The sequence below is a fragment of the Mus musculus genome, chromosome 17 (genome assembly GCF_000001635.26).
Source record: "Mus musculus strain C57BL/6J chromosome 17, GRCm38.p6 C57BL/6J".
In the NCBI taxonomy this organism is placed as follows: Eukaryota; Metazoa; Chordata; class Mammalia; order Rodentia; family Muridae; genus Mus; species Mus musculus.
The window spans coordinates 43472982-43530314 of record NC_000083.6 but is presented as its reverse complement, the minus strand read 5'-3'; the positions used below and the strand labels follow the sequence as shown (position 1 = coordinate 43530314).

Here is a 57333-nt window from a genome sequence, read left to right as displayed (position 1 = left end):
AGCAGCTTTGGAGTCCTATCAGTAAGTGCACTTAGAAAGTCCAGCACACGAGGCATGGCATATAGTCCGGCACAGTGATTCATGGATTGTTTCATTCTCACAAATGTCTTTACTAAGCTTCAAGTATAAACATCTGTGTCAGTAGAGCATCCTAAAGGGGCTACAAAGTACTTAGTGCCAGTCTGTAAACACCAGGCTTGGAAGGGAGAACAGCTAAGAAAATAGCTTCTAAGTTCTCAAGGACTCCACTTTAGAGTCCACGAACGATTTTGTTGCTGTTGTTTCTTTATTGCTTGCTTGGGTTTTGTTTTGTTTTGTTTTGTTTTCTGTTTTTTCATTTTTAGTGGAATTCTCTCCCTCATCTAGATAACATTTGTAACCCTATTTCATTCAAGAGATATTGTCATCTCCCCCCCCCCCCCACCGTGTGTGTGTGTTCTCAGCCTTTATCCAGAATGTATCTAGGGAATCTGCTTTTCCATCCTTCCTTCCTTCCTTCCCTTGTTTCCCCCTCTCTCCTTTTCTTCCCATTTTCTTCCCTGCTTTCCCTGCCCCCTTCTAGTTTCTTCTTTCACAAAGAAGGTAAATTCTTTGGGGACATTCCAAAGTGAGACCCCGAATCCCTGACAGAGCAGCAACAGAAGAACAACCAATCCTACATAGCCATTCATGACCCCAGTTTTCTCCCTTATGAAGATAGTATTCACATGATGGTCTACCTTGAAAATCCCCAAACATACAAGGAAAATGTTGCTACAACAAATTGCTCAGTGGGTTACAACCATGATTGTGAAGAAATTGAACAAATAATTGCTCAAAATCCCCAGCAAAAACCAATTGTTCTTATTAACCGAGACTGACATGACTATTTAAATCAATTTTGCTTTGGTCTAGAATGAATGTCAATCAGGAAGATAATCTTAGTTTTATGATGATAGTCTGACTATGTGAATGTATATTTTACATAGTATTTCAATTAATAAAAATAAGGATCCTTATAAACACTAAAAATGATTAAGAGAATATTAGAGGCACTGGAGAGATACTTCAGTGTTTAAGAACACTAGCTGCTCTTCTAGAGGACCTGGGTTCAATTCCCAGGATCTACAATGTGGCTCACAACCATCTGTAATGCCAATTCCAGGGGACACATTGGTATGTGAAGGTGCAAGGCACTTGGCACACACACATATACACACAGGTACAAAAAAAAAAAAAACCCCGTTCACACGCATCATCTCTAAAAATTAAAAAAGAGAATGAAACAAATATCTCTACCTAAAATTTGATAACCCGTTGTAGGAAAAGTTGTAGGACAGGCAAGACTACATATAAAGATATGCAAGACCTTGTCTCAAACCAAGTATAACAAAACTCTATGACTTAAACATAAAAAGATAACACGTCACAACTATGATGTTTAGTTTCTGTGGTCAATTTGACTCACTTGAATTAATTCATGCTTAGAAAATGTAGTAGGACACGCCTTTGTGTGTGTGTGTGTCTGTGTGAGTATTTCTAGAGATGATTGGCATGCAGACTGGCAAGTGAAGAGAACCTGGGGAGAAGATGGTTGCATCATCCAATAGGCTGGGTCCCTCACTGAATAAAATTCAGAAGGAGAGGAGCTCACAGACCCTGTACTCAACTCCTCTTTACAACATCTTCTTGCGGGCATGTGAAATTAATAGCAAAACAGTTTTAGAACTTATCAAGAGCTATCTAGGAAAGGCTAAAGGCATGCAAGCAAGCTTTCTGGAAATGGCCCACCATGTTATAAGGCTGCAATGGGTAAGCTCAGAATTGCAGGGTTCTTAGAAACTTCATCCCAGGGTTGCTTCTTGCTGCTGATAGGCTTTTCCTGTCACTATTACATCATCTAATGTGGGGAGCCGCCCTCACATTTGCCATTATAAGATGGCGCTGACAGCTGTGTTCTAAGTGGTAAACATAATCTGCACACGTGCAGGGGCAGTTTTCCCGCCATGTGTTCTGCCTTTCCCGTGATGACAACTGGGCTGATGGGCTGCAGCCAATCAGGGAGTAATACGTCCTAGGCGGAGGATAATTCTCCTTAAAAGGGACGGGGTTTTGCCATTCTTTTTCTTGTTTTCTTGCTCTTGCTTTCTTGTTCTTGTTCTTTTTCTTGCTCTTGCTTTCTCTCTCTTGCTCTTGCTTTCTTGCTCTCTTGCTCTCTGGCTCCCGAAGATGTAAGCAATAAAGCTTTTGCCGCAGAAGATTCTGGTTTGTTGCGTTCTTCCTGGCCGGTCGCGAGAACGCGTGTAAGAATCTAATGATTCCTGACCAATCTATTGGGCAGATTTCCTGCAGATCAACATAAAGATTAAAATTTTTCACAAATTAATGCTGTTTAAATGAATTAATGATTTTATAGAATTCCTGATTTGTTTCAATTAACTTTAGGAAGAAAGTTTTAAGAGATGGGTTTAGTTGTTTTGCCAGGAAGATATAATAAAGGTAGAATCAAGGATAGATGTGCTCATGCCTCATCACGCCTCATGGAACAGAAAGCAAAGGCTGCATAATGAGGAATACAGTGAGCTTTCACAATTACACTAAGAAAAGGAACAGGCTTGGGACAAATTTGTGATCAAGGAAAAACATTCGTTCTAGGTCAGGTTTAAGGATGAGGCCAGAGGCATGCCGTATGATGAATCAAGGCCATGTGAAACTGTTGCTTTAAACTTGTCATGAGCTTACTTACCTGAATTCTTACACGGCTGGTTGGCTTTCTTTCCTGCAGCTTCTGCATCTATCCATCCATCTCCCACAGCTGCATGGTGATCTCTATCTCCTCCCCGTTGTGTCCTAGTCTGTGCAACTCTAAGGATCCTGCGCCATCTCCCTTTGCCCAGCCATTGGCCACTGACATTTTTATTGATCGACCAAAAAACCAATTGGGGACAAGGAACTTTAGCATTTGGACATGCAAATTCCTGATTGAATCAAAGCATTAGAGCCAATCTCCAACAGAAAGGAAGCTCCCTTGGAGTAAGTGAGTGATCTTTGAGTGATATGGGATTGTGAGTGAAGGCTCAAGGTGGCTCTTAAGACCCAAGTCATATTACCCCCAAGTTCTGAGTATACATTCAAAGGCTGGATACCCGGAAACTCAGTGTTGGTGGGCAGTGACTATAGATGTTGTGGAAGGCCAGCTTTGACACATCAGGTACTGAGGGGAATGTGTGGAGTCAATCATTCAGCAGACTTTTCCCTAAGGGAGCAAAGCTTAATTCTCTGGGGCTGGTAAGAAGAGGGAAACACACACACACACACACACACACACACACACACACACCACAAACAGCATGCAGAGCTGCACTGGATTAGTGAGTTTCCTGGAGACTGCCCATTGTTTTGCGTGGCTGTGACGGCTGAACCCTGGAGAGGCATGACACCCATCTCATTTGACAAGACGGGGACAAAAAGATTCCCTTCCAGGCACCTGATTAAAAGAGCCGGTGTGCTCTTAAACATGTTCCCATACAGGAGCTTAAAAAGTATACACTCATACCAAATTTGCAAAAGAGAAATCAGAAACCACTTATCCACTGAGAATTATGTGGCTATTGGGCAACGTTGTACTGTAACTTCATAACTGAGACAATACCTTCTGCTGGTTACATTGGGTTCTTATCCCTGGCTGGTAATACTGGGACACTTTTCTGGTCCTATCTAACTTGTATACATATTGTGCTAATGTCCAAGTATATTGAGCCACAAACTTAGTATGGGGAATCACACAGTCATGGGACCTTTTTATCATTTGCTACTGTAGAACCTGACCTGACAAATTACCCTCCACAGAGAAGCCAAGTTGCACATGAAGCAGTGAGCTCTGTGGTCTCCAGTGATGTTAGAAGTTAGGCTCTCAAGGATTTGGGGTTCTTCCTTGACATCAGAAAAATCTCTGGGCCTGGATGTCAAGGAACCAGAGACTTATTTTTCATTAAGTTTTATGGCTTCATTGAGGTCTATCTGACATGCTATAAAATGGTCTCTTTGTATATAATAAATTTAGTAAACATACCTAATAGTGCAAATGTTGTGCAATCTAGTTTTAGAACATTTCCATCATTCTAGAGATGCCATTTTCTTGTTAGTAGTCACTCTGAAGGAAGATGAAATATTGTAACTTGTGAGTTGTTTAGGAGCCCACTGCCCCGGCCTGGGACTGAGAACAAAGCAGAACAGCCCCCAGGCATGCCAGGGCAGGGCTATTGTTAAGGCATTCCTAAGAACATATTGACTGTAAAGATAAAAAGGTATGCAAGGACCAGCAGGGCTATATTATCTAAGTCAACACCATCTGGCCAGAATCTCCCCTCTGTCTATTGCCCCTTGGCGCCGGGTAAAGTCATACATCAACTGGTTGCTATATGAACAAAGATAAGCCCCCAGCCCACAGGAACAAAGTCCTGATGCCCTTTCTGTTAATGTTTGAATAAGCCAATAGTGTGTCGCTATGCTGAATTCCACACCCCTAAGCCCCTTACCCCATAAAAACACCTAGCTTTCAAGCCTTGGGGCCGACATCTGTTATCTCCTGTGTGGGATGCATGTCGGTCCGGAGCTCTGTAATTAAACGTCTTCATGTAATTACATCAAGAGATGGTCCTTCGTGATTTTTTGGGTGCACGCCGAATCGGGGATTGGGTGGGGGTTTCCCCACTAGATCTAACAACTCCCAATTCCTGGGTGCTTTCTGTTTCTATGGAACTGCCATTTCTGCTCATTCCATGCAAATGAGTAGATGAAGGGATAACAATATCTCCATTGTTCTTTTACTCAACCACCCACTAAGCAATACACACCCAGCAGGCGTTGTGTGGTAAGCACACATTTAGGTGCTAGTGACTTGTCCCAAAGTGAGCAATGCAGTCTCACTCCACAGGGAAGGTGAGATGTTATAAAGTCAATACAATAAAGAAGAGCCAGGTATGGAGATAGACTCCTGAAAGCCTAACCCTTGGAAGCTGAAGTCAGGAGCGTCAGGGAATCAAGATCCGCAGCAGCTATATAGCAAGTTCAACGCCAGCCTAGAATACAAGAGACCATGTTGAAAGAAAGAGAAGAGGAGAGGGGGAGGGGGGAAGGGAGAGGGAGGAAGAGGGGGAGGGAGAAGATGAGGGTGAAGGAGAAGAATAAGGAGAGGGAAAGGAAGGGAAAGGGAGGGGAGGGAAGGGAAGGTAGAGGAAGGGAAGGCCACAGTTTTGCAGAACTTTTCTCTAAAGAAGTCATGGGACCAAGGAGTTCTCTTAAAGGAAGAACTTCAAGCCAGAGAACTGCTAAGAGACATGTAGACCTAAAACTGGGCTGAGTCTGAGAGACCAGAGCTGCTATGGTAATCAATGGAAGAGTGTGATGTTTGTGAGGTTGTTTAGGAATGCCAGAAGAGATGATGAACCAGGGGTGAGTAAAGATAGGTCACAAACACCCCTGATGTGACCCCTAGAGTGCTTCTGACTGGCTTTAGGGAGAATTGCTTATGACATGGGGACATTAGAAACATCCTGGGACAGGGTAAACATGCTAACAGGGGGACAATTAAGGATATTGCTGAAGCAACTGGTGTTAAGGATCTGACTAGGAGGTGACCCAGCTGTCAGCCTTTTGAATCCCCAAATCAAAAGATCTGCTCTAAGAGATGTCTAGGCTTAGGAATAATCATTCGGTTTCTCTAAATTGCTTGTCTGTGAGTTCTCCTGTTTGTGAATTAAGAAGAATGGTGGTACTTTTTTCTAGAGCATCGGTTTTCAACCTGCAGGTCACTACCCCTTTTGGAGTCACCAAAGACCAGGAGAAAACACAGATATTTACATGATGATTCATAGTAGCAGCAAAATTACAGTTATCAAGCATAGCAGTGAAAATAATTTTGTGGTCATGAGATTAGCATAACATGAGGGACTGTGTTAAAGGGTCACAGCATTAGGAAGGTTGAGAACCGCTGTTCTAGGGGCTTGCATGTGTTCATGTGTATATGGTGTAAATATGTGCGTAGTGCACATATGTGTGTAGATGCCCATGTATATATGCATGCAAAAGCCAGAAGTCAGCCTCAGGTGATGTCCTTAGTCTATCTACCCTGTTTAATGAGACAGGATCTCTCACTGAACTCCAAAGGTGCTAATTCAGTGAGGCTGGCTCTGGAGCAAGCCCTGGAATCTGCCTGCCTCTGCTTCCTTGGCACTGAGATTGTAAGTTTGTGCTACCTCCCCTGCCTCTTTTAAAAGGTAGCTTCTGGGAGTTAAACTCAAGTCCTCTTGTTTGTATGGTAAGCACTTGGCCCACAAAGCCACCTCCTCAACCCTCTCTGGAGTTGTGACTGTGAGAGTGAAGGGACAGATGCACCTATGTCATTTCACACCATATTAGCCACTAGGCTATTTCCCAAATCTGTGAGAGCTATTGGATAGCTGGAACCTCTCCATATCCTGCTCCACACAGTACACACTAGTGAGCACCCACATGAGTTAAATGCTGTGACTGAAGGTGGAGATATTATTCCTATATTTGGGCCATGCTAAAACTAAAGCCTTTCATGTGTGTGTGTGTGTACATGTATGTGTGTGCATGATGTGGAATCTCCAGATCAGCCCTGGTTTAGGGCTTTAGATACCATACACCTGTGTTTTTGTTTTTGTTGTTTGTTTTTGTGTTGAGACAGGGTCTTTCATTGGCCAGGAGCTTACCAAGCAGGCTAGGCTGGTCAGTGAGCTTCCAGGATCCTCTGGCCTTTACTTCTTCTGCATTGAAATTACAGGCATATGTTACCACGCTGGCTTCTTCATGTGGGTGCTGGGAATTGAACTCAATTCTCATATTTGTGTGACAAGTAATTTTCCAACTGGTCAACCACTTTTGTATTGTTGCTTAACAGGTCTCTTTGACTCTGGTGAAACTATACAAGACTCATGAATGTACCTTAGAGGGAAATGTGCTAATTCTTCCTGAGGAAATATGAATGAGTGTCTATTCACCATAGAAAGGATATGAGTGACAGACCAAAGGACTGGTTCTATGCAAGCCTGTCTCAGGGAAACAAACATTTAAGTAGAAGTAGTTATACAAGTATGGGTGGATGTGGGGAATTGCAGGCTGGTCTCCAGTTGAGCTGAGGTCTGAACCCCAATGGTCATAATTTACCTTCATGACACAGTAGGTGTTTCCTCATGCTCCTGTCCAAGTTATCACCCCTCACAGCCCCCACAAGAGAAGTATGGTCAGTAGTCACATAGACAATGGCCCAAGCATCTCACCTTCAGGCTAAACTCCTCTCCAGTTACCTAGCAACAGTGAAGACCATTAAAAAGGGCTGTTCAGCCCCCACCTCACTCCCTTACTCTTATGATTACTTCTCACTACTCACTCTCACCCTCTCTCTCACCCTCTCTTTGTCTTCTTTCCTCTCCTCTCTCCTCTCTCCTCTCTCCTCTCTCCTCTCTCCTCTCTCCTCTCTCCTCTCTCCTCTCTCCTCTCTCCCCTCTCCCCTCTCCCCTCTCCCCTCTCCTCCTCTCCTCTCCTCTCCCTTCTCTCTCTCTCTCTCTCTCTCTCTCTCTCTCTCTCTCTCTCTCTCTCTCTCTCTCTCTCCTCTCTCTCTCCTCTCTTTCTTCCTGCATTTCTATAATAAAGTTTTTAAACCAAAGAGAGTCTCTGCTCCATCAAGATCCACTGCACACTCTGGTCAGTGTTAGGAACCTCTTCCCTTATCCCTCTCTCCTATAACCCCAGGGCTACATGGTATGGCCCTGGGGTCCCCAGGTCGGGGACTGCCCCTTTTCCTCCCCCCATCCCCCCGCCGAGTGTGTCAGAGGATGCTTCCAGGATCCTCTGGCCTTTACTTCTGCATTGAAGAAGGGTCCGGTAGCCCTCCAAGGCCTGCATCTGCCTGCCCAGAGCACAGGAACTCTGGCCAGACTTTGGGTCCCTTTTACCTTCCCCCTCTTCCCAAGGGCTTCCCTAGGTCCCCCCTTTTATTTTGTTCCCAACAGGTGAACAAAAGATTACTTCTAGAAACATGGGCAACTGTGGAGCAGCTGCCCCTCTGAGGAAAACAGCCTCTCTTTCATCAACTTTAACTGTGTGCATTCTCCATGATAGAAAGCTAATGGTCACCTAATGGTCACAGTCTGATGGTGTTGTCCTTCTGCTAATCATAGCTACTCAAAGCTATGTACATTCATATATATATATATATATATATATATATATATATATATATATATATATATAAACATACAGATAGTGCAACAGGACAATAGTCATGCCATGCCTGGTGAACATCATTCCACACAGGGAGGCAGAGGGCCCAGCTACAGGATGAGTAGACAGATGTTTAGGACATGTTGTGTCAGCCCATTCATGGCCCTCAACTGTGTTTGATGACAAGTCCCTTTTGTAAAGGGAAGCCTTTTCTCTGGTGGCCCTGGCCAGTCTGTGAGTTTTCTGAATAGCTATGATGTTCCTGTTCTTCTAGAAAGTTGTTCTTGCTTTGCCCACCATCAGCTGATCCTGTCTGTTTGCCAGCAAAGCCATCTTTCTGCCTGCTGCCCTGAACTATTTCTTTGTAGCCCGCCTTCAATTTGAAAGGCTTCTAAATATCATGGGTTCATTTGTTTTGTTTTTCCAGGTAACCGGACTGTTATTGGGTTCTACTTGACTTGTATGATAGACACAAAGCAGAAGTTCACCATCTGATGGATATCTGGATTGCTTTCCATTTGAGAACATTGTAGCTAAAACCGCAATGACTGCTCATTACCCTTTATTTATGGGTCTTCTTTTCTCTCTGATAAACACGTGAGAGTAGACTGGCTTGGTGACTGGACACACACATGCTAACTTTATAAAAGCTGTGTTTTAAATTCAGTAGCCATGTGTAAGAAAACACACAAACCTCTAGCCCCGTCTTCTCATTGGACGATTTGAGTCACCTGCCTTAGAATGAAAACAGATCCAAGTGATGATGGAGTGGAGGAGAGTTAACAAGGAGAGTAACAACGGGGAGATACTGACAGGGGTGAGAGGATGACAGTGACAGCAATATTAGCGAGGGCAGGAAGACAGTGACAGTGACAATATGACTGAGGGCAGGAGGATTGCAATGATGATAGCAATATTAGCCCCGATGTTCTTGCAGAACTTACCATGTGCAGCTTTGTATGAAAAAGGCTGACACTTTGCAGTGTCACGGAGAGGTATTACCATCCTCATGTTAAAGTTCAAGAGGCTGGAGCTTAGTAAACTTACTTTCTCTAGGTCATGCAAACCCACACTGAAAACCCATGCTTCCTACCAATGCTGGGATCGTCTGTAAGAACATTGCCCTACAAATGATTCTTTACTCCCCTGAAATGAGAGGAAAACCATTATCAAAAGCACCTTGGGGAGGAAAGGATTTGTTTCCCACGCAGCTCTCCCTAACAGTTCGTCATCAAAAGCAGTGAGCGCAGGAACTCAAGCAGGGCAGGAACCTGGAGGCAGGAGCCGATGTAAAGGCCATGGAGGATGCTGCTTACTGGCTTGCTCAGCCTCCTCTCCTCTCCTCTCCTCTCCTCTCCTCTCCTCTCCTCTCCTCTCCTCTCCTCTCCTCTCCTCTCCTCTCCTCTCTTCCTCTCCTCTCTTTCTTCTTCTCCTTCTTCTTCTTCTTCTTCTTCTTCTTCTTCTTCTTCTTCTTCTTCTTCTTCTTCTTCTTCTTCTTCTTCTTCTTCCTCTCTCTCTCTCTCTCTCTCTCTCTCTCTCTCTCTCTCTCTCTCTCTCTTCCTTTCTTCCTTTCTCTCTGTAACCTACATAGAATTTAATTCTCTGACTATTCTATATTTTGGAATTACCACATTCTTAGGTAAGTGGTTCCCAGACTTAACTTTTGGGCCACAGCACGAATTCCCAGAGGAGTTGAGAGAGTCAACAGAATTGCCAAACTATTCATTTTTTTGCCAACAATAACAATAACAAAAGGCTACCATTTCTGAGAGGAAGGGATATTTCAAACACCAATAAAAAGGGAAGTTCCTAATTTCAAAGCAAAAGAGAGCCCGTCCCCCAAAATACATTTAACTACGGAGAGTTCAAAACAATATCATTATGGTTCCACACAAATGCAGAAATATTTGCAACATTAAATTTTATTTAGTAACACAGTGTGTGTATAAGCGTCCCCTTAATTTTATGGTACAAGTGTGCATTTGACACGGGTTTTTTTTTTTCAACTTACATGGATCTAAAGTGCAACTTGCTCTGATGTTTTACTCCTATCACTGACGCTGTTAAAAGTTCCGTCTCAGGGGACTGTCTGGGAAGATGTCTCAGGAGAGAGGTGCCTGCTGTGCAGCATCTGGACCTGAGCTGGATTCCTGGACACGAAAGAAGAGACTGGGGGAGAATACATGGTGGGGATTAAGAGGAACAGAGGGGTGGGAGAAGGCTTGGGAGGAAGAATTTACAAAAACACATTTACTTCCTTTGAAAATACCACAATGATATCTAATGGTCTGTATATTACTTTAAAAATTAAAAAAAAAAATTAGCTACATGTGGGTGGTGGCATATGCCTCTAAACCCAGCACCCCAGAGTCAGAGGCAGGCTTAAGATCTCTATGAGTTCAAAGCCAGCCTGGTCTACATAGAGAATTCCATTCCTACTAAGGCTACATCATGAGGCCATCTCTCAAAAAACAAGTAAATAAGCAAAATAAAGCCTGCGGGTTGTGGGTTGCACACCTGAGTTTAGGTGATGTTTCAAAGTGTCTTTTATAAGATTTGTGGACCACACAGATGGAATAAGGAAGCACTGCTAGGAAGCAGGATGTTGGTGAGTTAGGGAGCTAGGAGCTTGCTACAGTGCTGATGGAACCTCAGCGTTAGTTCCATATTTTATCATTTCGGTTCTGTGAGCAAAATCACAAGCTCATCCACTCGCAGAGATAAATTAAAATAAAAAAGAAAAATCAATTTGTAGTAAGAATTATTTTTTGAAATTACTGAATTATTTATTTATTTATTAAAAAAATAATGTTTCATTTTTTACAATCTGTGCCCACAGTAATACCTTAGCCTCCTTGTTGCTGCTGTGGTAAACTGCCTGACCAAAACTACTTAAGGAAGAAAAAGTTCGTTTAGCTCAGAGTTCAGGTACAGAAGAGCACGTCAAACAGATCAAGGCAGCAGGTGCGTCACGTAACTGGTCACATGACATCTGCAGTCAGAGGCAAGAGGAATGAGCTGCGGTGTGCCCAGCTCACTTCTCCCCCTCTGCAGACTCCAGGGTCTCCATCCAGGGAATGGTCGTGCATACAGCTAAGCTGGATTTTTCCATATCAACTAACTTCGTCAAAGTAATGCCCCAAAGGCATGGAGAGAGGCTTGTCCTCAAGGTGACGCTAGGTGTCATCATGTTGACAGCACTAACCTTCCTTCATAGCCACAGTACTGGTTTCCCTCACGTCTGAGAAAATGACATCTGTGGGAAAAGCGGAGTCGTATTTAATTTACTAGAATGTGCGCGCCCTCTGGTGGAGAACATGCAAAATCAAAGACGGACCTTTCTTACCAGATGTCCCAGCCTCGCCACACTCAGCACAGCATCTCTAGAAGTGTATTATAAAGGCAAACAAAATACTACTCGATACTTTTTTTTTCAGTAGAAAAACGAAGAATCTGAAAGTAATACTATGAGTGTTACCATTTCACAGTTAAGAAAACCAACGCTATCAAAAGTTGACTGTCTTCTCATCGTAACTTACTGAAATTTGGCTTTTGCTTTGGAACAGAATCCGTTTATGAAGCCAGAATTGATATTATGAACGCCTGTAACACCACAAAAAGAGACACATTAAGAGAAACACGCGAGCAGGGCGTGGTGGTACACGCCTTTAATCCCAGCACTTGGGAGGCAGAGGCAGGTGAATTTCGAAGTTCGAAGCCAGCCTGGTCTACAGAGTGAGTTCCAGGACAGCCAAGGCTACACAGAGAAACCCTGTCTCAAAAAACCAAAGAGAGAGAGAGAGAGAGAGAGAGAGAGAGAGAGAGAGAGAGAGAGAGAGAGATGCATGCACACACACACACACACACACACACACACACACCTAGTGCTTAAGATACCTTACTTCTGCCATGCTTAATGGTTCTCCCCACCCTGCATGAACCGGTAGGAGTCTGATTAAGATCTGACAGGACAGATGGCAGACGGCACCCATGGCAATGAGGTAGGGGCTATGGGAGGATGTGAAGCAGATAGTTGAAGATGTGTCCAACTTACAGGCCAGGATAGCTATGGATATAGCCCAACACAAACTCATACACTCACCTAAAAAAATGATGAGGTTCATTTCGATTGTGCACTTTGAAAGTGCAGGCTTACAGAGCCCCAAAGAAGCTGCATCAGCAGGAGTTGACACCTGCACAGTCACCAGGCAGCTCTTCCCGGAGGAAGCCCCAGGCTTGTGTATAATGCAGAGAGCTAGGGGTCTAATCCCACAGAAACTGGTCCGGGAGCTGCTACACCTGCGTAAGGGAGAGGCAGTAGATGGTTGTTCCTGGTAGGGTCCTGAAAGTAAGCTTTCAATTTGGAAGAGTGTTTTTCCTTCTTCTGAAGATTGTCCTTGTAAGAGTGACCACCACTGTATCCCATCTCATACAGGGCAAGTTCCCCCAACCCTTGCCTGAGACACAGCTGAGAGGGCTGGTATTGTCCCTGAGCCTAGCTTCATTCTAAAACAAGCCAGGGCCACTGTAGAATGGACTCAACACCTTAATCCGGGTTTAGGTCAGTCTATTGTTTTAAGAAGCTCCCATGGACTCACTGCAACCATTGGAAGGCAGACACAGAGCAAAGCAGGTTAGCAGGCTGGTGGAAGGGCAAGGGCGGGGCTGGTAGTCAGTACCTTCTTATAATTTGCCTGCAGGGTTCTGTACAAATGACTGGAACTCCCAGCCCACGTTTGGTTTGAATAGAGCCGGGGGTTTCAGTACTGACTGAATGCCTTGAGTTATATACATGAAAACCAGGTTTCAGTGGTTGACAGAGCAGAGTATTTGTATCAAGAGGGTAGAGGTGAAAGAATTGGGAGTTCAAAGCCAGTCTTGACTTGAAGCAAATGTGAGACCTGCCTGAACACGTTAGGAGAGTGTCTCAAAAACATTACCTAGACATCAAAAGAGCAAAGCTTGGACCCTGTTGGGGAAGCCCACAGTCCTCTAGCAGACCTAGGAGCCTCCCTTCAGCAAAGCTGGTCCTGGAGACTAGTGGAGTGCTTTTAGTCCCTCTTCCAAATGTGCATTTTCCAGAGTGAAGTTTATTAAAGTTTGGCTCTCTTTGAAGTCTGGGCCATGGCTCTCGGATACGCTTATTCACAGGGTGTGACAAGATGAGTGAGTGTGCAGATCTACACCCAACAGTAGCAAGGGCCAGAAGAGAGTAGGGTGAATTGGCCACTTGATTTCCCACTGTGCATCAAGACTAGGGTCAGGGCCTGGGAGCCACCATTACCAGAGGGCGTAGGCTTTTGAGTTCTTTAGAAGCAATGTAACTTTCCATCTAAAGCGCAACTGGTCAACCGTGAGCTGCATTAAATGATTCTAGGTAATTATCCCTTAAAGAGTCCATGCCCGCCCATATGTGCCTGACTCATCTCACTTTCTAGGTTTATTAAAGAAGCCCACACCCATGCAAAAACATACAAACAAACAAACATAAACAAATACAAGGTTCTGCATCCATGGGGGCATTACCTCTAATAAACAGGATCATATGGAAGTAACCTGTGTATGCCTAGCACAGCCTCAGTTAGATAAGCTCTGAAAATGCATTTAGGAAAATTATTGCTAACCACTGCAAAGCATAATGACTAAGAACATCAATATGGGAGAACATTTTCAGCCAGGCTACAAGTCTAGTGCAATGCAGGCTTTTTTTTTTCTTCTTCTTCTTAGGTGAACAGAGAGAAAAAACTATCTTATCTGTGTATATGGATTCCAACAGTGGAGATTTGAATAAAGTGAACATTTTCTCAATTTGCTTTCCAGTTTTTGCATGCAGCATCTCGGAATTGTGAAAATAGAGAAAGTTACGCATTAATTTTCTGTTTGTCTGTTTTTTGTTTGGTTTTTGAAGTTGGGACATTCAAGGACAGCATCTTGGGCAGAGCTCTGTGATGCCCAGGGTTTGTTGGTCAGAGATGAACCCTGATGCATTCGCACAAAAGGGATCATTTAGAAAAACTGATGAGACCTCATCTCTGCAACTCATCCAAGCCCTGCACACAAGATCAAATTTAAATTGACTTATACTTATATTAGCATGAAATATGCATGCAAAATTGTTTAAAACTGGATCTATTGTCAAAGGCATCCTAGCATTCCCCGTCTAAGATTTTTGTTTACTCTATGAAAATGTCACGCATGCATATGACAGGTCATGCATGTATGACACTTACACCCTTCACATTCCACTTCAATTCCCCCAACACATCACCCTCACAACTTCATCCCTGTTTATTTTCATTTTTTTAAACTTACTGGGTCCAGTTAGAGTTGTCTGTATGTATATGAGTATTATTCACTAGAACATGGGCAACCAACAGTTGCCACTCCTGACACAGAAAAATGACATTCCCTCCACAAGCAGACCATCAGTGTGGCTGGAAAGGAATTTTGAACTAGCAACACGGCTGCGTTGGCAAGAGATCACATCCAAAGACCCTCTAGATCTATGTGATTAAGATGAAATGACCTTTAGTCCCTCTGTCTGGAATACAGACACACTCTTAATACGTATCTTTAGTCCCAAACAATAAAGGTAAAGTTAGTTTGTAGAAGGAAGCAGTCATGTTTGAAAGTGATGTCTAACTGAGTGGTTGACAAAGTGATGAATCAGAGAAAGATTTGATGAATGAATTAGAGAGAAGGTATACTCATGTCTCATGAGAACAGACAGAAAAGGGAGGTTACTTAAGATTGCAGAATGAGGCAGTGTAGTACAGTGGAGTTGAGTTTGTATACAGTGGAGTTTGAGTTCAGTGAAGGGCAGCAGAGGTAGTTGAAGCCAGAGAGTAAGAAGGAGCCAGAAGAGTAAAACAAATTGCCAGAGTTAGTTTGAGGCCAAGAAGAACAATTCAGGGAGGAGCTGAGCAAAGCTGGATTGAATCAGTAAGCTTGGAGGGGAGTTTGGGCCAAAACAGCTGAGTTGAACCAGCCAGCCAATGTTTAGAAAGAGCTTCAAAGGGTGAACGCAAAAAGCCTCCAAGGTGACAATTATATCTGGTGAATAAAAGCTACATTTACAACTGGTAATATTGCCTCAGTGGCTGAAGTGAAGTTTTCTGGCTACGTCATGGAAAACTTTGCTGAAGCCAGCTCATATGATGATTTACTAAAGCAGACCTGTGAGAGGACGCATGATGCTTGGAAAGCACATAAGTAGGACCCAACAGACTTGCATTTCTAGCTGTGCAACACTTCATTGGTCTTGAATCTTTGATGATCTTCACTTTGTTAAAAGAGGCATGGCAGAACATTTCTTCTGGCATTCTGACTGGTTCTAGTCACTCCCTCTGACTCCTGCTGATTTGGTGGAGGCCTGGCTGTTTCTGCTGGATTGTGCAGTTGCTGCTGATTTGTGTTTGGTGACACTTTTGAACTGGGCAGTTGGTACTCTGACAACAGAGATCGGATTTACCTCAAAGAAATGCTTCTAAACAGGTCCACATACTCGTGTCCTATTTCGCATCTTTTCTTCCCTGCCTTTGGATTGTGGACTAGAAAGGGGGTTGAAGGGTTTGAGATCCCTTATTAAAGTAGGTTTTAAAAAATCTAAGCCTACAGTAGGAAGTGGAGTCTTCTTGGTAGTTTCTCACTTCTCCATGCTGGTCTTTTGACTGGCTAGATCTTGTGAAGAGAACCAGAGGACATCATGAGTTCTCTGTGCAACAGCCATATCATGTCCTGAAGACATGTGCATTTCACAGCACTCCAACCCATACCTGGCTCTTACAGTCTTTCTCACCCCCTCTGAAGATGTTCCCTGAGCCTTGGCAATAGGGCAGATAGGATAGACAGCATACCTCTATGGCTGAGAATTCTCAGTCACTTAATCTTAACATTTGAACAGTTATGAGTCTCTGCATTGACCACTATCCACAGTAGTAACTTAAAAAATATTGTAAACTTTTTTACAGAGACAAAGTTTGGAGCTGAGACGAAAAGATGGACCATCTAGAGATCGCTGCACCCGGGGATCCATCCCATAATCAGCCTCCAAACGCAGACACCATTGCATACGCCAGAAAGATTTTGCTGAAAGGACACTGATATAGCTGTCTCTTGTGAGACTATGCCTGTGCCTGGCAAACACAGAAGTGGATGCTCACAGTCAGCTATTGGATGGAACACAGGGCCCCCAATGGAGGAGCTAGAGAAAGTCCCCAAGGAGCTAAAGGGGTCTGCAACCCTATAGGTGGATCAACAATATGAACTAACCAGTACCCCCAGAGCTCGTGTCTCTAGCTGCATATGTAGCAGAAGATGGCCTAGTCGGCTATCATTGGGAAGAGAGGTCCCTTGGTCTTGCAAACTTTATATGCCTCAGTACAGGGGAACACCAGGGCCAAGAAGTGGGAGTGGGTGGGTAGGGGGGTGGGGGGAGAGGGTAAGGGGGACTTTTGGGATAGCATTTGAAATGTAAATGAAGAAAATACCTAATAAAAAATAATAGCCTGAAACCTGCAAAAAAAATATTCCATGATGAACATTATGTTAAATACATCTTTCCCCTTCCCAGTAAAAAGAAAGAAGCTAAATTGTCAGGGGAAGATAAACAGATATGAAGGTTCTGAGAGAAAGAATGTATAGCAGTCTTCTTGGTTTAGCCCTCAGTATTTGGTGTGGATAAAAGTGCCCACGAGGGAGCATATTACTGACTGTGGTTACTGTAGCAGGAGGGGTTATCGGTAACTACATGTTCCTTCTTAGTATAGATGAGTTCAAATGAGTGGTGACTTAAACTCTAGGTTAAATAAAATCAAATAAAAACAATAGTGGTGAAGCATTGAGTTGAGAAGTAAGAAATCACAATTTTGTTTCTTTGGGGGAACCAGCCACCACAGAGGACCTAAGTTGCTGGAAGACAACCAAGCAGCCTTTTCCAAACAGAGACCTAGCAGCTGTCAATAACTTAATGTGTTCCATGACTACTTTGTGACTTGTCCTCAGTGCCCAGCCACAGTGAAGACAAGGACTTAATAATTACTTAGGGATGTGTGGTTACTGGCAAAACTCTTCAAAAGACATTATTTCCATCTGCTCAGCTAGTTGATGGTTCAAATTTGGAGCGGATGGGTGAGTTCTCCCTAAAACATGCTGACCCGGGACCCAAGGCCTGGCTCAGATGCAGAAGCCACTCTTATTTAGAAGAAAATCAACAACAAAATGTTATGAAACCCATAGAATTAAATTCACTCAAGGCCTCTGAGAATCAGGATAAGGTGATCTTCAAGGAAGGAATGACCAAGTTGCATATCTATATGTCACCTAGAACATAACAATGTATTGAAAATCCTCTTCACTTCCTAAGAATGGCAGACCACGACTCATTGAGCCCATAGAGTCTCATGGGTCAATGTTCTACTGTGCATGCTACCACAATACTGTAGAGAGACTCTCTTGTGTACTGTATGGAAGCATCACATGTCAATAAAAAGCTCATGACCTCTTAGCTTAAGTGGGAAATAGGAGGTGGAAGTTCCAGTAGGGAGAGAGGAACTCTGAGATAGAGTTAGACATGGGAGGAGATTTGCCCCAAACTCTGAGGAGACAGATACATGAAACTGAGAAGAGGTAACCAGCCATGTGGCCCTCATAGAAGAGAATGAAAGGGTTAGTTAAGTTAGTTAAGTTAGTCTGGGAACAAGTTTAAGCTTACGGCCTAGGCATTTATTCAAATATGATTAAGTCTCAGGGTCATTACTTCAGGAACTGGGACATAAGTGGAAAAGCCCGTGGTTACACAATACATCACCATTTACCTCTCTTTGTATTACTCGTTGGTTCACTTTTATCTTAGACTGTGCTATCTAGTATTCTAGACATTAACCAGTGCCTGTACTCCTTGAGAAAACACTGTTCCGTGGTTGATTCCTTGTTTCTCATATCATATCTGGAACAGAAGTGTTATGGGATGGCATATTTTTATGGATGAATGCATGAATTCAAAAAGGTTTGGGAAGCTCAAGTGCCAAACTAGTTCAACTGATAGAAAAACTCATCAATAAATAATTACTCTATTTAAGGGCAGGACACATGCTTATCATAGACGAGAGCCTGAGTTCAGCATTAGCACTGAATAAACCAAGCACAGAACCACACTCCTGTAATCTTAGTATCTGGGAAATAGAGACAGAAGGGTCAGAAGTTCAGTGCCATCCTTGACAATTTATGACGTTTGGGGCCAGCCTTGGCTATATGAGACCCTGTCTATCCGTTAAATACTTACCTATTTTTATTTAGATTGTTTTTAGGGGCCGAGCATGATACTGTTGAATCTTGGGGCTTTCATTAAAGGGGAGAACAACTCTTGCTTTATGTAAGTGTTAGGAAGATCAAGCAGGACAGTTCATATAAAGTGATTGCTAGGATTCCATCCTATGATGTTGGCTGTGGGGTGCATGCCTTTCACTTGGGAGGCAGAGGCAGGTGGGGCTCTGTGAGTTTGGGGCCAACCTGGTCTACACAGTGAGTTTCAGGCTAGCTAAAGTGGCACAGTTAAACTCTGTCTATAATAAAAACAAATAAAAATAAATTTAAAAAAGACAGACAGAATGAAAGAAAGGAAGGAAGAGAGAGAAAGAGAAAGAAAGAAAGAAAGAAAGAAAGAAAGGAAGGAAGGAAGAAAGAAAGAAAGAAAGAAAGAAAGAGAAAGGAAAGAAAAGGAAAGGAAAGAAAAAGAGAAGAAAAGAAAAGAAAAGAAAAGAAAAGAAAAGAAAAGAAAAGAAAAAAGCTGCCATATGGTAGGTGCCTCCTAAGTCACCAACAAGAAGAAATTCAGGGTGAGCAGCTTTACAAGTGGCTGGCAATCAGCTATTCCCAGAAATTCAACTAAAAAACCAAGGCGTGGCTACTTTTCTTCCTTGCTTGGCTTGTAGAGCCATTCAGCCCATCCATTAACACATAGGGATTAGTGGCTGACACTTATACATGATTGCACAAAGCTGTCCTCATTAGTGTGGGATGTGCTGGTGTCTTAGAAAGCAGCTAGCCCTACCTCCTGTCCTCCACCCTAGATCCTTAGATGATGGGTTAAACTGAGCACTTGCGCTGAGCCTGGGGCTATAACTCATGTCTGCATTGTTCATTCATTAGCTGGAACCAATTACCTGGATAGAACTTCCAAACACCGCCCCCACCCAGGGCCTCCCATTACCTTCTCCTCGTTACTTGAACTTGTATTGCTGCCAGTGGTACAGATGGTGGGGTTATTGGGAATGGAGCCTTTGTCCACTTTCACAAGAGAATCAGCCGTCCCCAAACCAGCTTTGTGGGTTTTTTCCAAGGGAAATGGGACTCCCAGTCCCCTTTGTTTTCTGAAAGGGCTGAACCTCCTGCTCTCTGGATCCAGTTATGTGTGTGACTTAGCCGTCATCTTTCTTTCATTTAAGACTTCAAAGCTGAGTAACTTTTCCTAGGACACAGGCACAAGAGAAAAACCTCTCTGACCCATGCCCCACCCGATCTTTGTCCAACGCCATCCTCCTCAGAGGGACTTCATCAGTGTTTGGGCCTTGAGACCACTTCTTTATGACTCATGCTGGCTTCCTCCCTCCTTAAGATGCTCCACAATCCAAGACTCCTCGAGTGACCAGGAATGGACTTTATACGGGGTAATTAAGTGTCCCTTTTGCAACTGAGCTTGTTTCCTGTGTCCTCACTCCTGAGGCGAAAGAAAAACAGAATCTTCTCTCCCTCAGAAGCACACTTCTGAGAAAAGCCTGGCCCGTCGTCTCTTTGCTTCCCTCATCCATTCGCATGTGTTTAGACTTCTTCCCAGATAACCCAGTCCAGTTGGGCCCCCTGGCCCAATCTTCATGGTTGTGCAGATCAAAGCAGAATAGCTTAAATTTAAATACTCTACAAAGTCAGAAACTAACTCAAGCCTTTAGGACAAAATTCAGTCCAGGGGTCATACCAACAGGTTAGACTCAGCCTCCATATGTGCTACAACCAATTTAAATAATATTTTTGGGGAAAAAAGAGTCTTTTATTGGACTAAAAAGAGGAATTATAGAGAGAACATCTGTGTATTGTATGGATGTATGACTTGTCAATTAAAAGCCAATGGCCCACAGGAAGAGGTAGAAGAGAAGGTGGGACGTCCCGGAGACAGAGAGAATTCTGGGATAGAACCAGGCAGGAGATTCACCTGGGAAGATGTGAGTAGACAGATGCATGGTACCTGAGCACAGGAAACCAGCTATGTGGTGGATTGTAGGTTAAAATTAATGGGTTCTTTTAAGTTATGATCTAGTCAGAGAGGAGCCTAGCTATATGGCCAAGTATTTGTAAATATACTATCAGTCTGAATCTTATTTCTTGGGGGCATGGGCCTGGGAGAAAGAACGTAGATCTAACTTCTACATCCATCCCAATATGGTAATTAAAATAGTCAAGTAAAGGGGTGAGAAAGATTGCTCAGTGTATGTGGTGGTGGTGGTGGGGCTCAGTGTATTGGGAGGGGCAGGGGGCAGGGGGGTGGGGTCTGTCCTAGGTGGTGTTCTCCTTGAGATCAGTATGAGTTCAGGATTAAAGCAATGACATAGCTCTGAAACTTTAGCCTTGAAACTTGATGAGAGGGGTTAGGTAGGCAGGCACTCTTTGAATACTGACATGCTGGCTTGCAGAAAGAAGCAGGTGGCCCAAAGTAAAGGAGACAGAGCTAGTCTAAAGGCAGAGATGGCAGGCCGAGAAAGCTACCTTTCAGGTGACATTTAAGATGGGCATAGATCTGTGTGAGCTTGGTTAAGTGTCTCGTTTTGATGTGGTTTCAGTTTTTTAACCTGTAAAATAGAGACTATAGTAGTATCTACTGGCCGAGATTGCTGTAAGAGCTAAATGAGTAAATACTACACATCAGATCTTTGCAACAGTGCCCCCTCCTCACCTGTAGTAGGTTGGAAGTACACGTCCATTGATGCTATTGCTTCTGGACTATGGGGCAGGGTGAGTTCTTGCACAGCATCCTATTAGGGAATTTTCATTATATAGCATAGTAGCATATATGATAAACCTTCCAATTGGAAATAAATTTAATTAAAAAAATGTTGTCATCTTTTCAGTCTCTACTCCCAAGGGGTCAGTTGTCTAAAATACTGTTAGGATACTATAGTCCTTTGTCTGCTTTGCAAGTCAAGTTTTATTGAAACACAGCCATGGTCACACATTTTCATGATTGTCTATGGCTGTACCTATATGACAAGAGAGTTAAATTGTTCCCACAGGAATCCTATGACCTCCTGTGGCTTGAAATATTTTCTGACTTTCCATAGAAAAGGTTTAGGGAATTATAGAAATGTCCCAGTGGTTAGTTAAGAGTGTTTGTTGCTTGTGACGGGTAATCTTGGTTGTCAACTTGTCTACATCCGAAATCCATTCAAACCCAAGCCTCTGAATATAACCTGTAAAAGGGTATTTCGATTGGATCATTCAGGGTCAGAAGGCCCACCTTGCCTGGGTCACAATTTCTAGTGGCATCCCACATACAAAGAAATGGAAGAAGGAAACCTTTGCCTGCTTGACCTCTCAGCAGCAAGTTCATTTATTGTACTGTGAGACATCACTTTGCTTAGTATTAGAGACTCACTTCTTCCAGATTTCAGTGTAGACTGAAGAACAACTGAGATATCCAGCTTCACGGACTGAATAGCTACTGAATTATTGTCCTTTCCATTAGGAGGCAGTCATTCTTGGATTAGCAAGATCACAGCCCATAAGCAATTCTAAAATATCCCCTTCATTGAATCTTTCTTTCTTCCTCCCTCTTTTATCTTTATACCATCTATCTGTCTGTCTGTCTATCTCTATCTATCTATCTATCTATCTATCTATCTATCTATCTATCTATCTATAGATGGATAGTTCTGTTTCCTAGAGTACCCTGACAGACTTCTCTTCTACAGCCATCATCAAAGAGGCCTCCTCCTTCAGCAGATGAGAGCAAATACAGAGACCCACAGCCAGACAATGTGCAGAGCGAGAGACCTCAGAACACTGAGTCCTAAATGGGATGTTTCCATCAGCTCTGCCCACTCAGGTCTCAGGGAACTCTGTGGAAGATGGAGGTGAAAAGACGGTTTAGAGCCAGTGGGGATGGAAGACACCAAGGAAACAAGTCCTTCTAACACAGCAGGACTGAGGCACATCTGAGCTCATAGACTGTGACGAGTGTGCACAGGGCCTACACATGCAGGTCTGTGCCACATGAGTCCTAGTGGTGAAAGCAGAAGCAGGCACAAGCCCCCATCCCTCACCCAGAAACTACTTCCAACTGATAACCACTCAGAAAGGAAAATAGACAGTTTTTTCCTCGGGAGTCTCGCTGGGTACACAAACCACATTTGAGAGCAGGCCGCATGCTCAGCAGTAGATGACCGACACAAAATTTGTATTTTTGGAGATTTTCTCTCTCTCTCTTTTTCAGTGGAGGTCTTTTGCTTATATATTATGGTTTCTGATTTTGTGTTTTACTGGGAGTTCTCTGTGTAATAATGTGCGTTTCTGCATCTGTATGCTTCTTGTCCTATTTTTCTTTCTCTATTTTTCTTTGTCTTATTTTTTTTCTTTGGTTTTATTTGTTTGTTTATTTATTTATTGGTGCCTGCTTTTTCTTCTGTTTTTATTTATTCACTTTACATCCCGATCACTGTCCCCCCTCCTGATTCCCCCCACACAGTCTGTACCCCTCCTCCCACCTCTCCTTTTCCTCTAAGAGTCTCCCCCCACCCCACCCCCCAGGTATCCCCCAATCCTGGCACATCAAGTCTCTGCAGGTCTAGGTACTTCTTCTCCCACTGAGACCAGACGTGGCAGCAGAGTTAGGGGAATAGATTCCACAGACAGGAAACAGCTTTAGAGATTTTCCTCTGTCTCACTCCTATTGTCCAGTGTTAGCATTCTGTCTAAGCGCCACCTCACAGTTACCTGACAACAGCCAGGTAAGCCTGACTCACTATAAAAGGAGCTGATTGCCGCCCCTCCCTCTCTTGCTCTCTTGCTTTCTCTTGCACCCCCCCCCCCCAATTCCCTTCCTGCCTCTCTCTCCACGTGCTCATGGCTAAACTCTACCTCTCTCGCTCTCTCTCTCTCTCTCTCTCTCTCTCTCTCTCTCTCTCTCTCTCTCTCTCTCTGCCTTCCTCTGACTGTACTACCCTCTTAACTCAGCTCCCCATGCCCTTAATAAACTCTATTCTATACCATCTTGTGGCTGGTCCCTCAAGGGAAAGGGATGCCTCAAGCATGGACCTGCTGAGATACCCCCTTCCGCCATACTTGACTACACTTCCATAAAACATATCCCCCTTCTCTTTATCTTTTTATAAACACATCTTTCAAAACCCACATGAGGACCAAGCTGCACATCTGCTATGTGTGTGTGTGTGGTGTGTGTGTGTGTGTGTGTGTGTGTGTGTGTGTGTAGGAGCCTAGGTCTGACCCGTGTATGCTCTTTGGTTGGTGGCTCAGTCTCTGAGAGCCTCCAAGGGTCTAAGTTAGTTAACTCTGTTGATCTTACCGTGGAGTCCCTATCCCTTTGAGGTCTTGTATCCTTCCTTCAACTCTTCCATAAAAGTCCCAAGCTCCATCCACTATTTGGCTATGGGTGTCTGTATCTGTCTGAATCACCTGCTGGGTGGAGCCTCTAAGAGGACAGCCATGCTAGGCTCCTGTCTGCAATCATAACAGAGTATGGTCAATAGTGTCAGGGATTGGTGCTTGCCCGTGGGATGGGTCTCTAGTTGGGCCAGTTATCGCTTGGTCATTCCTTCAGTCTCTGTTCTATCCTCTGTCCCTGCATTTCTTATACGCAGGACAAATTTGGGGTTGAAAGTTTTGTGGGTGGATTGGTGTCCTTTTTGCTCCACTGGGCTTCCTGCCTGACTATAGGTGGTTGCCTCATCAGGTTCCATATCCTCACTGCTGTGAGTCTCAGCTAAAGTCACCCCCATTGATTCCTGGGAGCCTCCCCTGTCCCAGGTCTCTGGCACATGTACTAGAGATACCCTCTACCCTACCAGTTGCAGATACCCATCTGACCATCTTCCCACCTGATCCTTGTAAGACTCTGACAAGCCTTAGTTTACTGGGGATGCCCCTAGTGAACAATGTGCAGCTGGCGATCGATGCAAAAGAGAGAGGAATTTATCATTCCAGCATGCTGGGGTCATCTTGCACATGAAGGAGAGGCAGCAACTCTGGGTGGCCCGTTGGTTGAGTTTTTATACACTTTCCAGGGGCAGAATAGAGCATCAGCAACTAGGCACAATATAAATTGGCAGATTAGTGCACCCTATAAACTGATTGGTCTTTAGGGAATAAGGGCTTAATTAGCCTCTTTCTTCCAGCCTATGTGCTCTCTGACCTGTCTCTTCCAGGATAGGAGGGATACCTGGTGGAATTTCCAAAGGCTCTGAGCTGATCTCTTTATCCTGACCCCCCACCCCGCATTCCCCTGCCCATCCCCTCTCCCACCCAGTTCACCCCCCCTCCATCTACCTCCTACAACTATTTTATTCCCCCTTCTAAGGAAGATTCAAGCATCCTCCCTTGGGTCTTCCTTCTTGTCTAACTTCTTTGGGTCTGTGGACTGTAACATGGTAACTATATTTAGTCTACTATCCACTTGTAAGTGAGTATATACTATGTATGCGCTTGGGGGCTGAGTTATCTCACTTAGGATGATATTCTCAAGTTCCATCCATTGCCTGCAAGATTCATATTGTATTTATTTTTAGAAGCTGAACAGTATTCCACTGTGTCATTGTACCACATTTTCTTTATGCATTTTTTTTAATGAGAGAGAGAAAGAAAGAGGTGTAGTAATGTGGGAAGGATCTGGATGCATAGTTGGGGCGGGGAGAATGATCAATATATATTGTATTTTAAAAGTCTGTTTTCAGTAGAAAAAAACAAAACAAAACAAAACACAGGCCAATAAACAAAACCCACTGCTCTTCCAGCAGACTCCAATTGGAATCCCAGTACCCATATCATGTGACTCACTGAGGCCTGTGATACCAGCTCCAGGGGATGTGACACTTTCTTCTGGAATCAGAGGATCCCTGCACACACACACACACACACACACACACACACACACACACACACACACATGCACACTCATACAGAGATGTAAACTTATTTTAAGTTGGAGAATTTTGCTCTGCATATGTTTGAGCTCCTGTTACAGGGCAGATCCCGATAGGAATAGCTATCAGAACTACTTATCGCACTCACGCTTGAAAGCAGAAGGTGAGGCATGGCAGGAGCAGGTGGAGGGAGAGGTCTTACAGGTTTCCCAGAATAGCCCTGTGGAACCTGGCTCTGGCTTTGATGTAATAGGAGAGCGCTGGCCCATTGGGGGGGGGTGGCTCATCATTTCCCACCTGTCCATTTTCTTCCTCCACCCCTCACCCTCACCCCCTCACGGGCATCGCTTTGAGTAAGTCTGTCCAACCCCATTCTAGAAACCTGTAATTTGATCTCTTTTTGTGTCACAAAATAAGTCATTGTTTACAGTATGCCAGTTGCTAGGGCACACAGAATAAAGCAAGAACTTTGCCCTCAGAGTTTACATTTTACCTCAAAACCATAAATCTCTTCTAAGCAAGGGCTTGTGACTGCCTACAGCATTCTCTAAACACAGAAGAGTGGTAGGGAATGCCTGGCGTGGCACATAACTGGTAACTAATTAACAGCTGCCATCAATCTCATAAAAGACAGTGTCAGAATTCTGCACCTTTCCTGAATCCTTCTTTTTATTCAGTTATATGCAGTGTAAATACTTTTCCACCTGTGGCTTTTCCTCTAATTATGTTAGATATTTGCCCCCCCCCCCCAGAATCAACTTTTTAAGAAGAGTATCTACTATCAGGATTGAAAATAACCATTAACCCTTTCCTTGAAGTTTCCTGTCCCGACGTCACATTGACAAGAGTGGGCTGGGCGTGATGGTAAGAGTTTATTATCTTGGTACTCCTTGGAGTCTAATGCAGGAGGATGGGGAGTTCAAGGGCATTCTTGGCTACATCCCTGGCAAGCCAAACTGGGCTACCAGAGGAGAGGGGAGGGGCAGGTAAAACTTTGGTCTATCTAAATTAACTCTTCATTGTAATTTCAAAGCTTTCCCTTATTTAAGCAATTTTAGCCAATCTCAAGCTCTGAGATTTGCTAATCTCTACCTTTATCTTGAGCAGTGCTTCTCAGCCTGTGGGTCAAGGTCCCTTTGGGTAGCCTGAATGACCTCTTCATAGGTGTTGCACATCAGATATCATGTATATCAGATATTTACATTATGATCTATAACAGTAGCAAGACTGCAGTTAAGAAGGAGCAACAAAGGAGTTTTATGGTTGGGAGTCACCACGAGACAAGCAACTCTATTAAAGGATCCTCAGCATTGGGGAGTTTGGGAGCTATTGTTTAGGGTTTCGATTTTCTGAACACAATTTTTAATGTTATTAAAGAGAGCAAAGTTTCCTTATAGCACTTTTGATTCTTCCTGTGTAACAAAGCCCCACATACACATGAGTTTCTTTTGACATTCTATTCCATTCCAAACCCCGATATCTTCGATAATTATATTTGCTAATTATCATAACCCTAACCCTTTCCCTGCTTTGTTTTATTTTGTATTGTTTTTTCTTAAGAAGGTTCTTGGTATTTCTGTTATAGTGATTCTTGGTTTTTGTTTTTTTAAAAAACTTTCTTTTAGACAGTTTCTTATTTATTCTTGCAAATTTATGCCTTTGTGTGTAAATTTTGAAAATAGTCTGTAATACTCCACTGGAAAACATTGGTAGGATCTTTACTGAAATGGCACTGAACAAACATATAGACTAATATTGTAGTGGTCATGGACATTTTATTTTTGTGTGTGGGAGTATATGGAGAGAGAAATAGAGGAAGAAGACAGGCAGAGAGAAAGAAGATATGCAGAGAGAAAAGGTGTGAGCCATGCATTGGTGACCCGCCGTGATTGTGATTGTAACAACTCATAAAATTTGAGTTCATCTTTGATTGGCAGTGTGTAATATTATCATGCCTTAATTACTATTCATATTTCTGTCCTGAGGGCACTGTGTATAGCTTGTTATCATATGTCTGTTCCACTGCGAATTTTTAAAACTTTCTCCCAGTCTCTTTTAGAGCAGGCTCCTTTGTACATGCCCACAAAAGTGTCATTCATTCTTGTAGACTACGCGTACTAAGAGGCACAGTATCCACAGCACGGTCAAAGTTTGCACCGCGACAGTGAGAGCAAGGTCCAATAGGTTTTTATGGCAAGGAGGCTTGGCAGATCCAGTTCATTTGCAATAATGCTTTGGATACAACCTGCGTGTCTTCTCTCACTGATTTTTTCTGCCCACATAGCAGCTGTATCGGTAAGTAGATACTACCTACTTCCATAGATATTTAAGAGCATCCGTTGTAGCCTGTTACCCATTTTGTGTACACTTGTTTCCTTCCAGATTAAGCATCTTTTGAATGGATCTGGTAAGAGGCATTTCCCATGCAGTTTTTTTCTGAGTTGTCTTCAACAAGGCTTAAGTTTTCTTCAACAACAGTTTTTTTTTTTCATTATTTTTCTTTTGGCAGATCACGATACAGATGTTGGTGAACAGAAGGATATTTTCGAAATCAATTTAGGTGAGCTCATTGTCTGAAATATTGAGGCCTGGAAATCGTGTGTTTATTATTTAAATCATCCGATTGATTGACCAATGAGGCAACGTCTCTCTGTGTAGTCCTGGGTGGCTTGGAAATTGTTAAAGCAAAGCCAGGGTGGACTTAAGCTGGCATTCACCCTTCTGCTTCTACCTCAAGACTTCCAGGATCATGGATAGGCAGCTCCATGCCTAATTTGAAAGGATTTAAAGAACTATGACAGGATTGCCTTTTGGAGAGACAAGTTTATTGGTGCTTACTGGCATTAGAGGTTTCTAGGAAACGATGGTGCCTGAGAGAAAGAGGCTTACTTTATACTGTGAGTGCTCATGTCAGTATAGGTGCAAGTATGTTTGAGGAGACCGGCGGTCCGTTTCAGTTATGTTCCTAAGGATCTATCCACCTTGTTTTTCAGACAGGCTCTCTCTTGGTCTGTGTCTTGACACAGACTAGTCAGTGTGACCTGGGGATCTACATGCTTCTGCCTCTTTGTCTTTGGGATCCAATTACCCCTGGGTTTTCCCTTGACTTCCAAGGTCCAACAGTTTTACCAGCTGAACCACCACCCCAGGCCCAAAGTTAACTTTTTCTAAGGAAGCTAATGAGCCCTGACTGGATCTAAGCTCACGTAACAAGTTTTCTGTTTATGAAAAACTCATAGTTTCTAGTTTGAAATGGAAGAATGGGTAATTATTATACTAGCTAAATAAACTATAAAGAATAAGACGGTAGTTCTATTTTGTAGGAGAAAGATCCCAAGCCTGGACAGGTCAATCATATGTACTGGTGGCTAGGTAGTTGATGAGGTATAAAAGAGTAAATAAATGTATTTCTATTTGGATAGCTCGTTCAGAAATGTATTTATTGAGGAACCCATGTTATCATCCAATACCAAGAGGAAAGACATCAAGGTGTTTCCTGTCTTGTCCCTGTGTTCTGCTTCTGCGGTTTCAGAGAAGCCTTTGCATAGTGACATCTTTGAATGGGACTGATGTCAGTGGAGGGACACTTGGTCACAATCACCTTAGGGTTTGCAAAGACATCCATGTCTAATGCCATCTGAGTCTTGTAATGGGGGAAATGCTGGTTTCCTTATGCAGGAAGACACAGGAAATGTCCCGTGGTTGGAGACTCACTCAGGATTGCAGGCTGCAGCGGGGAACCCGCTCGGGGTCTTTAGACCTAAAATCACAGCAGCTGAGTCCTGTTTGAAGATGACCTCTCAAAATGGTGTGGTGGCAAACACCTGTAACCCCAGCACTGGGGAAGCAGGGGCAGGCAGTTCTGAGTTCAAGGCCATCCTTGACTATGTAGAGAGATCACAATCAACCTGAACTACATGAGACCAGAAAAGAAAGAGAAACGGACTGGATGAAATACTCCAGTTACTTAGTGGGAGAGTGTGGTATATTGTAATCAGTGTTAACATGTAGCAATTATTCGGCATTTCTTCTTCTTTGATGATGATGATGGTGGTGGTGGTGATGATTTTGTTGTTGCTGCTGCTGCTCCTGCTGTTTTGAGACAGGGTTTCTCTCTGTAGCCCTGGCTGTTCTGAAACTTGCTTTGTAGACCAGGTTGAGCTCAAGCTCAGAGATCTGAATTCCTTCACCCCAGGAGTGCTGGGATCAAAGGTGGGCACCACCATGCCTGAGTGATGATTAGCTATTTCTGTTTGGAGCACATTCTAGAGCACCTTTATAGGTAGTATTGTCGTTGAAGCATCATGGATACTCATATGGTTAAGGAAACATGATAATAATTAGTCAAAGCCAAGACTTGAATCCAGGCAGGCCTATTCTGTGCATTTTTAATTAGGGTAAAGTTAAAAATTAATGAATTAATTAAACATTATTTTAAAAGACAAATGGAGCTCATTCAAGGGTTGGGAAGTTTTCCCAGGATCTTTCCGTTTAAGAATCTTAGTTTTATGAGTTCTTTGAGGTCGTGGATAAGCAAGTCAAGCAGTGTGTGTAGGTCCATTCTGCAAGGCCTCTGAAAAGCAGGGTCTTGGAGACATACATAGCCTTGGATGGATCTGCACATAGTCTCCAAGGGCGTTGTCCCTAGGTTCAGGAGCTGCCTCCTTCCTCTTGGGAGAAAATCCACTCAGTGCATTTACCTAGGTGAAGGGGAGGGGCCATGAAAGGGCTGGGATGAGACACCAGCTGTAAAGCTCACCTGGACAATGGCCTCCTAGTTCATGACCTCTCTGAGCGCCATCTTTTTTTCTTTTTTCTTTTTCTCTTTTTAAAGATTTATTTATTCATTTAATGTATATGAGTACACTGTAGCTCTCTTCACACACACCAGAAGTGGGCATCAAATCCCACTACAGATGGTTGTGAACCACCATACGGGAATTGAACTCAAAACCTCTGGAAGAGCAGTCAGTGCTCTTAACAGCTGAGCTACCTCACCAGCCCTAATTTTTTTTTCTTTAAAGAAGCAAAGCTTTAGAGTTCATGAACAACATAATCCTTTCTAACTCATCTTAGTTATAAGGTTATTTTAAAAATATCATTATTTTCTACATATAGATGTTTCAACTATATCAAGTGCATGTTTGATCAGAAAAGGGCATTGGTCCCCCAGGGATGGTGTCGCAGATAGTTGTGAGCTGCCATGGAGGTGCTAGGAACTGAATTCAGGTCCACTGTAGGAATAACCAGTGTTTTTATCCACCGAACCATCTCTCTAGGCCAGTTCTAAGGTTCTTGAAGAAGGATTTTTATTTCAAAATTGAAAAGAGGGCATATCAACATGTAATACTTACTGGCTATTCATATCTACTTAGGTAGAGGGAAAGATTTACAATTTTAAAGAGATAGATGATGCATGGAATGAAAGATGTGCAATGGCAAAGATTAGTTATACCATGACCTGTCTTTTATTAATGTTGACTTCAAATATCCTTTTGTTTTTAAATCCACCCCAGCTGCAGGCCTGAACCTCTTTCAAGGGGACATCCTTCTGCCCGTGAGTACTGACAATGACATTTAATCTGTGCCTTGGGAATTGTGGTCCCTCTGGAGGCTCAACCTGTTCTCCAGGGCTTGCTCCATATTGAACACTATGGAGAGAGAGCAAAGATTCATGTATAATCTATATCATATAAGAGCATCCCTATAGTTGATAGTAATAAAAAACCAAAAGCACAGAAGAGTATAGAAATATAAAATAGTTTATTTGTCCAGTTTTTCCCCAATTAGCAAAGAATAGAAAGGGGGTGTTCCGGTGTGTTTACAGGTGCTGACTCGGAGTTAACAGTTAGCTGGTCCCTTCATGTTGTTCTTATTAGTGCCTCTGAAGCACCAAAGATTACCTTTAAGGAGTTCCTGTTATTTTATCTTGAGAAGATAAATCCCTAAATTAGTTGTGTTCCTTTCAGTGTGAGTCAAGTGAGAGCTATGAAGGTGACCATGGTCTTCTCAGTTGTCTTTGTTTTTCATTCTTCAGGTCGTTTGTTTTGTTTTGTTTTTGTTTTTGTTTTTTTCCATTTTGATATTATCAGCAGATCTACAAAGTAGCTGGTTCCCTGAAGGCATTTTTCATATGAGCTTACCCATCTCCCCAGTCCCCATCCATGCTGAAACCCTTCCAACCCCTGCACTCCCCTGTCCACTTAAAACACTGGGGTTCTTCCTTCCTTCCTTCCTTCCTTCCTTCCTTCCTTCCTTCCTTCCTTCCTCTCTCTCTCTCTCTCTCTTTCTTTCATTCTCTCTCTCTCTCTTTCTTTCTTTCGTTCTCTCTCTCTCTCTTTCTCTCTCTCTTTCTTAAAGATTTATTTATTTATTATATGTAAGTACACTGTAGATGTCTTCAGACACTCCAGAAGAGGGCGACAGATCTCATTACAGATGGTTGTGAGCCACCATGCAGTTGCTGGGAATTGAACTCAGGACCTCTGGAAGAGCAGTCAGTGCTCTTAACTGCTGAGCCATCTCTCCAGCCCCACTGGGGCTCTTTCACCCGACTCACCCTGCTCCCTTTAAGCCTGCCTTTTGTATTGTTATGAGTCAGTCCCTTTCCAGTTTCCTGACCCCTGTTCCTCTCTACGCCCACCTAAATATCAAGATATAGATATTGAGATCTAGAAACCAGGACTGACTTGTGAAGATCTTATGCCCCAGTACAGGGGAATGCCAGAGCCAGGAAGTGGGAGTGGGTGGGTTGGAGAGCAGGGCAGGGGGAGGGTATAGGAGGCTTTGGGGATAGCATTTGAAATGTAAATGAAGAAAATATATAATAATAGTAATAATAATAATAAAGAAACTAGGACCGACCTATACTTGTGGCACATACATACAAGGGGATTTTATCCAGGTGTAAATAGAAATGAAACTGGGGGAAAAGATGGAATTGGACAACATGTTTGCTTTTGTCTTTCATAGAGAACCAGAAATGCCATGCGAGATCCCTCAAGCAGATGGAAGCTCCCCATTCCATACATTCTGGCTGACAATCTGGGTAATGGAGACTGTTCTTAACTAGACATGGGTAAATTCTTCTCTCCCACTTCTCCTGGTCATTGGATTCCGAACAATATATAAAGAGCCCTGAGGATTATCTCGTGGGAAGGAAGTCACGACATGTTTTTCTTTGACAGCCTGCCAAAGTGTCAAAGAACAAGTCCAGGTTTGGGCAGATGACTCAGTCAGGAAAGTGCTTACTTTCCAAGCACAAAGACTTGAGTTCCAGCCCCAGTACCCATGTAAAAACAATCTGGCAGGCTGACTCGTGCTTGTGATCCCAGTGTTTGGATGGTAGGGACACATGAGTCCTTGGGACCTGAATCAACCAGCCCAGTCCACTTGATGAACTCCAGGACAAAGAGAGACTCTGCCTTGAGATAAAGTGAATTATACTGGAGAACAACACCCTAAATTGACTTCTGACCCCCCCACACTCAAACGTGCACATGTGTACCCTTCTCAACACACACACACACACACACACACACACACACACACACACACACACACACACTTCTATTTTAAAATGCCTTAAACAGGGCAATGGCTAGGTCACTCCCAAACTTCTACCTTGCTAACGCCTTCCCTCCGATACTCCTGAGTTATGACTTACTAAAATCTATATTCCATCTTTGTTACCCCAGACCCAAACGGGGTGAGGGGTGGGTGCCTGGGGCCACTCTTCCCCAGCTCTTACTTGCTTGTACACGCTCTCTTCTACAGCTCTCAATCCTGCATTCTATTCCTTTCCTGGCAGTGGTGATCCCATCCTTCCCCTTGTCCAGGAATCCTAAAGTCCCGCCTCTGTCTCCCTGCTCAGCCATTGGCCACCAGCAACTATATCTACCAATCAGAACCAGCTGGGTGTGGGGAGCCTCAACATCTCACCTTTGGGTTTCTCTTGCAATTTGGGAACCCATAATGCAAGCATTAAACCAAATTCACAATATTTTCCAGTGAACAAACAGACAAAAAAACGAAACAAAACAAAACAAAAACCACTGTTGTTCTCAGCTGTTTATTGGGAAAGGAAGTCGTATCCCCACATGTTTTGCCAGCATGTTTGTAAATTCACAGAGTACCTATACTTCCTGGAGCTTTAATTAAGGAGCTCCCGTGGAAGGAGTTTTGTTTTTTTGTGTTTGTCCTGGTTCGCTCATCTGCACTGCCCCCTCATGTGCCAAGTACTGTATCTTTACCTGATATGTTTCGGGAGCTTTGCTCTGTCTCAGGGAAGTAAAGGTAGGGCTTTCTAGCATGCACAGCACTCCTCTCTGCATGGGAGCACTGAGAGCCTCACTCAGCTAGCTCTGGCCTAGCTCTATGTGCTCCCTAGCCATCATAAAGCTCTGGACTCCATCCCAGAACCCCATAAAGCAGTATGATGGGGAACACCCTTAAACCCAGAACTTGGTAGATGAAGGCATGAGAATATGAAGTTCAAGGTCAAGGAAATTTCGTTGAGTCTAACGTCGTGCTTTCCAGTTTCTCAGATCTGCGAGGTGATGCTAAAACAACCAAACGTGAGAAATCTCAGATCATCATTTTCTCAAATGTCCTTCTTGTCTCTTCCATACTTTGGGAACTAATCCCAAATACAACAGGTTTACTGGTATTTTCTCATTAATTACTGAGAGTCTGTTCTATTTTTTTTATTAGTATTGCCTCTGTGATTCTTTTACTGTCTGCTGTCTTCTCTTCAAATTGTTCAGTGAATTTGCCTATAATCCTGTATCCAGCTACTTAGCTGCTTTGCTAAATACCTAACAGACTGACTGAAGAGGCAGGAGTCTGCACAGTTTGGAAGCTCTGTCACAAAGGGGAAAGCACGGTGGCAGCGGTGTGAGGTCGATGATCACATTACACACACAGCCAGGAAGCAGAGAGAAATGAATGATGCTCACTGCATCCATTTGATTCAGCCCAGGACCCCAGCCCACGAAGTGGCACCATGTTCTGCCTGGGTCTCCCCCACTGTAGGTAAAATTACTTAAAATAGCACCATAAACCCACCCAGAGCCTTGCTTTCTTGGTGATTCCGCCAAATTGATGATGAAGATTAACCGCCACAAATCCCAATTGAATTTTTGTTTGATTCTTTTACATAAGTTGTCTCCCTCTGTTGAGCGGCTCCGTTAGTTCCTCTTTTTCTTTAAATCCTTGAACAAATACACAACTGCCCTTTAAACTCTGTGAACTCTAACATTTGAGTCATCCTGTGTTCTGTACACCATGTTTCCTACACTGATGATTTTTTTGGCTCGGTGTTGGAGTGCTGTGGATAATACCCTCTAGAGAGGTGCTATGTGCTGTTAGGTTCCTTGTAATGCTGTTAATTTTTAGATTACTCTGCCAAGAATTTGGCTGGCATTTTGGAGGCTTGGGTTTGGTTTTGATCTTATTTCAAAGCAGAGCCCAGAATGCTGGGGCATAGTCTTGACCCCTGGGCCTCTTGGGTCTCTCTGGGGTTTTAGTGGAATGCCCAAGGATTTTCCCAGCCCCTCCAGGGTCAGACACCTTTAACTACTTGTCATCCCTTGTGTCTCTGTTGCTTTAAAAGGCAAAATGGAGGGCGAAAGCTCTTCTTTCCTCTTGCAACCCTGAGGCCACAGTTCATCTCGGAGCATGAATTGGAGGCAGGAAGTGCAGCAGAGACCATGGAGGAGTTCTGCTCAATGGCTTTCTCTCACGGCTCATTCTGTTTGCTTTTTTATACAACATCTAAATTATGAACCAGCACCATGCATGTGACTAACTTCAAATTTAGTTACCAACAAATCAAGTCCCCCCCCCCCCAAAGACAACAAATCTACATGGAACGTCTGTGTATTTCATATCAGTGGTACGGTCAGTCCTCTGTATACTATTAAGTATGTCTGTTATCCGAAATCTAAATAATGCCTGCCAATACTTTACAGAGCTGAATGCCAAAGGAGCCATCCTCCATGCCTTTGAGATGTTCCGCCTCAAGTCTTGTGTGGATTTCAAGCCCTACGAAGGGGAGAGTTCGTATATCATCTTCCAGAAACTTTCTGGGTTAGTATGAACTATTACAAAGCATGAACAAGCATGTATCCTTAAGGTTCTAAAATATTACACATCTATTTTGAAAGCTAAAAGAAACCATAAGGGAAAAAAAGCAAAAGCAAGTCTTAGCTCTTGAGCTATCTTTGCAGTCTCAATCTTCTTATTTACTTTAATTTGTATGTATGTATATATGTATGCATGCATGGATAGATGGATGAATGGATGGATGGATGGATGGATGGATGGATGGATGGATGGATAAGTAGCATTTGAATCAGCATCCAGAGATATGGGATGCTAACAAGTTAGGGGAAAAGGCAGGTAAGACAATGTGCCTGTTACCAAGCAACTTCCAATCCCTGACAACAATGAGAACTGCCAGCAAAGCCCTTCCTATTGGTCCAGATTCCACAGTAGAAAGCCAAAAGGAGAATGTTTGTGGGAAATTTTAGTTTGCTTAACACAAAATTAAAATTGAATTTATGAGAAAAGAAAAAAAAATGATTTTAGGGAAAAGAGGGCGAAGGACCTCCCATGATAAACTTAGGGAGTCTTTTAAGATTCCCTAGTCCACCTGTTTCTTAGGGAGGTTTGGGGTTCTTCTTGCTTAGGACGTGTCAGAAGAAAGCTAGGCAGTAGATCAGTGACTCTTATTGCTATAAGCAAGTTCCTAATGCAAGCAATTTAAGGGAGGAAAGATTTTTTTTCTGACTTACAATGTGGGAAGAAATACAGTAAATGAATTATTTATTTTAGCTAGCCCGTATAAAAGACACAAAATGCTGTTATTTTATTTACAATCTGTAAACCTAGATTGGGCATGCAGTGAGCTATTGTAGTTTACATCTCAGCCCCTCGTTACTTGGTGTTTGAGTTTCAGGTTATTTTGGTTTTATCAATCTGTGCTCAGGGTCTACTTCTCCTGGCCACATACTCATGATCTGTCAGGTCTCTCTCTGTCTCTGTCTCTCTGTTTCTGTCTCTGTCTGTCTGTCTCTCTCTCCTTGTGTTCCCTACTGTGCCCCCTTCCATCAATCTGTGCTCAGGGTCTACTTCTTCTGGCCACATGCTCATGATCCATCAGACCTCATTATGGCCTCCTCTCTCTTTCTCCCTCCTTGTGTTCCCTACTGTGCCCCCAAGACCAGTAACTGAAACCCCACCTATTCTACCCAGTAATTCACTGTAGCCACTTTTTAAAGCCAATACCTTTAAATTTGGGAGCAAAGCTTACACAACAAAGACTTGTGTACTGTGGGAATTCACTTGTCTGCTCTGGGAGCAACCAGATCTTAGGGACCAGTATTTAGCATTTGTATACACAGCACCAGACCAACTCCCAACAGTTCATAGTGGTGAGGAAAGCAGGGTAAGGTGGCTGGGACATTGCACTCTTAGTGGAGGGAAAAATGTCCAAGCCCACATCTGGGTTTGAAAACCTACCCAAACCCATCAATTTCTGAGCATAAAAACCCACCCATCCCTGAGAATAAACCCATCAGTTCCTAGGCTTGGCTTGAAATCTCACCAAACTCCAACTTGGAAATCTCTACCCTCTAAAACTCTGCCCCCAAGAAACCATATATAAGCCTGTCTCCTGTTCACTTCCCTGCTGTTTCTGGCCCAGTAGAAGCAGCCACCATCTTGTGTCTCTCCCAGAAAAACCTCTTGTGTGAAGTTTGTTGTGTCATGTGACTTTGTAGTACCCCTTGGCTCCTGATGCCAGGATGCCTTTCTCCTCAGAGTTGTACTGTTTGCTCTGGTGAAACTGCCCCACTCGAAGCTGCAATACCTCCATTGGAAAGCCTGTCCCCTTGGAGCTATAACACAGTCAGGAAGTTGAAAGCAGACAGGAAACTGGGCTATATAACCTCAAGGCAAGTCCCATGTGAATGAAGCTCTTTTCCAGTAAGACTCCATCTCCTAAAGTTTCCATAGCTTCCAAACCAGCTAGGGACAAATAGCTAAGGGGACCTAAGTGGTACATTTCATGATCAACTGCCAACAGAAGGCAGGAGGCATTCCATGCATGAGGAATTTAGGGAATCTGCCAGAGGTTCCCTAGGGTGCTGGTCTCTTAGAGAAATTTTGGGTTTGCCTACAGTGCTTCAATATGAGGTAGGCAGTCTTCCCATGTGGTCAAATTATATGTAAGGCTGTGAACTTCTGCACTCATTAAATCGTTTTCTCATGGATACTCTTCATAACCACGAATTTTACCTCTGCTCCTTATAGGAGATTTGGAAACTCCTTAAAGATAGCATTTAAATCAGCCACAGCCATCACGAAAAGACAGGATTTTATTCTAAAAGCAATAGTTTTGCTCTTTGGAGTGCCCTTGTGGGTTTATGAAAGAGAAGCGGATTATCAATTTTCTCTCCTTGATGCCTTGTTATGATCCATTTGCCTGCAGGGAAGAGGGCTTTTAAGATGGATTACCACTCTATACTGGCCTAAGAGCACATAAAGTTTGCTTGCTGAGAGCCTCCCATACTTTACTCTTTTCTTATCATTGAGCCGTGACAATATGGAGGGGCTGTCCGTTCTGATTTTAAAAGTCTTCCTTTGAACATTTTGTCTTGAGTTGATCCAAGCAACTGTGCGCCTCATGCTTTCTACATGTGCATGTAGGATAATGACACAGCCTTAGTTAAAAAGTTGTGACTGGTTGAGAGGAATCCGTTTTGATGTTGTGATGCATAGTTAACTAACTAGAACTAACAGTATTGCGTTGGACATTTCCAAACAGATGGAAGAGAGAGAGCTTTGAATGAGTCTGTGGCCCCAGTCAGTGCCTGGACACTCTGGAGTCTGGCTAGCTAGGCTACTCTGGAATCCTGTCTCTTCCTACCAAGTTACAGGGTTACAGGTGTCCCCAGCTGCTGGCTTTTAAATTGACACTGGGGCTGTAAACTTTGGTCCTCGTTCTTGCATGGCAAGTGTTCCACTAAGCAATCTCCCAGCCTCCAATTAAAAACAAAACAAAAACAAACCCAACTTTCTTCTTTATGTCCTGGAATCTTATAAATTTTAGCCATTTAAAATATATAAGCTATATAAGCATATGAACTACAACTCTTTAAAATCATCTTCCTCTCCTTCCTTTTTAAAGGTGCTGGTCTATGATTGGTGATCAACAGGTGGGACAGAACATTTCCATTGGTGAGGGATGTGACTTTAAGGCCACCATTGAACATGAAATCCTGCATGCTCTGGGATTCTTCCATGAGCAGTCAAGGACTGACCGGGATGATTATGTGAACATTTGGTGGGATCAAATCATTACAGGTGAGTATGACTCCAGCAGAGTAGGAAAGGGTCTGCTACTATCTTTATGGCTTTCTGAGAACATCTGTTGCAGGCCTAGGCTGAGTCTGGGAACAGGAGAGTCAGTCTCTGATGCAGGACTGGTCCCTGAATGGGAGGATGGGTGACTCACCATGGGGGGACCACTTGAAAGTCCCCCCATGTGTATGCTTTGTATCAGTATTTTGTTCAAGCTCGATATAAAAGCCTTTTTCTTGTTGTGATGAGTAAACAGAATTGGATTTCAGAGGACATTGAGGCTGTTTTCTGTATGGTAGCTTCAGAAGTCTACGGTGATGATGATGGCTACTAGACAGACTCCAGGGGGTTTTGTACAACTGTGTGTGTACATGTGTGTTATGTGCATATGTGTGTATTTGTGTGTGTGTGCATATCCATTTTGTGTGTGTTGGAAAAATTTTATGCCAATTTGATATAAGAAAATTATACATATACATATTATATTATATTTATAGATACTTACATATATAATGAATATGTAATATGCATATATTATGTACAGGTAATTATACATAATATACATCAGTATATTTTTTTTCAAAATGGCTACAATTTGTAAGATAAAAAAGGGCAAAAAGAAGAAAGTTATTGAAAGAACCTAGTGGGGAAACCCCCACTCAATTTCTGTTTGGCGCGCACCCAAGAATCACGAACAGACGACCATCTTGATGTAAAAGCATGAGGTAGTTTAATGACGGAGCTCTGGGCCGACACATATCTCCCGCAGGAGACAGAGGTGCTGACCACATGGTGGAGCCAAAATGGTGGAGCTCCGGTTCGAAACGTATCTCACACAGGAGACAGTGGTTTCGACCCCGAGGCTTGGGAGCTAGGGACTTTTATAGAAAAGGGGTGGGACTGGGGGAGGAATTGGCGCGGTTTCACATGATTGGTCCATTTAAACATTAACAGACTGTCAGAAGGGCAGGAGATAGGGAGGCACTAGGCCAGTCAGGACATGTAACGACGGGCCTGCCCGGGCATGTCCTGGCCTGTTCTGTTATGTTCTTAGCCCCAGGTTTCAAAGCTCACAAACAACTCTTTGGGCTATTTGACATAAATTACATGAATCACATGTCTCAAGTTTTATTTCCTTTCAGTTATGTTTTTCTTTTGTTTTGTTTTGTTTTAATTGGAGACTGGGAGATTTTTTTTTTTTTTTTTTTTTTTTTTTTTTTTTTTTTTTTTTTTTTTAGTGGAACACTTGCAATGTAAGTATGAAGACCAAGGTTCATATCCCCAGTGTCAATTTAGGATCACTTGGGAACAATAACTTTCACTGAGAAAATGCTGTGGTAGAATTGGCCTGTAGACAAGTCTGTAGTGCCGTTCTCTTGATTGTGATGATTGATGGAGAGGACCCAACCTTTTATGAGCAATGTCACATCTGGGCAGGTAGCCCTGGTGTGTATAAGAAATCAGGCTGAGAAAGTCTTGGAGAACAATTCAGTTAGCAGCCTTCCACCATGGCTTCTGCTTCTGTCCCTGCTTCCAGGTTCCGTCCCCAACTTCCTTTGAACTGTGATGCAAAAGTCTAAGATGAAATAAGCCCTGTCCTCTGAAGCTGCTTTTGGTCATAATCATTTATCACATTAGTAGAAACCCAACTAAGACAATGTGTCTGTTTATGTGTGTATGAGTGTGTGACTGTATGTGTGCATATGCTGTATGCATATGTGTGTATATGTGCATTAATGTATATGTGTATATATGTGTATGTACATGTGTGTATGTGTATATGTATATAAGCTTGTATGCCTGTGCATAGATATATGTATGTGTGTGTATGTGTATATATATATATATGTATGTATGTATGTATATATTGCGTATGTGTATATAAGTGTATGTGCCTATATATATGCCTATGTGCAAATATGTATGCATATTTTGAATATAGGAATTAGTTCAGGATGTGGAAAAGCATTCTTTCAAGTCATAAGGAAATAATGAAACTTCACTATGGTAGAAATTATTTCACTCTTAGCACACATGCTGTCCTGAGTAAATCGTTTTCCTGCATAAGAATTTTTATTTCTATTCCAGTTTCATGAATAGGCTCATACATGGCCACGTTTATGTAGGCATTTGACTTTTAAGGGCTTGTGAGAATTGTCCCAACTTCAAAATTAACTCTGAATCCAGTAAAGACTCCTGTCAGCACAGCTTACTTAGTGGTAAAATGGTGAGGGGTCCTTACAGGAGGGCGGATAGATAGAGCTTGCTAATATATCAGACTTCCCTGTGTGGTTTCTCAACCTGTGTTACTCCCAACCCACCATATTCTGATAATACTATGAATGTGGAATGATAGATATAACAGGAAAGCTGTAATCTGTAAAAGCTTTGTCACTGCCATGCAACACACACACACACACACACACACACACACACACCCCAATGCATTTTACCAGGTAAACTAAACACTGGAGTCATGAGATAGTCTTAGGTGGGGATTTCTTGAAGCCAGTGTGGGAATCTATTTCCTCAGAGATGATATTTCAGATAAGACTCAATGTGTTTGCCTCTCAGAGCTTATTTTACTGTAACTGGGTGTGCAGGGACAAGGGGAATGGACTTGCGGGCAAAAGTACTACATCAACTGAATACAAGCCTTAGAGCTCTCTTAGACTCTGCCTATATTTGCCTACAGGTCTGAGCTTCTTACCTTCCTACACATATAGTTGGCTTTGCTGAAATTTTCATTAGTAATAAAAAAATTCCATTTCTAAGACTTGAGGGAAGTAATATTCAGTGACATGTAAAGTCAGTTTTAAGGTAAACCCACACTAGTTGGTGCAATCTGCTGATTTGCTCAGTGCTGGGTGAGCCAGGGTTGCTCTGCACATATCTCCCTCTTATCTCTATTTCCATCACATCTGATTCTGTCTATCTATATTGCCTGCAATCACTGGATTACTGTGTTCCAAGGAGACAGAAACCAATGAGACAAACAAAGCCAGCATGACTCCCAGAGTCATTTGTGTATTTTACTGTATGTTATCTCCAGCCCCTGCAGCCTTGAGTGTGTCCAAGGCCAAAATACTGATACACTGTGATGCAGTTTCTGTCCCCATTCTCTGAATCAGAATTGCGTTTCTTCTTTTCCACTAAGGAAAAGATTCAACTCTGAGGTCGAGCAGAGGTTGACAAGCTATAGTCCCATAAGACAGAGCTGCTTTTACAATGAAAACAACCACACCCACTGACTTATGCCATGTATATGTGTATGTGTATGTGTATGTGTATGTGTATGTGTATGTGTATGTGTATGTGTATGTGTATGTATATGTATATGTATATGTATATGTATATGTATATGTATATATGTATATTCTTCTCTTACAAGAAGGCAATTAAACACCTCTAGGCTCTTCCTATCTGGGCGGCTGAAACAGTAAGTTATTGGTGACTGGTCAATTTGAGGACATCGATTGGACTTTGTACCTCAGCTCTTCATGTCTCAAAACATCTTATCTCCTTCCTACTAATGTTTACCGCAATACATTTCCTTTAACAGGGAAATATTTTTTCTTCTTGTTTTTCCTTACACATGTTCTTCCTAGACCAAGGAGCGTGAGCTTTAACTAAGACCATTCTTCCTCTCCATCTGCTTACCTTTCCCATTGACCCTTGGAGTTCATTTTTCCAACACATAAAGTGCTGGCCAGGTAGAAAGATGGGTGGACCTGGTGGTGGGTGTACTTGGTCATTAGGAGAGGGACCTTCACATAATCCTGAATATTTTCCTTAACTCAAAAATTTCTTCTCTTTTTGTTTATAATTCTTGCCTTAGATTTGCTATTTTACTTTATTTCTAAAAACCACACACATATACACATTCTCTCATACAACTAAATGAAATGCTTGTAATGCATAATAATATATAAGTATGTGATTTAATAGAACATGAATACTTTATGGTCATTCCAACAGTCTTACACATACTATTTTACAAACATGTATTATGACATCAATGGGTTAGAACTAAATGTTCAACCATGTATATTCTTTTATATATTCTAATTGTAATATATATATCTAATTGTAATATATATACATACACACACACATATATATATAGGTATATATATATATATGTATATAGGTATATAGGTATATAGGTATATAGGTATATTAACTGAAAATGCAATGTTCCCATTTTTGAGGCAAAGAGGAAAGGTTGGAATAGCATGGCTGAACAATACCTGAGAGTTCTCTCTCCAACAGACTATGAACATAATTTCAACACATATGACGACAACACCATCACAGACCTCAACACACCCTATGATTATGAGTCCCTGATGCACTACGGGCCATTTTCGTTTAACAAGAACGAAAGCATCCCTACCATTACTACCAAGATCCCTGAGTTTAACACCATCATTGGACAACTCCCGGACTTCAGTGCCATTGATCTAATAAGACTGAATCGAATGTACAACTGCAGTGAGTACCTCTGTGCCTGAGGACTGGCTAACGCAGCATGCCCTTAGCCTCTGCTACTTCTCTTGAATGCTCTGGGTAACAGACAGACTACATAGCCTTGAGCCTTCTCTCTTTAGAGAAAGACATCTCATAGGATAGTTATGTTGCATGCATTTATGTATATGATGCATATGTAAATGCATAGATAGATAGATAGATAGATAGATAGATAGATAGATAGATAGATATTGGGCAAATTTAAAGAGCTGACATTGTTTATTTCCCCTGGCTTACTTTCAAAGGGTGACTAATTATGTAAAGGCCAAGATAGGAAATGGGTTGGAAAATGTGTTACGCTCTGCAAAACTCTTTCCTCAGGCTAATCTTAAAGAATTCTAAGCTTTGAGATGGGGGTATTTTCCAGTTGTGTTCAAAACACAACATAGTGTACAGTAGTAGTGAATAAGAATCCCAGTATGCTAGCTGCCTCATCTTTGGCCTTCAGTTCACATTGGCCTACTTAGCAAGGAATATTTGCAGTTAATTTCTGGCTCTCTGAGTTGCATGGTTCTGTGTCTGTGTTCTAAGAGCTAACCGATGACAGTAAGGGCCTTTGGGAAAGGGTCAGGAAAATGAAATGCTTGTGATTTTGTCTCTTTTAAACAGTGGTGTTTTAGTGGCTTAAGACATTAACTCTTTGGAATGAGATATCTTGCATTTTAACCGCATGACAAAAATATCCCGTGTAGCCGCAACACATACTCTGTTGGACCACTGTGACTTTGAGAAGACCAACGTCTGTGGGATGATCCAGGGAACCAGAGATGATGCTGATTGGGCTCATGGGGACAGCAGTCAGCCTGAACAAGTGGATCACACCTTGGTGGGACAGTGTAAAGGTTGGTGATTGTAAAAGTTAGCACCCTAAGCTGGTGAATGGCCCCCAGTGGATTGTGCCTTTAGGTTATTGTGTTAATTATCAAACCTGGAAACCTGAAGAAGGACAAAGAATATTTCTCATACCTTAATCATTAACTCAGTAAAAAGTCTCCATGCTGTGGAGAGGCAAGAGAATATTGAAATTACCCTCCACCCCTGCATGCAGGAAACCTTAATTAGACTCACTGTGTGACATAAAAAAAAATTACATGAAAATAGGAAGAGACTGTGTTGGGAAGACATTCCACAGGAATAAGCGTAAAGCAGGGGGAATGTGTGCGAAATTGCCAATAAATACATTCTAAAATATTTCCAATAAAAATAAAAATATACGTTTACCATTATAACATTGGTATGGGCATACCTGGTTAATAACATGACTTTATAATAAATAGTAGTGCTTCCAAGCAGTACCCACCAATGGAAATACCATGTTAACTATATATGTGTGTGTATATATATGTGTGTGTGTGTGTATACATATATATATATATATATATATATATATATATATATATACACACACACATATACAAGGTATAGTGTTTTATATATATATAAGGTATAGTCTATATATATGTATATGTAGACTATACCTTATGTATACATAGTCTGCACTAGCCTCATAAAGAGTTAAAAGTATTAGAATTATTATTTGTAATCAACCTGAAAATGATTATATGTGATACTTTAATTTTTTTGTAGGAAGTATCTACATTATTGCTCTTTTAAAAAAATTTTTTTGGTTTGGTTTTATTTCTAGTTCTGTTTTTTTGTTTTTTTGTTTTTGTTTTTGATAGGGTTTCTGCATGTATCTCTAGCTGTTCTGGAACTCACTTTGTAGGTGATTCACTTTGTATTTCAGGCTGGTCTTGAACTCAAGAGTTTGGCTTGCCTCTGCATTTCAGATTAAAGGCAGGAGCCACTCCTCCCAGCTGGACAGTCCTTCTCAGTTTGTCCTCACCTTGTCCTTCCTGATCCTGAGTGTGTAATTGGTGAATCAACAGAGATCTAACTAATTTGCACTATTTGCTTTCTTTATTGAAAATGTATAAGTGCAGTTTCCCCCACTGCCTGTTGGTGACGATAGGAAATTGTTACTGTGTGCTTTTTCTTAAGACGTCTTGACATTTATTGAAAATGCTGTCTTTCTTCCACTGGATGGTTTTGGCTCCCTTGTCGAAGATCAAGTGACCATAGGTGTGTGGGTTCATTTCTGGGTCTTCAATTCTATTCCATTGGTCCACTTGTCTGTCTCTATACCAGTACCATGCAGTTTTTATCACAATTGCTCTGTAGTAAAGCTTTAGGTCAGGCATGGTGATTCCACCAGAGGTTCTTTTATCCTTGAGAAGAGTTTTTGCTATCCTCGGTTTTTTGTTATTCCAGATGAATTTGCAAATTGCTCCTTCTAATTCGTTGAAGAATTGAGTTGGAATTTTAATGGGGATTGCATTGAATCTGTAGATTGCTTTTGGCAAGATAGCCATTTTTACAATGTTGGTCCTGCCAATCCATGAGCATGGGAGATCTTTCCATCTTCTGAGATCTTCTTTAATTTCTTTCTTCAGGGACTTGAAGTTTTTATCATACAGATCTTTCACTTCCTTCGTTAGAGTCACGCCGAGATATTTTATATTATTTGTGGCTATTGAGAAGGGTGTTGTTTCCCTAATTTCTTTCTCAGCCTGTTTATTCTTTGTGTAGAGAAAGGCCATTGACTTGTTTGAGTTAATTTTATATCCAGCTACTTCACCGAAGCTGTTTATCAGGTTTAGGAGTTCTCTGTTGGAATTTTTAGGGTCACTTATATATACTATCATATCATCTGCAAAAAGTGATATTTTGACTTCCTCTTTTCCAATTTGTATCCCCTTGATCTCCTTTTGTTGTCGAATTGCTCTGGCTAATACTTCAAGTACTATGTTGAAAAGGTAGGGAGAAAGTGGGCAGCCTTGTCTAGTCCCTGATTTTAGTGGGATTGCTTCCAGCTTCTCTCCATTTACTTTGATGTTGGCTACTGGTTTGCTGTAGATTGCTTTTATCATGTTTAGGTATTGGCCTTGAATTCCTGATCTTTCCAGAACTTTTATCATGAATGGGTGTTGGATCTTGTCAAATGCTTTTTCTGCATCTAACGAGATGATCATGTGGTTTTTGTCTTTGAGTTTGTTTATATAATGGATTACATTGATGGATTTTCGTATATTAAACCATCCCTGCATCCCTGGAATAAAACCTACTTGGTCAGGATGGATGATTGCTTTAATGTGTTCTTGGATTCGGTTAGCGAGAATTTTATTAAGGATTTTTGCATCGATGTTCATAAGAGAAATTGGTCTGAAGTTCTCTATCTTTGTTGGATCTTTCTGTGGTTTAGGTATCAGAGTAATAAGACTCATAAAACACAAACATACATATTTCAACTTCCCTTTCTCTGGTGAGGTTTTGAAAATTCTATTTATTTATTTATTTATTTATTTATTTATTTATGAGACACAGTCTTATGTGATTCAGGCTACCTGCAGACTTGCTATGCAGAGGGCAGTGATCTTGATCATCAGCCTGAGACTTGATCAGATATCCTTTCAGAAGAGTCAGCTAAATGCCAGGCCACCAAGAAGAGTGTGAGAGGTCATTTGCTGGCACTGCACCCTTACCCTGAGCCTGGCAGAAGATGAAAGTCTCTGTCACATAGGATTCAGAAGGTCATCAATTCTGAAGTCATAAGTTGCCTTTGTCATCCCTGATTGGCCCTCCCCTGTGGGCTCACTACCAGGCTAATATTCAACTTCCAGAGAGACAAAGAGATGATTGCAGAAGAAGAGCCTTCTGGGAGAATGTTCTAATGTTCTAGATCCTAGGAGGAGAGGACCACACCCAAGAAGGGATATACATGTATAGGGAAAGCATATATATATATATATATATATATATATATATATATATATATATATATGTATATATGTGTGTGTATGTATGTATGTATGTATGTATATGTATATATACAAATATAATATTTTATATAAAATATATTTTTAAAATATATAAATCTATATTTTATAATAAAAATTTAGGTAGAATTTTAATCAGGCCTTTGTATGTCTCATATGAACCATTCTAAAGAACTGTAGAGACAATTCTTTCCCATTGATTGGAGATCCAATCTGTTGAGTTGGAAACAGCAATTTCAACCCGTATTGCTATAAACATTTGAAACCCAAATCATAAACCTGAACTGTTTCTTACCAAATAAGGAGATCAACCCTTTGCTTTGTAGTGACTCTCTAATTTAAACTAGGAAGCTGGCAAGGAAAATAGAATTCATCTCACATATACTAAATCCCATCAAACTCTGTTTGAATCCTGTGTGCTGTAAGGCAGGTATTTTCATCTCACAAACTTTGGGAAAAGACAATCAAAGAATATGTACAAGTTGGGGTCATCTATAATTTCAGCATGCCAGAGGTTGACAGGAAGATCATGAGTTCAAAACTAGCCTGGACTACCTAGAGAAACTTCTCTCTAAAAGCCAATAAATGTAAATAAATAAAATAGATATGAAGAGCAATGGTGTTAGCTAGATAGCAACTGCACTCACTGAGAGAAGATGTTTCCAGAAAAGTGGGCTTCTTTTTGGTTCCTCAGAGAAGTTCTAGCTTTGGGTGCCTGGATAACAGTTAGTTTTTCCTACTTCAGTTTGCCTGGGTAGATGGTACTGTGTGTAGATCATGGGAAGACAGAGATGGTATGTTGGGCTGCTCTCGGGTTGCTCTCTCCATAGGTGCCGGCTACTTCATGTTCTTCAATACCAGCTTGGGGGCAAGAGGAGAGGCAGCCCTTCTGGAGTCTCGAATCCTTTATCCCAAGAGGAAGCAGCAGTGTTTGCAGTTTTTTTATAAGATGACTGGAAGCCCTGCAGACAGATTTGAAGTCTGGGTGAGAAGGGACGACAACGCGGGCAAGGTGCGACAGCTGGCCAAGATCCAGACCTTTCAAGGTATCTAGAGCGGTCGCAGAAGGACTGGCTTGTGAAACCCTGGGGCCGTGGTCTTCTTTCTACTGCTTCTCTCTCTTATCATCTGCTCTTCCCTCCTCTGGCTCTCTCCTCCTCCTTCTCAGCTTCCTCCAAATCTCCCTCACATTCTTCTGACCTGTTTTATTAGAAGGTTTTAAGGCCTGGAAAGTTAAGGGTTTAGGTGAAGCTCAAAGGTACTTTCGGAAGAGGTCAGGTGAATACACAAATCTAAGAAAAGTAGGTGATTCAGAGGAGGAGAGAAGAAAACGGAGGGATGCCAAGCAATTGGCCATAACTGTAACTGCTTTTGTTTCTGTTTCAGGAAAGCAAATAACATCATTTTGTAAAATCCTGAAGTATTTTAAGACCTCACAAGTAGGCTCTGGCTACTTTGGCATTTTAAATAATGACGAGAACATAAGCCATTGAATGGATTGACTCCACTATGGCCATTTACGCGCTGCGTTGTTTTGTATGTTTCTGGGGGATCGGAAGGAAAATCTTTGACTGCTCAGGTAGATAGTGAGGGTCTTCAGACTCAGCTCCTTAAAGCTAAATATTTCTAGCTGCTGTGGTGGCAGTGAGTCTTTCTGAATAAGGAAAATAGGCTATGACATTTTCCCTACCCAACAAAGAGTTTCTCAAAGTGAGCCCTAGAAAGTAAATACTGTTTGCATTATATAAAACAGACTGCCACTCTTGAGAGGAGCAAACTTTTTGAGCTGTCTCACGGAACCCTCTGTGTCTAGTCACCTCTGCCCACTCCAACATCAGCTGTCTGGGAAGTCTGCAGTCTTTTTTTTTTTTCCTCTAAGGGGGTGGCTTGCTGTTCCAGGCTGTAATTAGTTGAAGCTAATTTGGTGGGAGGATATCAGCAAGAGACCTTTCATTTTTTTCTTAAATAATTAAAAGTTTATTGTAAAGAACTTGAACACAGTGAGATTAGCCAGACCCGCATAGCATTTTTATTAAAACATATATTAAAGAAACCCTTTAGAAGTAAAGAATACTGAAAAGGAATACGTGTTGTAAATACAGTGCAATCGATGGACTGATTGTTCCCCAATCCCCATCCCCACCCCCACCCCCAATGCCCAGCTTACCCTGAAAATGTTACCAGGAAGCATGAAACCATTCCAGGTGGAATTTAGTTCCTTAAACGATTTGGCTTCCCATAGGACATCTTTGTTAGTTCTTTAGACGTAGTATGTCCTATCTGTGACACGTCCCTAAAAGTTGAGTAAAACTTGGTAAAAATGGGGTATTCAACACAAGCTAATTACCATCATCTTGGAGTAGCTTTTGTGAAATGCCCATTTTAATATGTTTTAACCCAAATTTTATGATTACATAAAAATGTGTCTATGAATATACTTATCAACGTGCAAAATATAGGTCTATAAGATTTTTATATATAAACTTAATTACAAGATGTTTACATACAAATAGAAGTGTAAACATGCTCACATATGTATATATACACAGCTTATGTTTATAGTGAGGCCAGGACCTTTAATAGATGGCCCTTCTGAACTACCACAGACAAAGTTTGGCTCAAACAATCGAGGTATCACTACCACCTGATTCAGGGAAACCTATCACTTAGGTAAAAACTTGAAAATCTCATCTAAAAAGTCTGTGCTCATGTGGCCCAGTGTCTAGGGTCTGTCTACTACTACCCTGACCCACATTCCAAGCTCAAAACATAAGAGTGAAGCGGTTACTCGGAAGCAAGAAGTGAACTTTCATTCTCTCATTGGAAGTCCCATGATCTGGAATCTGCTGAGTGCTTGGTTCATGTCTGTGTTTTTGTCCCCGTCTTAGGCTTTAAGTCACCCATCATATTTCCAGTTCATGTGTCCTCATGCAAAAGTTGACAGCTACATAGATTGCCAGGTTACTGATGTGGTCCATGCATCCTTTCAGCTTTGTCTTATGTGTCTGAGCAACTGTGACCAGCTCCACCCGGGAGCTTGTCTCCATGGTTAGCCTTAGAAGGACCAGAGGACAAGAGGAATGCCCAGGCTTTTGTTCTGGGAAAAGCTTAGCTCTGACTAGAAGATGCAGGGGAGGAGAGGGGACACCAATCGGGTCCCCTTTCAACTTCATTTAAGACTTTGTTTGCCTAGGTTTGGGACATTCTGAATTACTCTCTCCTAGTACTTCTCCCCATTACCCCTTGGCTTCTCTCTCGTGCTGTTCATCTCAGGCTTCCATACTCTAGATGGGCCCCTCATTCCCTTTCCTAAGGTTTTTGTTCAAACCTCCCACTTCCAGTTCAGCCTCAGCGAAAAGCAAATAGATCTAGTCTGCTCTTAGAACAGTCACTGGCTTCGGCTAACCCTGGATTCCTCAGTCTCCTCTACACCAGAATTCCCAAATGTACAAGAAAAAGTCTAGACAAACAGATTTTTGGCAACATGTCAAAGGATGAACCATGGAATGTACCCTTTGTTTGATTTTTGACTCCTAAAATGTCTATTTGATGGAATTCACCTGAATGCATGGCTATTTTAGTGTTACCAAGAGCGATTAGCAGGCCGTGGCAACATCAAGCCTGCTCAGGAGGAAAGTGCAACTTAAAAAATACTGCCAATCAGAAGTGACTAAGATTATAAATACAGCCTGGGTTGGGGAGAGGGGAAGTGGAGAACGAGGAGAATGAGAGTGAGATCAGTGACATGCATGCCTGTGAAGCCCACAGCTGTGGATGCTAACCTTAAATATCACAAGTGACTGGGCAAAGCTGCTTAGTGCATCTGCAATAATGCCTCTGTTAGGAGCCACCATGAAGAGTGAAGGAGAGAACGGGTATGTATCCCTAACTCATCAACTGTTGGCAACAACTGTCACCAACTTTTTCTTTTTTTCCTCAGGAGACTCTGATCACAACTGGAAAATTGCTCATGTGACACTCAATGAAGAAAAGAAATTTCGCTATGTTTTCCTGGGTACCAAAGGGGACCCTGGTAACTCAAGTGGTGGTATTTACCTTGATGACATCACTCTGACAGAAACCCCCTGCCCTGCAGGGGTTTGGACCATCCGGAATATCTCCCAGATCCTTGAGAACACAGTGAAAGGGGACAAGCTCGTGAGCCCTCGGTTCTACAATTCTGAGGGTTACGGTGTGGGGGTGACCTTGTACCCCAATGGTAGAATCACCAGTAACTCTGGCTTCCTGGGACTCACTTTTCACTTGTACAGTGGGGATAACGATGCGATTCTGGAGTGGCCAGTGGAAAACAGACAGGCCATAATGACCATCCTGGACCAGGAAGCTGATACCAGGAACAGGATGTCCCTGACCTTGATGTTCACTACCTCCAAGAACCAAACATCTTCAGGTAGGTGATTTGAGAACAAGAAGAATTGCCCCTGAGTCTAGGATGGCCAGAAGAGGTATCATTCTTCTTACTTTCCCCTTGTGCATAGCAGTGACACAGTGATATGAATGTAGAATTATAGGTTGTTTTTTTTGTGTGTGTCCATGTATATGTGAAGGCCAGGCCAGAGGACAATCTGAGTGTTGCCCCTTAGGTACCATTTACCTTTTTCAGAACATTTATTCTTTTCATTATTATAAAGTAAGTGTGTGTGTATGTGTGTGTGTGTGTGTGTGTGTGAGAGAGAGAGAGAGAGAGAGAGAGAGAGAGAGAGAGAGAGAGAGAGAAAGACAGAGAGACAGACAGAGGAAGAAGGAGAGGGAGAGGGAAATGGAGAGGAGGGAGGGAGGGAGGGAGGGAGGGAGGGAGGGAGAGAGAGAGAGAGAGAGAGAGAGAGAGAGAGAGAGAGAGAGTTTTAACAAAGCCCTTCATGCTCATAAAAGACAAATTGGAAGGTACAGCTAACAAGATTGTATGCCCCTCTTCCCTCTGCAGCTATAAATGGCTCTGTCATCTGGGACAGGCCATCCAAGGTGGGAGTCTATGATAAGGACTGTGATTGTTTCAGAAGCCTTGACTGGGGCTGGGGTCAGGCCATCTCCCACCAGCTGCTGAAGAGAAGAAATTTTCTTAAAGGCGACAGCCTCATCATTTTCGTGGACTTTAAAGGTACATTTTAGACTTCCTGGGTCAATAATCTTAGGCTCTGACTGGTCTATTGATTTGCATTGATTTTAAAACAAGTCAGGAAACTAAAAATCTTTTTTTATTTTTATTTTTTAGGATAAGTTGTTTTATATATAAAAAAGAAAAGGATAGGGTTATAATAGCCATATTTTACTTGTTTGGTCAAGAATTCATATTTCTGTATAATGTTTTGAATATGTTGTTTGGTTGACACATAAAAATTACACTGAGTCATGCTGAGTGTATCATGTGATACATTGGTCATGTGATACATTGGCACATCTATCCATTGTGTGTCCAGCAACCCAGGGCAAGTGTGTCTAACTCTTCAAACATCTATAGTTTCTTTGTAGTAAAAGCTATAATCTTTAACTCTCCCTGAGAGAAACCAGAATTTCATCTTTTTGAAGTGTTATTTTTGTGATAATTGATCAGCTCTGACAGTATGCTGACTTCAGTTTAGCCTCGGTCCCTCTACCCTTGGCTGGCATATGCTTCTTTTTTTTTGCAAATTCAGTAAGGAATAGTATGACAGATTATTTTACAATAAGAGAGCTGACATCCGGAGAAAAAGCCACTTTTCTATGTAACGAGGTATTTGTGAAAGAGAGAGGCAGCCCAGAGAACTTCCAGAAGTGGATGCCCATCAGATGCCCATCTTTAATCTTGAATTCTTTCACTGCCATGGCCTGGGTCCTGAAGACCTCACCCACCTGAACCGGACTGAAGTTCCAGCTTCAGCCAGAAGCACGATGCCCAGAGGCCTCCTTCTGCAAGGCCAGGAGTCTCCTGCCTTGGGAGAAAGCTCCAGAAAAGCCATGCTGGAGGAATCCCTGCCAAGCAGCCTGGGCCAGAGACATCCCAGCAGACAGAAGCGCTCGGTGGAGAACACTGGCCCCATGGAGGACCACAACTGGCCACAGTACTTCAGAGACCCCTGTGACCCAAACCCTTGCCAGAATGAAGGCACCTGTGTGAACGTAAAGGGAATGGCCAGCTGCAGGTAGGCTCTAAGGCCAAGGGTGGCAGGTAGGGGCTGGGGTAACATAGCTTTGCTGTTTAAAAAGTCACAGAGGTGGGGTTGAGGAGGAGGTGTTAGCTGGTGAAGTGCTTGCTGCCCAATTTGAGGACTTGTGGTTGGGTCCCCAGCACCCACATACAATGTCAGAGCATAGTGACACATATCTATCTCAGTGCTAGGAAGGTGGAGTAAGGAATCTCCATGGAGCTCATTGGCCTGCCCACCTATCTAAATCAGAGAGAGACCCTGTCTCAAAGAATAAGGTGAAGAGCCAACCGGAGAAGATACTACTCAATGTCTGTCTCTGGCAACATGTACATGAGCACATATCACACATGTACACACACACCCACACGGGCACACACATGCACACACACTCGCTAACATACATGCAGCACATATACATGTGAAAGAACATGGCAATGAGCACATTCTATAAGAGATGTTTGCCTTGACTCTGGCACCAGGCCTCACAGATGGCCAGAGGGCTTTGACTTAGGGGCTTTCTGCTCCGTGATGTGCTACAGAGAATCAAGATCAAACTAGAATCTTCATGGATGGCAGATGCTTTATTAATTATTTCTTAGTAGTAGGAGTACTAGTTTTAGAATTCATCGGTTCTGTCCCAATTTTATGTTTTCAATAACATTAATGGGAACACCTGGTTATCATAATCTGGGTATCACACTCCCCTCTCAGCATTATACAACATGACCTGATTTTATCTTGTGACCCAGATCTTCTTTCCTTCATCTAGCATATCAGGGAAGATGAACATACAAAGAATAATTTGTCCCAAATTAGCCAGATAATAAATGCCAGAGCTGGGACTTGCATAAATGCCTGTGCATGCAATTTTCTGTGTCTTGTATTTCTTTTTCTTATGTTCGCATAACAACCTTAAGAACACATCACCACCAAGCCTGTGTAGTGAGAGGACCACCACTGCCGTAGGCAGGATGAAAGCAGATGCAGGAGGCATACCATGTAATAGCCCACACAGGCATGTCTCCTCTCAGTTCTTCTCATCTCCACTTTGTGTTTTCTTTTGAAGTTTTACTTGGAAAGAACTTTAGGCTTGTGGGTACGCTGACTCTTCACAAATACTACCGAATTCCCCGTGTCCTTAAAAATCTACTTCTCGTGTTAACATCTCACACAACCATGTTTAAGCTAGCAAAGGCAAGACTTGAACATCATCAGCATGATGCTATGGGCCAGACAGCAGACTTCATTTAGACTGCACCACGTTTCCCTCAGTGTTCCCTTTCTATTCCAGGACATCACAATGAATCTAGTTCCGTGTCTCTTTCACCTTGAGAGCATCCTTGTCGTTCATCACTTTGACATATTTGAACAGTGATGGCGTTTACTTCATGAGGTTTTCCTTGTTATTGCTGTGTTGACTCTTGATTTTTTTTTTCATTATTAGATGGAGCTTATGTTTAGGTACCAGAGGGAAAGAGTACTTCACATTCATTATATTAACTGCTCCTGGGGACATTTTATCAAACATCGACTCACCCCAGATAGGGCACCAATAACAGATCAAAGACAGAAAGCCTGCTAGGTTCTCAGACACCACATCCCAGTAGGGACTCCTATTAGCTGCCTTTGTTCCAGAAAGAAAGCCAGGAGTTGCCAGCCATGCACCAAAGAGTCTCTCTCCTGAGGCTCAGCTTCACGTGTGAAGCACCAACCACGTCTTCTGACAGTTATTTATGCTTCTTTAGCTTAAATGACAGATGCTGAGAATGGCGCAATGATAGCCCCCTACCTCATTAGGCCATGGCGTGGCCACATGAATTGATACGTGTAAAGCCCATGGGTGGGCTGGAAGTGTTCTGCAATTATTTTCTACTGTTGTTGCTATTACTGGTCGGGGGTGTGTGTTGCTACAAAGCATCCGAGGTCCAGGTGATTTCTACTCTCTGTGTCCTGTTCCACAGGTGCGTCTCTGGGCACGCCTTTTTCTACGCAGGGGAGCGCTGTCAGGCCATGCACGTGCACGGCAGCTTGCTGGGCCTGCTCATTGGCTGCATCGCTGGCTTGATCTTCTTGACCTTCGTCACATTCTCTACCACCAACGGAAAGCTGCGGCAGTGAGCAGCTACCCGCGGATGTCCACCCAGACTTTCCTTCCTGTGGTCAGAACACTCTGGGGGTAGTTTTCATCAAACATGTTGAGAGGGCCTCCAAAGCCAAAGCCCCAAACCTCCTGCGGGGTTCTGGCCACTCCATCCCTGTACAGTTCTGCTATGCTTCTGCGAATTCCTGGCGAATCCATTGCGTCCTAACAACAGTCATCATATTTCATTATAAACGCTTGGCTTGCTTGCCCTTCTCCCCTTAAATCACAAAGTCTAGTTGGGTAGGGGCATGAGTTATCTTCAGCTACTACACTGACCCCAGTGCTAGAAGCGTGACTGACTGGTGTATTGTGGGTACTCAGTAAGCATTAAATGAATGAACCAATAAGCGAGTGAATAGCTGTGGTCTAGTAAGTCTTTTGTTTCTACCTTTGTATCATAAAACATATGATTAAGTCTATATGCACGTGTGTTAGAACCGAATACTCAGTTTTCACCAGACACAGGAGTCTTATCCCTCATGTCGTACCTTGTAAAATCACTTCAGGGATTCCTCTGGTCAGCTGGATTTCCACAGCATGGACTTTCTTTCTTGCTCTGGTTTTAAGGAAAAAACTTAATAAAACCACTAACGATGCAACTTTATGTCCTCAGTATCTCAGTCTCTCTCTGTCTCTCTCTCTCTCTGTCTCTGTCTCTCTCTCTCTCTCTGTGTGTGTGTGTGTGTGTGTGTGTGTGTGTACCCAAAGAACTCTTTTTTCCTGTTCTAAAATTTTAAAGTTCATTTGGGGACTGGAGATGTACCTGAGCTTGTAGAATGTTTGCTTACCAAGCATAAAACCCAGGGTTGCTCCCCCAGGTGTGTACAATTTCCTATCCCTTGTCTGTAATCCACTACTCTGGGCAGAGGCGGGAAGATCGGGAGTTCAAGGTCATCCTCAAGTACAATTATCAACCAGGGCTACATGAGACCCTGCATGATGATGATGGTGGTGGTGGTGGTGGTGGTGGTGGTGGTGGTTTGCTCTCTGTGGTATCCATGTATAACTGTATTATATTGTTGTATTACATTAACAGACCAAAGGCATCAGGTAGAACTTCATCATTTTCTATTTTATTTTTAAAATTTTTATTACTTTTATTTTTTTTTCACAGTCCAGTCTTTGCCCCCCTCCCAGTCCCCCCTCCCACAGTTCCTCATCCCATTCCTCTTCCCTTCCTTCTCCAAAAGAATGTCGCCCCACCCACTCCTGCCAGGCTTTCCCACTCCCTGGGGTCTCATGTCTCTCAAGTGTTAGAAACATCTAAGACTTAGGGTGCTGAGCTCGGAATTCTGGGAAGGGCACACTAGCCCTAGGTGGGGGGGGGGGGCACTCAGCAATTGTGTCAGTAAGACAAGTTGAAATTGAAGAACTGGATGTGTCTGTGTTATTCATTCGCAAATCCAGTCTCCGGGCTGGGGCTGGGGCTGGGGCTGGGGCTGGGGCTGGGGCTGGGGCTGGGGCTGGGGCTGGGGCTGGGGCTGGGGCTGGGCCTGGGCCTGGGGCTGGGCCTGGGGCTGGGGCTGGGGCTGGGGCTGGGGCTGGGGCTGGGGCTGGGGCTGGGCCTGGGGCTGGGGCTGGTAGCACAGTTCATTTCCAGAGTTTAGGTGAGGTAGCAAAAGCTACATGTAACAGGCACTCTCTAACTAGAGTCCCAGAGTCTGCAAAGCATGCTCAAGAGCACACCCACCCCTCAGGAGCAGTTAATACCGGGGCATAACCCCATGCTGGGGTCTCCAATTTGGTTTGCCTGCAGTGGCCTAGTGATTTGCATTTCTCCCAGGTTACCAGGTGCTGCTAGTGCTGCAGGTCTCCTCCACTGTAAGAGATAACTGTTGTTCTAGTGAGTAGGGAGCAGTCAGTCAGCAAGTTAGGCAGCCTGGATGCAGGCTCGAAGCAAATAGCCAGCTAGCCCTGCATTAGATTGCTTAAGCTGTTCTTTGGCT

General features: G+C 42.7%; 1 protein-coding gene across 2 annotated transcripts; it reads left to right on the top strand.

The window, feature by feature from the left end:
- The first annotated feature begins 26171 nt into the window (after positions 1-26171).
- On the top strand, positions 26172-55991 carry Mep1a (meprin 1 alpha). Of its 2 annotated transcripts, XM_006523751.4 has the most exons (15): positions 26172-26231; positions 27475-27662; positions 27750-27774; positions 27877-27927; positions 30884-30924; positions 32340-32415; positions 35339-35456; positions 38560-38735; positions 43005-43226; positions 43955-44104; positions 47929-48144; positions 51039-51509; positions 52044-52217; positions 52938-53238; positions 55206-55991. In XM_006523751.4, the coding sequence occupies exons 2-15, from the start codon at positions 27558-27560 to the stop codon at positions 55360-55362; spliced, it is 2283 nt and encodes a 760-aa protein (XP_006523814.1). In that variant the 5' UTR covers positions 26172-26231; positions 27475-27557; the 3' UTR covers positions 55363-55991. The 2 variants fall into 2 exon arrangements, with proteins under 2 accessions (XP_006523814.1, NP_032611.2); NM_008585.3 differs by lacking the exon at positions 26172-26231 and having other exon boundaries at positions 27542-27662; positions 55206-55986.
- The last annotated feature ends 1342 nt before the right edge of the window (positions 55992-57333 follow it).

Excerpts from the sequence above, each read along its gene's own strand:
- Mep1a (XM_006523751.4), top strand. The coding sequence starts at position 27,558 with ATGGCAAGGAGGCTTGGCAGATCCAGTTCATTTGCAATAATGCTTTGG. Across the intron at positions 43,227-43,954 it reads GAATCGAATGTACAACTGCA|CCGCAACACATACTCTGTTG; the intron begins GTGAGTACCTCT and ends TATCCCGTGTAG. Across the intron at positions 51,510-52,043 it reads CAAGAACCAAACATCTTCAG|CTATAAATGGCTCTGTCATC; the intron begins GTAGGTGATTTG and ends TTCCCTCTGCAG.